Below are 67,158 nucleotides of genomic sequence, written 5' to 3' on the forward strand. Positions count from 1 at the left end.
TACCTGTACTTTGGATAATAATGTCCATCACATTCCACCATCATTAACAACCCCCTGCCCCCTCCCTTCCCCTCCCACCCCTCTGCCCTATCTAGATTTCATCTATTCCTCCCATGCTCCCCCTCTCTATCCCACTATGAATCAGCCTCCTTACATCATAGAAAACATTTGGCATTTGGTTTTGGGGGATTGGCTAACTTCACTTAGCAATATCTTCTCTAACTCTGTCCCATTTACCTGCAAATGCCATGATTGGGGATTTCCTTGTACCTTCTGGGTTCAAGGTTGGAGGGTGGTGTCAAATGCACACTTGTGGAGAGGCTGGGAAGCAGGGGCGAACGGGCGCTTCTTCTGGTTACTTAAACAGCTCCAAACCCCACTCAGGGCTTCCCACATGAAATCTGGGAATCCCCTGCCTCTGGGCCCCTCACAAACTGGCTGCAAGTGATCTTTGCCAGTTCCTCTCTTATTTCTCCCCTGCAGGGAGGGTCAACTCCAGCCAGAGCGATCCACAACTCCCCCCTCCTCCCCAACGCCTTTCTTCCTAGAAGACCACCCCGCCCCTGCTCAGGCCACCCTCCACTCCCAGGCTGGAATGCTCTCCCCAGCCCTTCCCCCTGCAACTCTGAACGGTTTTCCAAGGCTCAGTTCCAACCCCAAATCCCACTTCTTGGATGACTCATTTCCTGTCTGTCCAGATCTCCAGCATCCATCCCTGAACCCAGGTTAACCTCATTCCGGTTCGTGGTAAATAAAGAGGGGGTGAACAGGCCCCACCAGCTCTACCTTCAGCACAGGGCTGGACACTCCTCTGTATCACCTTATTTCATCCTCCCGATTATCCTCTAAAGGGGGCCGCTGTCCCCCACTTTGCAGATGAGGAAAGCTGAGGCTTAGAAAAGGAAAGTTAACTTGCCCCAGGGACACACAGGCAGCAGAGGGCCATGCTGGGACTCGTGGCTCCAAAGTGCACTCCGGGCTTCCCACAGGAAGCTACCTCGGCTCTAGGTGTGGTTTCTATCCCCAGATCCCCTTCTAGGTTCATTATCTCACTTTTATTGCCTTCATCCTCTGAGAAACATCCATTCGCTCATTCTGCAACCAAGTCGTGGAAGTCCTCGGCCCCGCTGGCAAGGAGCTTCCTCCGGGGGCCAGTGTGGTCCCACGTGTTCAGCACGTGCAAGGGAGACGGTGGCGGCCGGAGGAGGGAATTACAGGAAGGAGTAGCACCATGGCCTGCCAGGATCAGGAGCAGATCACCAGGCCACCATCACCAACAGGGCTCAGGGCTTCCCAGGCACTACTGTTCCTGGTTTTCTCGGGACCTTGCAGAGGGACGTGGACAAGCGCCACCGTGAAGCCCCTACCGACAGCTCACTCTCTTGGCCACCTTGGGTCACCCGCCACAGGCCTCCAGAAGAGGAGGGTCAGGCTGTGCTTCCGACGTGGCGGGCGGGAGTCACGTGCTCCGAGTCGCTTCCCGCGCCGCCCGCGTCCCTGCCCCGGGGTTGCTAGGCAACCGATAAACTCGGCTGCTGCGGAGCCGTTTGAGCAGCTGGACCCGGCGCTTCCCGGTTGGCGGAACCCAGCGGCAGGAGGCGCCCACCCAGGATAAGGGCTGAGGCCGGAGGGGAGCGTGGAGGGAGAAGGAGAGCGCCCCCGAGGGTAAAGATCCCCCAGAGTGCGAGGAGATCCTCCGGGGCGCTTCTGGGACTGCTCTGCCCGCGGTGGACCCAGAACCAGTGCTCTAGTGTCCTCCGCCACAGTAGTCCTGCCCCCGGAGGTAGCCCCCCAGGCCACAGGATCCTGTAACTTAGGAACAGCTTGCATCCTGCACCCCTGCGCCACCTGGTCCTGAAGGCAGTCTGCCCTGGAGGGGGTGGGAGGCTCCTAAAGGTTTACAGGTGACTGGTGGGAATGACAACCTGGGAGGGTGGACGTTAGGAGGGGACCTTTCTGGCCTGGCCAGTGGAGCCGCCTGTAATCCCAGCTACTCTGGAGGGGCCCAGCTTGGACAATGTAGGGAGACCCTGTCTCAAAATTTAAAAATAAATAAAAAGATCTGGGGATGTAGCTCAGTGGTAGAGCATCCCCTGTATAATTAAAAAGAAAGAAAGAAAAGAAAAGGATAAAAGGAGTAACAATAGAGGAAAGAAAGTCAATCGTATGGCACACCTTCTAGGTGCAGGATTTTTGTTTTTACTGTTGCTGGGAGTGAACCCCGGGGTGCTTAGCCACTGAGCCACATCCCCAAGACCTTTTAAATTGTTTTTTTGTTTTGAGACAGAGTCTCTCTAAATTGTTGAGCCTGGCTTTGAACTTGCAATCTTTCTGCCTCTGCCTCCTGAGCCACTGGGATTACAGGCACGTGCCACTGCACCCAGCAAGGTGACAGGAATCTTAAATGCATCCCTTCATCTGACCCTCAGCCCAGGAGATGGCATTATATGCCCATTATGTGTCGTGATCAGTGTCACACTGTTGGTTACTTTTTCCAAAGGCTGGGCAGTTTGTCTTTGCAACAAGTTCAAGTTCTCTTGCACACACCCGGGATGGAACCCAGGACCTCATACACACTGGGCAAGCCCCCTGCCACTGAACTTTAGTCCCGAGCCCTCTTCTCCTGGCTTTCAGACCCTGCATTTCCCCTGTGCAAACCCTTTGTTTCTTTTGTATTTATTTAGTTTTTGTACTGGGGATTGAACCCAGGGACAGTAAACCTGGGACACTAAACCACTGAACCACATCCCCAGCCATTTTTATTTGTTTATTTTTTTTTTTTTGAGACAGGGTCTCGCTAAGTTGATTAGAAGAGGAGGTATGGGGCGGGGCAGAGCTCTGATGGAGGGTTGGTGTCACGGTCACACACTCAGCAGGTGACAGAGTGGGTGTTGGGCCCCTTCTCTGTTTGGGCCCAGGGAGTCCACTGTCTTCTCAGCGGAGCAGATGCTCAGACCTGGTCACAGCCCAGTTCTGGGACCTCCTCCCACCCTTCCCTGCTCTCATTCTCCATGCTCCTGGTGGGGACCTTAGTGCTTTCCTGGAAGGAGGGACAGGTGACAAAGGGAGATTGCCAGGGAGATCTGCCTTTTTGGTGGGGATGGGTACTTGGGATTGAACCAGGGGCACTTAACCACTGAATTACATTCCCAGCCTTTTTATTTTTAGTTTTGTTCGTTTGTTTGTGTGGTGCTGGGGAGTGAACCCAGGAGCCCTCTACCAACTGAGCTATATCCTCATCCCTCCCAGCCTTTTTTATTTTTAATCTTATTTAGAGACAGGGTCTCCCTGAGTTACTCAGGGACTCTCTAAGTTGCTGAGGCTGGCTTTGAACTTGCAATCCTCTGGCCTTAGCCTTTTGAGCCACTGGGATTACAGGCCTGCGCCACCATGCCTGGCCAAGCTCTGCCCTTCGGAAGGTCCAGCAAAACCCTTAGGTCCCAGAACTACAGAAGTTGCACAAGGACATGAGAAGCCCCCCCTCCTGCATCCCTCTGCCATGCAGGGACCCGCAGTCTCAGGGAACAGGAAGAGGAAGATGTTTTCATGTCCTTATTGCACCCGCCACCCCTCCTTCCCACTTCTTGGTCCCCGTCCAGCTTGGGCAGCGCTTTCTCTTAAGCCACGGCAGGTTCTCTTCAGGAATGGCTTTGCTCATTCTCCCTGCTCAGGAGAGTTTTGTTTGCATGGTCTGTGAAGGTTCCAGTCCGACTCCTTCCTCCAGGACATGGGGACTTGCACTTCTGGTCCAACCCAAGCATCCAGATCTGTGCGTCCTGTGTCTGGGTGGCCCTGTAGAGGTGTCCTGCAAGCTTCTGCGTCTCTTAGTTCCCACGGGGGAGGGGAGAGCAATCCCCCCCCCCAACGTCCAGGCGGCAGCAACACTGCTCCTGCCCCTTCTGGGCCCTCTTGGAGACAGCCCTGCTCAGCCCTACTTGGGGAAGCCCCCTGTAGCACTTGTCTCCCAAGGGAGGGGGACTGCGGAGACCCCCTGGGCTGGCCCTGCTATTCATCTTATGCCCTGCTTGCTGGTAAGAAAAGAGCCTGTGCTGCTGAGTCCTTGAATGAGCTGTCCGTCACTGTCACCGGGCCAGCCTTTAAATGTCCCCTCTGTCTCCTTCCAGACACAAGACAATGCCTCTGTTTTCGCTCAGGGCTTGGCTTTGGGAAGCACCAAGAAGGAGAGCAAAGCTGTTAAAAACCTGATCTGGGCTCAAGAGTCCATCTGTGTCTTCCTGGAGTTTCCTCCTCCTCTGAGGCCTCCTGTGTCCCCTAGGAGCTGGCCGGCTCCCAACAATTGTCTTTCAAGGAAAGAGAGAGAGGCAGCCCCTAATGGCCTGGGCCCAGTGGCTCTGTCTAGCAAGAACAGGTGCTTCTCCATGTGGTGGCAGAGGGGAGGATTTAATTGGATTCACATTCTTTTTCCAAGGCTCCTTCTTTGTTGGTCCCTGTAGAATAAATCCATTCAGGCGTCCTGCAGCAAGTGGGCCTCTCTCCCGCCCCCTGCCCTCCAGGCCATCCCTTCTACCCCAGAGAGTCTCCAACAGCCTTTCTGCTGTTGATTCAAGTTGGACTGTTCTGGGGTGGGAGTGGCTGGGGAGGGGCTGCCTTTAAGGAGCAAGTTATGTGGCTACAAAGAGACTGGGTGGTTAACTCTCTTGCCCTCTTGCTCTCACACCCTGCCTCCACTGCTCCTGGCCAAGTCCACCCCTGGCATCTGCTTCTAGATTATCTCTCAGTTCTTGGTCATGCATCTCGGGGGACAGCAGCCAGGCTGCACTGGACGGGTTTCTAGTAGCCCTTGTCTAGTTATAACCTTCATCCGGGGTGATTGTAGAAAACAGGAATTGCTAGATCCCACCCCAGGGGGCCAGGTCAGCATTTGCAGGAGGGGGCTTGGGACTTCCCTCTTATTAATGAGCATCCTGACTGAGAAATTCTGGCTGAAAAATGAAAAAGAGTCTTTGTTTTAAATCAGTGGTTTTTAAAGTTGGTTGTACATTGGAATTACCCGGAGAATTTTTTTTTTTAAATACCATTGAGAGATTCTGATTTAGTTGGGCAGGAGTTTGACCTCAGCATGTAACTTTATAAAACCTTCTAGGTATTTCTAAATATGTAGCCAAGATCAAGTACCAGTGCTTCAGAGCCAGATGTGCTCTGATCCTGGTTGTGACTGTGTTTAAGAACTGGGACCTTGGCCAGGTATGGAGGCCCACTCCTGTAATCCCAGCAGCTCGGGAGGCTGAGGCGGAGGATTGCAAGTTCAAAGCCAGCCTCAGCAAGTTAGTGAGGCCCTAAGCAACTCAGTGAGACCCTGTCTCTAAATAAAATACAGAAAAGGGCTGGGATCATGGCTCAGTGGTTAAGTGCCCCTGGGTTAAAAAAAAAAACTGGGACCTTGGACAAGGCCCTACATGTCCCTGAGCACCACTCTCTGTTCCTGTAGAGGGGAAATCATGATGCCTATTTCATAGTCTTGGTGGACATGAGGTTGTCCAGACCTGGTATACAAGTCCTTAATCAGATATATGATTTGGAAATATTTTTTCCAAGTCTATGGCTTGTGCTTGCAAATTTCTGAGTTCAATCCCCAGCACCACTAAAAAAAAAAAAAAAATCCAAATTCCTTTCTTTCTTTTTTTCTCTTCTTTCTTTTGTGTGTGTGTGTGTGTGTGTTTTACGGGGATCAAAGTCAGGGTCGTGCACATGTTAGGTGAACACTCTACATCCCCAGCCCCTCTTTGGTTTTCGTGATGTTATCCTTTGCAATGCAGAAGTTTTAAATTTTAATGAGGTCCAATCTATCATTTGTTTTTCTTTTAGAGACCATACTTTTTATACCATCTCTATGAAGTCTTTCCCCCCTGTGTTCTCTAAGTTTTATGGTTTTAGCTGTTACATTCAGTCCTGCAGCCCATTTTGAATTAATTTGAGGTAAGATAGGGATCTATGGTCACTCTTGTTTTTTTCTTTGTTCCTGGGGATTGAACCCAGGGGTGCTTTGCCACTGAGCCACATCCCCAGTCCTTTTTATTTTATTTTGAGACAGGCTTCACTAAATTGCCCAGGCTACCTTGTAATTTGCAATCCTCCTGCCTCAGCCTCCCAAGTCTCTGGGATTATAGGCACACACCATTGTGCCCGGCGGTGGTCACTCTTTTGCTTTGGAATGTCCAGTTGTCCCAGAACCATTTGCCAAAAAGACAGTCCTTCCCACCTCCACTGTGCTGCCTTGGCACCTTTGCCAGAGATCAGTCAACCCTAACTGTAAAGGTTCATTTCTGAACTTTGAGTTCCTTCAGTTCATCTGCATGTCTACCCTCGTGCCAGAGCCGCACCATCCTGATCACTCACAGTAGGATCTAATAAGTGTTTGTTGCATAATTGGATGAGATAATGAAAACTATAATTAGAATGAAGATGAAGCATACAGTTTGGCAGTAATAAAAACTGTACTTTCTAGAAAAGTCTATATAATTAGATTTTTAAAAAAATAAGAGTCATTTTGAGTGTTGTTGAGCAGTCTTGGACTGCTCTCCTGATGGCGATGCTAGGTAAAGGGCTCACTACTCCAGCAGTTCTGCTGTATCCCTCTAGTTCCTGAGTTTGGCTATGGAGGCAATACGCCCTCCAGCCATTTTCCCACCAGGTCCCTACTTCATTCAAAGGCAGCAACACCCTCTCAGGGGCCAAAGCCTGATTTGTTGGGTCTCAAAAGGCCTTGGGCTGTGAGTGCTGCCACAGCAAATTTGCACAATGGGCCTTTCCCAAACCACTGTGGCCACTCATTCAACAGCTCCCTGCCCCGGCACCCCCAGGGCTCTTGCAGTCCAGGGGCTATCTAAGCTCTCTTGGGAATGTGACACCAAAGGCACAATTCCTGAGGGTTGGGGTGGCCCCCTAATGAACAGTTCTGCTAAAGTCCACAGCATAACGTTGCAGACAGGCCTACCAGATGGCCAGCACTGAGCCCCAGAGAATCCATGGATGTGATGAGGGCAGGAGGGGGCAGGGTCTCTTTGGGGTGAGAGAAGGGCAGCTTGTGGGAGCCGCGGGTGTATCTTTAAGCCCTCGGGTCAGCGCTGGTGAAGAACTCTTCCTTACCTTCTTCCTTACATCAAGGATTTGAACACCAGCTTCCTGACTACTGGGCGCAGCGAGTTTGGCAAGGTCATGCAGCTGTGAAGAGCAAGGCCTGGACCTGAGGTCAGGGCCTGCCCAGCTGCTTTCCAGTTCCCACTCTTTATGGCCAGTGCAAATCAGAGGGGCTCCTGAGGGCTGACGGTCCCTCCTGCTCAGGAAGCCATCTGGCTCTGTGCTCTCAGGTGACCGCTCAGCTCTGTCCGGCTGGCCTGGTGCAGAGGGAAGAGATTCCCAGGGGGGCCCAGAGAGCGGTGGGTGTGTGGGGGGTGGAGCCTGGCAACGGAGGGCTCTGGTGTCAATAAGCCTTTTCCACAATTAGGTGGGGAAGTGGACGGTTGGGTGGAGGCTTCCAGAAGGGGCCCAGGGATCTCTGATTCATGTGTTATATGGCTCAGATCCAGAGCGCAGCAGGCGCTGTTTAACCCAACAAACCACCATCAACATTTCTTCCTGCCTCCCAATAATACTGATCAGGAGAAGCCATGTCAGTGAGTGGTCAGAGCTTTGGAGTCAGGCAGGCCAGCGCCACCACTCAGTGGCTCTGTGATGCTGGGCCAGTGGCTCAGGGTACTTCTGAGTATCGAATTCCTTTGAATCAAATGGTGATTTTCTTGCCCACCTCAGAGGGTATTTGCAAGAACTGAACAAGATAATTTATGCTTATCATATGCTGAGCCCTCAGATGCAAGCCAGGGGCCGTGGCCACACCTATGGGTAGTGGGGAGGCTGAGGCAGGAGAATCTTAAATTTGGGGGCAGCCTGGGCAGCTTAGTGAGATTCTCTCAAAACATTAAGGGCTGGGGACGTGGCTCGGTGATAGACGGTTTGCCTGTCTTGGGTGGGACCCTGGGGTTCAATCCCCAGTGCAGCAACAGCAACCCAGTGCAGCTCTGGACACCTTCACCCATGAGCCAGATGGGAACCTGAAGCAGCCCCGTGGGACCCAGGCAGAGGGGTGGCCAGGTGGCCCCTCACCCCTTCCCTTCTCCCCCACTCCCCGCAGCCCCCGTCACCATGGAGATTGTCTACGTGTACGTGAAGAAGCGCAGCGAGTTTGGCAGGCAGTGCAACTTCTCAGACCGCCAGGCCGAGCTGAACATCGACATCCCCCCCAACCTGGAGCTGGCCACGCAGTTCGTGGAGCGGAACCCAGTGGACACGGGCGTCCAGTGCTCCGCCAGCATGTCGGAGCATGAGGTGGGTCCCTGCCCCAAGAATCCAGGTCAGTGACGATGTGCTCGGGCAAGGTGTCCAGAAAGAGCAGGTCAGAGTCCAGGTAGAATGGACCAGCGTGGGTGCTGGAAGTGTGAGGGGGAGTCACCCCAAGAGCCACCACAGTGCTGGGCTCAGGAGAAGACGCAGCAGCACTGTCCCCTGGCCCAGGCGAGTGTCAATCAAGATGTTCTCTCTCCCTCACGCGGCCTTGCTTCCGAGGGGCTCTGGCCTTGCTGCTGAGACTTTCTAGAGCCACTGTGGGCCTTTGGTGCTTCTGGAAGAGGTATTCTCGGGAGCGTGGATTCATATCTACAGGCAAAGCCCATCCTGGAAAAAGAAAAGTGTCCCACAGGAAGTTCTGGCCAGGGACAGCGGGGCTCTGAGATAAGAGCACCCGAGGGCCATGGTCATGCCCTTTTGCCCTGTGGAGGCCCGTAGAGCTTCCTGTCCCTGTGAACCTGGTGATCAGCACCCGATTGGGTCAAGATAACCCAGGTCAGGCCCCAAACCAAATGAGTCACTTGACTTGACTGGAACACATTCACAATCCCGTGAGTGGTCTGGTGACTCCTGGTTTAGATGAATTAACTTCTCAGCCTGAAGGCCGTCTCGAGGACCAGGACAACTGTGCCCATGGCCTCAGTGCCCGGGCTCCTGCCAGAGCCCTGCCCTGGCAAGACGCCTCACTCTTGGGAGAGCCAGTTTAGCGGTGGGAAGGAGCTGGGAGTGACTGCCCGAGGGCACAGGGCTTCCCTCCGGGGTGAAGACTGCGTGGCACTGTGAATGGTAAGGCCACGGAACTGCACACTGTAAAATGATTAAGATGGCAAATGTTGAGTCATGTGTACGTCACCAAAGTTTTTAAAATGGGGAAAAGTGGGCTGGAGCCAAGAAGCTAGTCCAACAGATTAAACTCCCCTGGCTCCAGAGGGACGCAGATCCAGCCTCTGAGTCCCTGTTGATGCTTCGATGTCCAACTCCAATGCTGGCCGGGTGGAAAAGAAGCATTCCCTTCTCTTTTCTTCTGAATCTTGCAGAACAGGTGGGGTGGGTTCCTGGGCCCACTAGACTCAGGGGATCTGGGCCCTGGGTCTTCCATGACCACTGCTATCAAGGGCCAAGTAGCTGCCTCCACGGGGTGGCACTGCAAGGTCACCAGTGACTGCCCGAGGACCTGGAGGTTCCTGACTTTGTGGCTTTAGCCAGGGCACCTCCTCGGTCTGTCAGAGAGCTGAGGGTCCCAGGAGGCTCCTGGTTTGCAGGAGCAGAGGTTGGACTTGTCCGGGAGGTGGACGTCTCACCGGTGGCCCCTCTGTTCAGGCAAACACGGAGCGGTTTGAGATGGAGACCCGAGGGGTCAACCACGTCGAGGGGGGCTGGCCCAAGGATGTGAACCCCCTGGAGCTGGAGCAGACGATTCGCTTCCGGAAAAAAGTAGAGAAGGACGAGAACTACATCAATGCCATCATGCAGCTTGGCTCGGTGAGGCTCGGCGCCACTGAGGACCTTCCCTGCCACTCCAGCTCCTCGGGTGCCAGAGTGTGCCAGCCATGGGTCCACATGGCTACTCTGGGGAAAGAGACCGACTGCTGACCTCACAGGGCCATAGCTGAGCAGGTTTTACAAAGAGCCTAAAAAAGTGGGAAACCCCCGGGGCAGAGAGGACCCCCCCAAAAAAAGTTTTGTTCCTTTACTACTTCTTTTTTTTTTATTAATTTTTTTGCGGGGGTTGTTGATGGACCTTTTTTAAAATTTATCTACATGAAGTGCCGAGAATTGAACCCAGTGCCTCACACATGCTAGGCAAGCACTCTACCACTGAGCCACAATCCCAGCCCACATCCAATAAATTTGGAATAAGCTTTAAGTCTCAGGCTGGCTCAGTGTCGATTGCAAAATGGATCTCACTTACATCCTTCCCCGAAGAGTTAGAGATCCACTGGAGGTCCAGACAAATATATGGGTGCCACATATACACAGGCCTGATGAAATTGTTTGGCTAGAGCAACATTTTTCAACATTTTTTTCATTATCATCCCTCCCCAAGAGTATTTTTAGACATTTTTTAAAAAATCTCCTCCTCCCTCCATGAAATTTTAATGCCACAGATATCTCGTTTATCTGTTGATGTGCTGTGTGTGCATCAGTGCTTTGTACACAGAAAGCAATTAATTCACCTTCAAAAGCCAATTGAAAATGCGTAAGCCATGGGCTGGGGTAGAGTTCAGTGGTTGCACACTTCCTGGCCAGTGCAGGGCCCTGGGTGCCGTCTCCAGCACTGCAGAAAAGAAGAAAGAAAGAAAATGCATTGGCCAAAGAACAGGAAAAGGCCCCTGGTGCCCCTGTTCCTCCTAGACTCCAGCCAGCCCCTGGGCCTGCAGGCCCTCTCCTTCCTGCTGAGCACCCCTGCTCTGTCCCCTCAGATCATGGAGCATTGCATCAAGCAGAACAACGCCATTGACATCTACCAGGAGTATTTTGACGATGAGGAAGAGGTGGAGGTGACGGAAGAGGCCCCTTCAGCTAAGACCATTAATGTCTTCAGGTAGCTGCTAGCGAGGCTGGCCTCTGGCCAACCTGTCACCTCCAAAAGGGACTCCTTGCTCATCACTCCAAGCCGCTGTCACTAGGCTGTCTGTGCCCCAGCTCGACGAGGGTCAGAGCAAGCTGGTGCCCAGCAGGAAGTGGTCCCTGCCCCGTGGGGAGGCATGTGCTGACCAGGCTTGGGCCTGTATAAGCTGGGCACAGGGGGAGGATCTCCCACCGGGCAGAGCAGGACAAGGCACCCACAACAGGGTTCCAGTGGGTCGTGGGCACACAGGTTGCTGGCCCACATTTGCAGGAGTGGATCTGGGAATAGCCTCAAAGGACAGCAGGGATTTGTGGGTGTTGTGTGTTCTCTGTGTGAGGATCTTCACTGCATCAGGGTGTGCTGACCAGAGCTCCAACAAGCCAGATCCATCAGTCGGGGGCTGGTTCCCACAGTTCTGGCAGAGCCCACAAAGGGGTATCGGTGTGTGGGGAGGGGGGGGCTGGAAGTACGGGGCGACTCCTTCTGTGACAAGAGGGACCCGTTTCCAAGACTGCTTATGTGAAAACCAAACCCAACCAAGCTGTGGAAGAGTAAAGGGGAGAGTGTGCTGCTACTTTTTTTTTTGGCACTGGGAATTAAACCCAGGGCCCCTCACATGATAGGCAAGTGCTCCACCACTGAGCTACCTCCCCAGCTGTTTTTATTTTTTTTTATTTTGAGATGGAGTGCGCTAAGTTGCTGAAGCTAGTCTTGAACTTGCAGTCCTCTGCCTCAGTCCCCTAGTTGCGGGGATCACAGGAGTGGCCACTGCTCCTGGCTGAGAGTGCTAATTTTTGTTTAGAAATACCTATTGTACACGTGCACGGGTCTATCCATGTGTACGCGTGTGTACTGCATCTGTGGACAGGTTTGTGCATATACTTCACCTGCAGAGAACGCCTGCAATTTTGGACTTCTGGCCGCCTCAAGTGGGAGAGAATGAATTTCTGTTGTTAAGGACACCTAAGGCCCGGCTGCGGCTCAGGGGTAGAGTGCTTGCCTGGCACGTGCAAGGCCCTGGGTTCCGTCCCCAGCACCGCAAAACAAAACAAACCTAACAAAAAACAAACAAGAACAACCACCTAGTTGTGGTCCCTGGTTCCAGCAGCCCTAGAAGGGCATGACACTGACTTCACATGGGGCCTCTGAGCACATGTGTAGGGTAAGGAAGGAGAGTTTGGGGACAGGAATGGGGAGAGGACCAGGGCAAAGGGACCGCTCATCCTGATGACTTGGTGAGAGGAGTTGCAGGTGGGGCCACATTCATGGCGGTGGAGGGGGCAGGAGGGAGATGGCTGTCCATTTAGAAGTAGAGGTAGTGGAAGGCAGGCCTAGGCATCTCTGAGGACCCTGGGCGGGGTCAGGTCTGGTCTGGGTGATGCGGATTCCAGAGATGACAGGCATTTGGAGGTGACCGGCCTCTGGTGCCAACTTGGGGGATTCGTTTTGCCACCACAGCTGACCAAGCATCCTAGGAAGTACCTGTCCCTGTCCCAGCACAACCTGTTCTGATCCAGTGGTGACCTGTGAGGTGCGGAGCAGGGCCAATGGCTGTACCCAGGGATGTGCAGCAGGCACATGCTGTCCCCAGCCCCGCTGGGCTCTGACCCCACATAGGGACCCCTCAAACACATGATGCGCTAGACCTTGTCCCAGGACTCTCAGGCATGCACAGCAAGTGCTCTACCAGGGGCTCCAGCCCCAGCCCCGACTCCCAGACTTCAGTTTTAGGCTCATAACAAAATTGAGCAGAAGGTACTGAGCGTTCCCACATGCCCCTCCCACCTCCTGCCCTGGGCACACAGCCCCGATTGCCAGCATGCCCACCAGTTGGACCTGCATGGACAGACACACCACTGTCACTCCCTAGTTTCCGTCAGGGTTGTTCCTGAGGCTTGCACACCCCATGGGTTGGGGTCCATCATTGCAGTCAGGTACAGCGTAGTTCCCCTGCCCTCAGAATGCCCCGTGGTCACCTCTTCATCCCTCCCAAGTCCCGAGCCCCTGGCAACCACTCATCTTCTTCCTGTCTGCGTAGTTGGCCCTTCCCAGAGTGTCTTCTCAGGTCTTGATAGCTCATCTCCTTTCTCGTGCTGAGTGGTATCCCATCGTCTGGGTTCACTACCACTTATCCACGCAGCCATTGAAGGACAATTTGGTTGCTTCCCTGTCTTGGCAATTTGAATAAAGTGGCCATAAACATTCGTATGCAGGGTTTTGTGTGGACAGAAGTTTTCAACTCATCTGAGTCAACACGGGGGCGTGAGATGGCTAGACTTCCTGACCCCTTTTGAATCGAATTGCAATGGAAGATCAGGCTCTGGCTCGACTTCCAGCGAGCGGAGGGTTAAACTGGAGTTTCATGTTTTGCCTGTTCCCATTGTCTTGGTTTTTATTATTACCTTCTATTTATAGTTGGTGGGACTGGTTTTCCATTTACGGGAGTCTTGTCAACTTGGTTTGGATTTATTTTTTTTCCCACTTTTTATTGGTGCAGGATAATTAATACACCATGGTGGGATTCATTGTTAGGCATTTGTACAAACACAACATAACCATATAGTTAAAATAACAATATAATGTGGCCGATATCCTTCCCTAGTGTTCCCCCTTCCCCTCCCCCTTCCTCTCCCTGCACTTTGTTTTTAAAATAGATTTTCTGAAGTGAAGGTGGTTCCTTAGATATACTTGAGTATTTTTTAAAGAAAAAAAAAATCTAGTTGTGCTAGAATAACTAGAAACTGGGGGAACCCCACCCTCCAGCCTTCTGACTCCCTTCCTCTCCCCAAAGGGATCCGCAGGACATCAAGCGGGCAGCCACACACGTCTCCTGGCACCCTGATGGCAACCGGAAGTTGGCAGTGGCCTATTCTTGCTTGAATTTTCAGCGGGCACCTGCGGGCATGAGCCACGAGTCATACATCTGGGAACTGGGTGAGGGGCAGCAGCGTCTTGCTGGCCAGGCAGGGCTGAGGCCAGGGCCAGCCAGGGAGTGGAAGGGGCCAGGAGGAAATCCCTGCTGTCCCTTTGCTGCCGTGCCGGGGATTGAGCCCAGGACCCACACCCGCTGGGCTGACCTCCAGCTCCAATTCCAGATTCCTCATCTGGGGCATGAAGACCACACCCCAGCCAGGGCTCCATGATGGACGCCTGTGGTCCCCTGACTCAGGAGGCCGAGGCCAGTTCAGTGCCAACCTGGGCAACTTAGTAAGACCCTGCCTCAAAATAGAATTCTAAAAAGGGCCAAGGCTGTATCTCAGGGGTAGAGCATCCCAAGTTCAATCCCTAGTACTGCAAAATGAACAAATAAATACCAAACCCAAGGGGACTCCAACCGTCGGTCCCTGGAGAGCCTGACAGAGAGAGGCCCAGCAGGCTGAAGGGAGCCCAAAGGGAAGGGGAGGGGAGGGGACTGTGCCTTGACCCAACTTTGCTGGGAGCAGGACCCTTTCTTCACTGCAGGGGCAAGAGCCTGGCCCGAGCAACACCCCCGGCTTCCCGTTCTCCCCCTCCTTACAACAACTGTGCAGGCGCTGCATCCAGAGCTGACCTGAACAGCTCGCCCAGTTCTCGCAGCAACCCCCCGGGGTGGACCTCGGGTATCCCCGCCCCCCCACAGGCCTGATTTGAAGACCCCGTGAGAACTGACTCTGTGTAAGAACCTTAGGCGTAAAAGCTGGTTTCACACCAAATATGAGAAACGGACTACAACTGGAGTTGAACACCCACGCCAATGTCCCAGTCCCCCCAAATAAAGCCAGTAGCTAAGAATTAGGCCTCGGGGCCAAAGGAAGCAGGCCAGAGAAAGATGGGGGGGGTCTCAATGGCTGCCCTCTAACCACCCTCCTCTGGAAAAGGGGGGTAAACTGGCTGACCCTGTCCTCTTCTGTGCAGGCCCGGCGAGATCTTTTTCTTTTTCCTGTTTTATAGAAAACCCGAATAGGCCTGAAATTGTCCTGAAGCCACCTTCTCCGCTGGTCACCTTGGAGTACAACCCCAAAGATTCCCACGTGCTCCTGGGGGGCTGCTACAACGGGCAGATAGGTAAGGAGGGACCCGGCTCTCAGCCAGCGCCTGCCCGGGCGGGTCCGGGAAGACCCCGGGGGCGGGCACCTCTGCAGCTGGCCACCCCAGATGCTGGCCAGTCAGCTGGTTCTGTTGGCGCTGCCTCTAGTCCACTTCAGTAAGCCTGAGGTTGGCTTAAAATAAAAAGCTTTAAAAGGGCCGGGGCTGGCGCTCAGGGCAGAGCGCTTGCCTGGCATGTGTGCGGCACGGGGTTGGATTCTCAGCACCACATATAAATAAATAAAGTCCATTGACAACTAAAAGATATTAAAATAAAACAGACCACATTGCTATAAGAAAATAGAAAGATCTAAAAAGCCGAAGTTTGAGTCCAGTCAGGGAACACGTGATTAGGGGCCACTCTTAGAGGGACGGTGAGACCTTGTGGAGCCCGCCTTGGGGGAGCAGACCTCTGGGTGATGGGCCTGGCGGTTCTGGCCTTGTGGAAGGCTCTGGGAAGCCGGTCCCCATCTGTGTTGGAAGAGCTGGGGAAGGACTGGCACCGACTCCTCAGACGTCTGGTAGGATTCACCGGGGGAGCTGGCCCGGGTTCTCCTGTATTTGGAAGTTTTAGAATTCCTAGGCCCATCCCATCGGTTATGGGTCTCTTCCCATTTTCCGTTTCCCCTTGAATCCATCTGTTTTCATAGTCTGTCTTTCCAGGGACTTTTCCACTTCACCCCTCGCCCCTCCTGTCTACTTGGTAGACTCCCAATCCTTCACGGCTATCATCCTTCACGGCCATCACGCGGTCATTGTCCTCTCCGCAAGGCTGGTGGTCGTGTGCTTCCTGCTTTTAGTCATTCGCACCCTCCTTTCCCCCCTGGTCTAGCTACAGATTTGTCAGTTTCATTTTCTTTTCAAGAACCAGTTTTTGGCTGAGGGCAGTGGCACGCGCCTGTCATCCCAGAGGCTCAGGAGGCTGGGGCAGGAGGACAGTGAGTTCAAAGCCAGCCTCAGCAACGGAGCGAGGCCCTAAGCAACTCAGTGAGATCCCGTCTCTAAATAAAATATAAAAAGGGGCTGGTGAAGTCTCCAAGGTCATTGCTTCCTTCTGTCAGCTTTGGGTTTAATTTGTGGTTCCTCTAGTTTCTTCAGGCAGGTTAGGGTACGGATCTGAGGGCACTTTGGCTCTGTTTGGGTTGGGATGTTGTTTTGGCCGTGCTGGGGACAGAGCCCAGGGCCTTGCCCATGCCAGGCGGGAACGCTGTACCCCTGAGTTACACCCCAGAGCTTGTTTCCGTGTTTGTTGGCCTTGGTCTTAAAATACTGCCCTCCACAGGTGGGAGCGTCCCTCTCCTCCCGACTCTTGGTCTTAGTGTCCTGGTGCTTGGCTCGCATGTCCCGATTTCCCTTTTCATTTCCTGTCTGTCTCGGTGGTGTTCAGGGTGTGTGTGTGTGTGTGTGTGTGTGTGTGTGTTTTACCACCTGCTTGAGAACCTTCTAGTTTTCCTCCCGCTATTGATCTCCACTCCGTTCCATTTTGGTCAGAAAGGCTGGGCCTGATCTCAGTCTCGTTAACCTTGATGGAGATTGTTTCCGGGCTGTTCTGCCGCCTCTCCTGGAGGACACTCGGTCTGTGCTTGAGTAGACTGTGTTCTGTTCAGGGTGGCCTGGCCGCAGGCCAGCACACAGCCAGCAGTGCCGGGGGCCCCTAGATGTCCAGGAAGGGTCCAAGCTTGGGGCAGCTCCTGACCCGGCGCCTCCTCTAAAGCCTGCTGTTGGGCGCACCTGTTACCCACTGCCTCAGGAAGCCGCCTGCGGTTGTGCCTCAAGGAAAAGACTTTCCTGCCCTGTGCAAACTCTGAGCCAAGTCCAATGCGGACACCGAGGAGGGATCCTCCCGGAACCACCGAGAGTCTTTGCTTCCCTGGAGCATAGCTCTCCAGAATGCGGCCAGGAATCAAATGATTCCAGAGTTCTGAAAAAGTTGGTGTTGACCATTTTGGTCAGTTGTCACCTTGCTACTTTGGAAGAATTTTGGAAGTCCTCACTCTGCTGCTTTTGCTGATGGCACACCTGGAAAACAGATTGAAACAAATCCCCAGTAAGATCCCAAGAAACCGGCCCCTTAGCTCTGAATGTCCCTGCTGCCCTCTGCCCCCACAACACCCTGGGCCAGTCTTGACCTCAGGCATCGAGGGGTTCCCCATCCTCCCACCCCACGAGCTGCTTTACTTTGTCTCCTTCAGGAGCAGGAGGAGGGAGGCTAAGAACCCCCGGCCATAGCCAGGCTCCCTGGGCCTCCTGAGGCCCTTCTCCCTCTCAGACCTGCCCCTCCCTGGGGAAGCTCTCAGGCTGTGGCCTAGGCTCCCATACATCTCTCTGCCAAATTATTCCGGGTGCCAGAGCTCCAAAGACTGAAGCAGGGCTCCCCCCCACCCCATGACTTACTCAGGAGCCTGCCTCACTCATTGTTCACAACCCCAGGGGTTTTCTTGCCAGCTCACAGTAGCCCTGTTGCTGTAAGAGTGGGGGCCACGTGGGGCCCATGGGACCCGCCCTTGAGCACTGCCTTGCCCAAGCAGAGCAAACTTAGCCAAGGAAGTGCACTGCAGCACACACCTGTGATCCCGGTGACTCCAAGGCAGGAGATGACAAATTCAGGGCCAGCCTGGGCAACTTAGTGAGCCCCTGTCTCAAAATGAAAAGGACTGGAAACTAGCTCAGTGGTAGAGCATCCTTGGGTTCAATCCACACTATAGCTAAACACACACACACACACACACACACACATAGACACACACACACACACATGCTCACACAGACATACGCACAGACACACACACACACACAGAGACACACACACTCACACACAGACACACTCACACACTCACACTTACACACACAAACACACTCACACAGACATACGCACAGACACACACATTCACACACACAGACACACACACACAACTCACACACACTCTCACACTCACACACACACTCACACACACACACACTCACACACACACACACTCACACTCACACACACACTCACACTCACACTCACACTCACACACACACTCACACACACACACTCACACACACACACTCACACTCACACACACACTCACACACACACACTCACACACACACACTCACACACACACACACTCACACTCACACTCACACACACACTCACACACACACACACACTCACACTCACACACACACTCACACTCACACTCACACTCACACACACACACTCACACACACACACTCACACACACAGACACACACACTCACACTCACACACACACTCACACACACACACTCACACACACACTCACACACACACTCACACACACACACTCACACACACACACTCACACACACACACTCACACACTCACACACTACCCATTTCTGGTCCAGGCCAGTTCAGGGACAAATGCCTTGGACTTGGGAGGATACTAAGTCAAAACTGAGGAACCGAGTTCTTTGGTTGTTTTACAAACCAGTTTCCTGAAAAGGCTCTGAGTAAGAGCGTGGGCCCCTGCGCTCGCCCCTGGGAAAATGAACACAGAATCCGTCAGGAGGAAATGCTCCTCGGCTCCACGTGTTTCTTGGCAGAGCAGGAAGAGCAGATGGTGGTCAAGCTCCTCCTCCGGGAGTTCCCTAGGAGGACGGGAGGGGGAGGATGGGAGGACGGGAGGGGGAGGACGGGAGGGGGAGGTCGGGAGGAGGACGACGGGAGGACGGGAGGACGGGAGGACGGGAGGAGGAGGACGGGAGGGGGAGGACGGGAGGAGGAGGACGGGAGGGGGAGGACGGGAGGGGGAGGTCGGGAGGGGGAGGTCGAGAGGAGGAGGCGGGAGGACGGGAGGGGGAGGACGGGAGGGGGAGGACGGGAGGGGGAGGTTGGGAGGGGGAGGACGGGAGGACGGGAGGAGGAGGCGGGAGGACGGGAGGAGGACGACGGGAGGAGGAGGACGAGAGGAGGAGGCGGGAGGACGGGAGGAGGAGGACGAGAGGAGGAGGCGGGAGGACGGGAGGAGGACGACGGGAGGAGGACGAGGACGGGAGGGGGAGGACGGGAGGAGGAGGCGGGAGGACGGGAGGAGGAGGGGGAGGACGGGAGGGGGAGGACGGGAGGAGGAGGACGGGAGGAGGAGGACGGGAGGAGGACGAGGACGGGAGGGGGAGGACGGGAGGAGGAGGCGGGAGGACGGGAGGAGGAGGGGGAAGACGGGAGGGGGAGGACGGGAGGAGGAGGACGGGAGGGGGAGGACGGGAGGAGGAGGACGGGAGGAGGAGGACGGGAGGAGGAGGACGGGAGGGGGAGGACGGGAGGAGGAGGACGGGAGGGGGAGGACGGGAGGGGGAGGACGGGAGGAGGAGGCGGGAGGACGGGAGGAGGAGGACGGGAGGGGGAGGACGGGAGGGGGAGGACGGGAGGAGGAGGACGGGAGGGGGAGGCGGGAGGAGGAGGCGGGAGGACGGGAGGGGGAGGACGGGAGGAGGAGGACGGGAGGGGGAGGCGGGAGGACGGGAGGGGGAGGACGAGAGGAGGACGACGGGAGGGGGAGGCGGGAGGAGGAGGCGGGAGGACGGGAGGGGGAGGACGAGAGGAGGACGACGGGAGGGGGAGGCGGGAGGAGGAGGTGGGAGGAGGAGGACGAGAGGAGGAGGCGGGAGGAGGAGGACGAGAGGAGGAGGCGGGAGGAGGAGGACGGGAGGACGGGAGGAGGAGGACGGGAGGGGGAGGCGGGAGGACGGGAGGGGGAGGACGAGAGGAGGACGACGGGAGGGGGAGGCGGGAGGAGGAGGCGGGAGGAGGAGGACGAGAGGAGGAGGCGGGAGGAGGAGGACGAGAGGAGGAGGCGGGAGGAGGAGGACGGGAGGACGGGAGGAGGAGGCGGGAGGACGGGAGGGGGAGGACGGGAGGGGGAGGACGGGAGGAGGAGGCGGGAGGAGGAGGACGAGAGGAGGAGGCGGGAGGAGGAGGACGAGAGGAGGAGGCGGGAGGAGGAGGACGAGAGGAGGAGGCGGGAGGGGGAGGACGAGAGGAGGAGGCGGGAGGAGGAGGACGAGAGGAGGAGGCGGGAGGAGGAGGACGGGAGGACGGGAGGGGGAGGACGGGAGGGGGAGGCGGGAGGACGGGAGGAGGAGGCGGGAGGAGGAGGCGGGAGGACGGGAGGGGGAGGACGGGAGGACGGGAGGAGGAGGACGAGAGGAGGAGGCGGGAGGACGGGAGGAGGAGGCGGGAGGAGGAGGCGGGAGGATGGGAGGGGGAGGACGGGAGGACGGGAGGGGGAGGACGGGAGGACGGGAGGAGGACGAGGACGGGAGGGGGAGGACGGGAGGAGGAGGCGGGAGGATGGGAGGGGGAGGACGGGAGGACGGGAGGAGGAGGCGGGAGGACGGGAGGAGGACGAGGACGGGAGGGGGAGGACGGGAGGAGGAGGCGGGAGGACGGGAGGAGGAGGCGGGAGGACGGGAGGGGGAGGCGGGAGGAGCTGGAGCGGCAGGAGGATTTTCCTGACGGGGCCTCTCAGGGGCTCTTCCCTGCGGGGAGCAGGGATTCTACCCCCTCGCCCCCTCCATCCCCAGGCTCCCCCCCACTTCCCCCAGGAGCCTTCCCTGACCCCACCCTGCCCTCCCTGGGGACCCAGCCTGGCCCATTCCCAGCCGCTTCCTCAGGACCCGGGTGGTGCTCAGCGCCACAGCGCGGGAATGAAGCTTGCACTCTGGGGGTCTCGGGGAGGGTTTTGCAGGCCAGTAAGAAGCTCAGGCCGGTCTGAGCCTGGTCCTAATTCCCAAGTCTACACACGGTCAAGCCAGAGAAGCAGCCTCCCTCCTTCCCTGCTCCTGGCACCAGCAAGAAAGAGCTGGGGCCTCTGTGACCCCGTGTCTCTCCTCCCCTGCCCTGCCAGCCTGCTGGGACACACGGAAGGGCAGCCTGGTGGCCGAGCTGTCCACCATCGAGTTCAGCCACCGAGACCCCGTGTACGGCACCATCTGGCTGCAGTCGAAGACGGGCACTGAGTGCTTCTCGGCATCCACAGATGGGCAGGTAGCACCCGGCCAGCCCGGGGAGGAGAGGAGGCCCGGCATGGCACCCCGTGTCCCCCCACGGTGCCTGGAGAAACTTCCCTTTTACATTTGATGTGTGAATTGCACAGTGGGTAACACATGCACGTGGAGCAAGACCTAAAGACATGAAATCAGACGGTGATCTCCACCCTGCCCACCACCGTCAGCCCTCCCGGGGGCCTCGTTTCAAGCACCCACCTCAGACGGTCTGAGCTTCCATTTAGCGGATCTCAAAGACGATTTCTTATTTCCTAAAGCACTGCCCAAGCCTGCTAGGGACTGCTTGGTAGGAGGGTGTCATCACTTCTTTGTTGGTCTGTTTGGTTTGGGTACTGTGGATTGAACTCAGGGGTGCTTTACCACTGAGCCATATCCCCCAGCCCTTTTTATTTTTGAGATAAGGTCTCGCTAGGTCGCTGAGGCTGGCTTGGAACCTGTGGTCCTCCGACCTCAGCCTCCCAAGCCCCTGGGATACTTAAGTGGATTTTATATTTTGTTTTTTACCAGGAAAAGTACAGCAAAGCTGGGCACAGTGGCCCACACCTGTAATCCCAGGGGCTGGGGAGGCTGAGGCAGGAGGATTGCGAGTTCAAAACCAGCCTCAGTAACAGTGAGGCCCTAAGCAACTCCGTGAGACCCTGTCTCTAAATGAATACAAAATAGGACTGGGATGGCTCAGGGGTGGAGTGCCCTGAGTTCACTCCCTGGTTCCTTCCCCAAAAAAACTACAGCCAGGAGAGTGTGTGGACCTAGGTTCCTGCACACATGTGAACAGCTGCCACCTTCCCTCCTGGCGGAGGCTGGGAGCACACGTGGGTTCTCGTCCTGCTGGATCTGGCTGTGCCGCGGGGAGCCTTGGAGAATGCAGATTCTTAGGCCCCCGCCCGGCAACTTGAATCCAGTCCAGGCCAGGTCCTGGCTCCTGGACTTCAGGCAGCTGCTGGTGACCCGGATGCTCAGCCACTCTCCAGGGCACTTGCTCTCATGGACCCTGCACCCTTTATGCCCCGGAGGAGGGAGGGGAAAGCCCTGGGACCTCAGGGTCTCCCAGTTGCCCTCTCTCGCCACCAGGTCATGTGGTGGGACATCCGCAAGATCAGCGAGCCCACGGAGGTGGTGGTCATGGACATCACCAGAAAGGAGCTGCTGGAGAACGCCCTGGGCGCCATCTCCCTGGAGTTCGAGTCCACGTTGGTGAGTCTCGGCCCTCCCTCCCCTGAGCCCCTGAGGACAGGCCGGCCCGGGCCCGGGGCCTGGGGCCTGGCAGCCGCCTTCCACCTGCCTGGTTTCTACAATGACCTCCAGCAGGGGGCAGCAGAGTCCACGGGGAAGGGGAGGCGCCCGTTCCCAGCCCGCTGAGCCACCCCCTTGCTTGGTGGCCCTGGGGACCAGAAGGTGATCTTCAACAGAACAAGATCCGGAAAAGCCCATTCTACGGGAAGGGGTCTGACCGGGACCGAAACTCAGAAAGGCCCTGCCTCGCCTGGTGTGTTGGAGGGAAAGGGGTCACTTTCCTTCTGCTGGGGCAGAAAGCGAAGCGGTGGAGAGGGAAGTGAGACGAGAGGGAGAACCTTGAAAACCAGAGCACAGGCCCCGCTAAGAGCTGAGGGGTGGGCTGGCCTCCCATGGTCCCCGGCTTCCCCAGCACGCAGGAGGCCCTGGGCTCCACCCTCAGTACTGGGGGGCCGGGGGGAGCCAAAAAGGAACCCTGAAGAAATGTCAAGCTGGGAGTGGTGGTGGACCCCTGTCATCCCAGGGACCAGGGAGGCTGAGGCAGGAGGATTGTAAATTCAAGGCCAGCCTCCACAATTTAGCCATACCCTCTCTCAAAAAAAAAACAAAAAAATGTAGGGGGGAAGGCTGGTATTCAATCCCCAGAACTGGGGCCGGGGGAGCGGGGACGCCGAATTCAGCTGTGCTGTGGCTGTGTCAGAGGAGGGAAGTTTCTGGAAGCAGCAAATGAGGACGCTCTAGACAAGGCCACGCTGTCCACGTGGCTCTCGGCTGGGGCTGGTTTCTGACCCCAGCCCTGGCATAAGAGGACAAAGCACAGGAGGCCGGGCAGGTGACAGGGCTCAGAAAACATTCGGCCCTGGGCGCGGGGATTTCTAGGCTCGCACTGGAGGCCGTGAGCACCCCAGGCCTGGTCGGTCTTAACCAAGTGCGCATGTGCGGGACACCGGCTGTCCTACCTGTGAGCTGAGGTCCCCATCCCAGCCGCCGCGTTGCGCACTCACATACCTCTCGGGACGGCTCAGCTCCGTCTCGATTTGCCTTTGTGATTTTTTTCTTCTTTCTCTTCCTTTTTTTCTCCTTTATTTGCTGGGAATGGAACCCAAGCACTTTGTGCAAGCCAGGCAGGCGCTCTGTCCCTGAGCTACCTCCCCAGCTGTGTGCATTTTTAATTATGTTTTTTAACAAACGCGTAAAATGTACCGTCTTTACCACTTTAAGGTGTAAGGTAGCGAGAGGCGCATTCACACTGTGGTGCCACCACCGCCACCTCTGCAGCTGTTTTCCTCTTGCAACACTGAAACTCCTGCTGGGTGCCCTGGTGCCCACCTGTGATCCCAGTGACATGGGAGGCTGAGGCAGGAGGATCGAAGGTCCAAGGCCAGCCTCAGCAACTGAGGGAGGCCCTGTCTCAAAAAATAAAAAGGGCTGGGGGTGTGGCTCAGTGGTAGAATGTCCCTGGGTTCTGTCCCCAGTACCAAAACCAAAACAAACAAAAAATAGACACAAACCCTCAAAACTGCTCACTCCTTGAATGAGCGCACCCCACCTCCCTGCCGACCAGCCTACTCTATCTCTGTGGATCTGACTGTGCTAGGAATGTCCTGTGAGTGGGACCATAAAACGTGTCATTTTCCCTTTGGACAATGACCTCAAGGTCCATCCAAACTGTAGCAGGTGCCAGAATCCCCCTCCTTTTTAAGGCTGAATAATATTCTGTCATGTGGGTAGATCCCATTTTTTTATCCACTCATCCATCCGAGGCCCTCAGGTCGCTCCCATCTCCTGGCTAGTGTGGCTCATTCCACTGGGAACACAGGTGTGTATTGTCACCGGTTTTGCGAGGGCTTTTGGACGGGCTGTGGCACCTCCTGAGCTGCTGGCGACAAGGCCCTGTTGATGACGTTCTCTGCCAGAGGGAACGGGCTTGGGGGGAGGGGGTGCAGCGGGGGCTCTTTTTTCTTCTGTTCACGTTATTCTCTCGGTTGTTCGACAAACACCTTTGAGTCCCTGCTCACACCAGGCACCCTTCCAAAGTGTCTGTCCTCAAGGAGCGTGACTTTGGGTGGTGGGACAGACGGCAGATGAAGAAATAAAGCACATACCTGGAAGGGGCTGGGGGCACACGCAGAGAGCAGGGCAGGGTGGTGTGGCCGTCGTGGGTTAGACCGCGGTCAGGGTGAGCGTGAAGCAGAGCCTGCCGGGGTCCTCCAGGCCAAGGTGAGAGCCCAGCGAGCTTCTGAGGGACGAAGAACTGGCCAAGCGGATAACCAGGGCGAGAGTGCCCAGGCCACAGAGCAGCTGTGCAAAGGCCCTGAGGCGGCAGCACCCCGTGTTTGCAGATGATGTGTCACTGCCGGGTGCTAGGGGCTACGGTGGCCTGGGACCCACTGGGACAACACCTCTAAACCCCCGCCCAGGGCCCCACGTGGACCAGCTCTTCCTCTGACCAGCTCCATGCCTGGCCATCCTGTCACTTCACTGTGTCAGAGGAGGGAAGTTTCTGGAAGCACCAAATCTAGTCTACACAGATGTGCAGCCTTTGGGTGGCCCAATCCACACAGGGAGAGGGACAGCGGGGAGAAGTGAGGGTCTGTCTCCACGTCCACCTGAGGATGTTGGGCACGGCCTTTTTACTCCCCAGCGTCCCCACCCCCACCCTAGCACAGGGCTCTGTGTTCAGCCCTGATGGGGACCTGGCAGGACGGTGCTCCCTGCACAGAGAGGGGACGCACCTGTGAATGTCACGGTCCCCGCAAGGCACTCAGACCAGAGGGGACAGGCACATCACTGGCTGCCAGGCGACTTTCCCAGTATGGGGGACCACCTGCTCCAAGTCCTCAGGGACATCTAACCGGGATGATGCTAGGGCTCATGTCACCGTCTGGTCAGATGAGGCTCTGCCTGCCTCCCGAGGGGTGGCCTGGCACTGTGTCCTGCTCTGGGCCTTGTTGATCTTAAACATTCAGGATCCCTGTGGCAAATGCCTGATGGACAAAGCCATGCTCCTTAAAGAGGGCTGGTGGTGACCTCCAGGAACTGAAGGTCAGGGAGGGACTCATAAGCCTGGGGTCCTCCAGCAGGTGCTCAAGACTGGGAAGAGAGGGACAGAAGAGCTGGGTGGGTCCCAGCCTGCCCAGAGCTTCACCCGGGGGTCTGTGAGCACCTGCAGCCCCCTGGGCAGCCTGCTGGCCATGCCACCCTGTCCCACAGCCCCTTCCCCTCTGTCACCCCCTCCACAGCCAACCAAGTTCATGGTGGGCACGGAGCAGGGTATCGTCGTCTCCTGCAACCGCAAGGCCAAGACCTCAGCCGAGAAGATCGTGTGCACCTTCTCAGGCCACCACGGCCCCATCTACGCCCTCCAGAGAAACCCCTTCTACCCGAAGAACTTCCTGACGGTAGGGGACTGGACAGCCCGCATCTGGTCGGAGGACAGCCGGGAGTCGTCCATCATGTGGACCAAGTAAGCCCCCAGGAGGCTGGGCAGGGGGCAGCGCAGAGGAGGGGAGGGGACGGACGGAGGAAGCTCAGCTCAGAGCCTCTGTGGCCGTCAGTAAAATTCAGCAAATAAAACTGGAGGATTCCCGGGAGGCTGAGGCAAGAGGCCACACGTTCAAGGCTGGACTCGGCAACTGGCGAGACCCTGTCCCAAAATAAAAAAATAAAAAGGATGGGGGCTATATCAGTGGTAGAGAGCCCCCGGTTCAATCCCTAGTCCAACACATAGGAAGTTCAGGATCCCCAGGTAAAGTTGAATTCCAGGGAAAAAAGCAATGACTGATACTTTCAATACTAATATTTGGGATGTGTTTATACTAAAAAACTATGTAATTGTCCAGTACGTCCAGAGGCCCTTTTGTCTAGACCATTTCCCCGACGGTGGCTTCCCTGGCCACCCACTTAGTTGCAAAGGAGGCTGGGAAATGTAGTCCCCGGTGTGGCCACAGTGGGCCCAGCTGCAAAGGTACCACCACGGAGGGAGGGAGAGGAGTTGATGGAAAATTCCAAGTGTCTGCCATGAGCGTGTGCGCACGCGCGCGTGCGTGTGTGTGTGTGTGTGTGTGTGTGTGTAATTTTTAAAAAGGTTCCATGTTCACTGAACAAACTTTAGAAAATCCAGATTAAGCCCAGTAGGAAGTAGAACTCTGCCGGCACCAGATCAGGAAGTTTCCCAGGTATGCCCTTCCTCCTGCTGCCTCTGAGTGCCCTGGCCTGGCCCCAGCCCAGCAGCACGTGCCTGCTGTCTGGTTTGCTGTGGAGAGACACCAGTGCCCAGCCCACGGGAAGGACTATGCCTGGAGCCCTGTAAAGAGCAGTCTCTGTGCCAGGGGTGGGTGGGACAGGCATGGCTAGAAGTCAGACACAAGAAAGAACTTCCTGCCCAGCAAGACTCTAAGACCCTGGAGCATCTGGGAGGGCAGAGCTGTGGCTCAGTGGGCGCTCTGCCCCTTCCTACCACGGTCCCTGACACTTGGCGCTGGCTCCCCAGGTACCACATGGCTTACCTCACTGATGGCGCCTGGAGCCCCGTGAGGCCGGCAGTGTTCTTCACCACCAAGATGGACGGAACCCTGGACATCTGGGACTTTGTGTTCAAGCAGTGTGACCCCGCCCTGAGCCTGAAGGTCAGGTGCACTCCCTCCCTGTGTGTACAGGCCCCCATGAGTGGGGCCCTCCTGGGTGGGAGTGGGTGTGGGGGGGCAGTGTGCTGAGTGGGGTGGGGTGTCTGGCGGGGCCTCTCGGTGAGTCCCATACTGGCCGACTTCGACTCTTGCCTTGGGGGCATGTGCTCCCACCCAGTTAAGGACCTGGGGGACATTGAACCTGGTGGCATGGCAGAGTCACCCAGGGGAAATTAAAACAGACAAGAGAGCAGATGCCTGGCCTCCCCTCCCCCAGGAGGACCCTCCAGACCCTGGACACGGGCTCCTGGCAGCAGCCACTTCAGGCCCGAGCTCCTGTAGCAAGGCTGAAGCTGAGACCTGCTGGCCGGGTGGAGGGCCACAGTGTCCCTTGGGACGAGTGGGGCTGGGCTGGCGGGGTGAGGAAGCTGGCGGCCAGGGGTCTTTTTTTGGTACTGGAGATTGGACGCAGGGGCGCCTTGCCACTGAGCCACACCCCAGCCCTTTCTGTTTTATATTTGGGGACAGGGACTGGCTGAGTTCTGAGGCTGGCCTTAGCTTGCGCTCCTCCTGTCTCAGCCTCCCGAGTTGCTGGAATTACAGGTGCACACCACGGTGCCCGGTTAGGCTGAGGGTCTTGACGGCGACTCTCTGGGTTTGACGTCACTCTGTGGAGTGGGGGTGTCAGCGAGGGTGTTTGAAGAGGGCTGAGGGGCTAGGTCTCCCCAGGGGTCAGTTGGTCAGACAAATGTGACTTTGCTTCCCCCTCCCCATCGGCTCTCCAACAGGTGTGTGACGAGGCCCTCTTCTGCCTCCGGGTGCAGGACACTGGATGTCTCATTGCCTGTGGCTCCCAGCTGGGGACCACCACCCTGCTAGAAGTCTCCAGCGGGCTCTCCACCCTCCAGAGGAACGAGAGGAACATAGCTTCTTCTGTAAGTACCGGGCGCCTGGGCAGTACGTGTCCCCTCCCTCCGACCCCCTGAGACACGGTGGACCATCTGTGGGTGGCAGTGTGATGTCCTGAAGTGAGTTCTGTGAATGGTGTCAATTCTGCCCTCCTGCCTGTGCTCGACCATCATGCATCTCACCCCGTGGGAAAGTTTCTCTACCTCCCACCTTGGGTTTTAGCCAGAAACCAAAGTGACTTGACAGAGTCCATTTGTCCAGTTTCAAACAAACAAACAAAAAAAATTTTTGGTACCAGGGATTGAACTCGGGACACTGACCACTGAGCCACATCCCAGCCCTATTTTGTATTTCATTTAGAGACAGGTCTCACTGAATTGCTTAGGGCTTCACTAAGTTGCTGAGGCTGGCTTTGAACTCAGGATCCTCCTGCCTCAGCCTCCCAAGCCGCTGGGATTACAGGAGTGCACCACCGCGCCTGGCTCAAACAATATTTTTTTAAAAATCATTTTTTGGCATCAGGTCAGTTCTAATGAAGGCTTAGCTGATGTCAATAGAGGTGACAGATGGAAGGGACCTCCCTGGGCAGCCCTGGGAGCGGCAGGGGGCTCACTGTGGGGTTGAAAGCCCGCAGTTCGAGGCCTGGGAGAGCCTCGGGGCTCTGGCTGAGACTGGAGTCTCACCACTGAGCTGGTCCTACATGGGACCCGGGGCCTCCATGTTGCACAGCCCCCAGGGCCCTCTGACCTGTGGCCTGTGTGCTTGGGGCTCCTGGGGATTGAACACCTGGTTTCCCCTGCGCCAGCCTCTGCCCAGTATTCAGCTGTCCTTCCTTGACGCTGGCCCTGCGTTGAGTCGAGTGAGGACAGCTCCCTAGAAGCCCAGCCTGGCCCCACCCTTCCCTCTGGCCTCTGTCCCCTGTGCCTCAGATGTTTGAGCGCGAGACCCGGCGGGAGAAGATCCTGGAGGCCAGGCACCGAGAGATGCGCCTGAAGGAGAAGGGCAGGGCTGAGGGCAAGGACGATGACCAGCCGGCCGATGAGCTGGCCGTGGACCTGCAGGACCTGGTCGCCAAGGCCGAGGAGGAGTTCTTCAGCGTCGTCTTCCAAGAGCTGAAGAAGAAGGAGACAGAGGCCATGGAGAAGAAGTCGAAGCTCGTAGGCGCCTCAGCAGGGACCCGGGTGGGGGCTGGGAGGGGACGAGGCCTGCTCGGCCCGCTTACAGACTCCCTGGGTGACCTCAGGCCAGTGGCCTCTGGGCCGGACCTTCATCTGTCCATCTGGCAACTGGGAGGAATGGCTGGCTCCTTCCTGGGGGTTCTGCCTCCCAATGGACTTCAGGCTCCCTGAGGGCAGGGTGTCCCCGTGTCACGGCAGGCGCATCTGAGCAGGCGTGGTGACCCAGTGAATGCGGGCCCCGGGCACGGCCAGCTGTCAGAGAGGCGAGTCCTGGAGGCCGGGGAGGGAAGGGCTACGGCTCGCGCAGCCGAGTGTCGGGATCGACCCTGTGGTCACTGTCCGGCCGGGGCTGACCCTGAAGACCTCCTGGCTGTATCTCCGGGGCTGGTGAATGAGGAGCATGAGCTGTGAAGGTCGTGTCTAGTGAGCGGGGTACAGTGGCACACGCCTGTGACCCCAGCCACTCGAGAAGCTGAGACAGGAGAACCTCAAGTTCAAGGCCAGCCTTGGCAACTTAGCAGGACCTTGTCTCAAAATAAATAAATAAATAGATAGATAGAAAGGGCTGGGGATGTGGCTCTGAGGCAGAGCACTTGCCTGGCTTGTGTAAGAGAGTTTAGTCACCTTCCAGTCCCTCTTCAGCGGACAGAGGGAGAACAAGACCTGGTCTGCCTGTGTCATGGTCCTTAGGGCCCCCCCCCCAGAGAAGATGCTGAGGTGGGGAGGAACCAGAGCTCATCATGGTGGAGAAAAGGCCAAGTCGGGGATGCCCGGACCCAGACTGGCTGCTCCGTGGTGTCGGCCTGCGTCCCTGCACACACCCAAAGTGAAAATATGGGGCCCCTGTTGAAAAAGCACTTAGCATTTGAAAAAAGTGTCACTAAGGCAATAATCAAGGGCAGGCCCCTTCCAAGCTCAGGCCCTGTGTGACTGAGGCCCCTCCCACTGGCGCTAAGGAGCTGGTGCTTGTGGGGGGGCGTTTGGCATTTGGAAGCACTTGGAGAGGGGCCCCTTTGTTCTCGCACTGAGTGGGGCAGGAGGGGCAGAGAGCTCCCTCCTTCTGCGGCAGAGGCGAGGGGGGGATCCTGACTCTCTGGCCGGCAGCTCCTCCCACCCACCCCCCCGGCCCGTCCAGCCCTTCAGGAGGCGAAGGCGACCTTGGCCACCTTTTACAGTGTGATATGGCCAACAGGCCCTGTGCTTGGTGCCTTCATCCCCAAAATGTATTCCTCCCCTCAGCTTGAACATTCCAGGTGAGGCTGAGCCTCGGAAGGCCTGAGGTCCCGGCCCCGGCCCCAATTCGGCCTGGCACGCCCTTCCTCCCCCTTTCCTAGTCTCTGCAGTTGTCTGCAATCTCCAGTGGACAGAAAGCATCCCCCGGGCCGGCGGCTGTCTCTGATGGCACCCTGCACCCCTTATTTCCAGCCCTAGGTCAGCCCTGCAAGGTGTCACGTCCACATGCAGGTGAAACCCCAGGAGGAACAGCAGGCGCAGGACCGTCAATTTCACCCCGCCAGCCCTGAGCTCCCACAGGCCCTCGCCCGGCCTCGTGGGGCCAATGTCGGAGAAACGGGGAGGGCCTGCCCTGCACCCACATTCTGTTTTCTTCTTTAGCAGAGAAGAGGTTCAGACATGGAAGACGAGGAGGAGGAGAGAGAGAGAGGCTCCGAGGAGGAGGTGGATGAAGAGGAGCTGCCAACCTAGGTCAGCCCTCCTGCCGCGCTGTCCCCGCGCCCTTCCTTGCCCGCCCTGAGGCCCGGCATTGCCTTGGTCTTTCAAGCGAGGAGCGGAACTCCCTGAGAGCATCACTGGCACATTGGAGCCCCCCCCAAACCACTGGCCTGCATTGGAGCGCCTGCACTGGCACCCACCCCAGGGCCCCTCCACCCTGGGGCACGCGCAGCCTTCAGGCCTGGCCCTCGCTGCTTCCCCGGGGTCTGCTTCTCGCAGGCCGCCCGGGTCGTCCTCCTCTGGCAGCTGCAAGCCCAGCCATGGCAGGGCCCGGGCTTCCCCCTTCTCCCTTCCCACCCTCCTCCGTCTCTAGCAAATTGGGGACAGGACACCTGTCTTTCCCAGCAGCTCACCGGGCATGGTGACACCCAGCCAGACACACCAGAGGCCCCGAGAGGAGGGATGCAGGGGACCTGGTTACGGTCCCGTTGTCACCTGCTTTCTGTTTTCTGAACTCTTGTAAAATTAAATTAATAGTAACAGGGTCAACGGCTGGCATTTGGGCGCATCCTGCACACTGGCCCTGGAGGGTCTGTGCCCTGGCTACCCTCATTCCACAGAGGAGGAAGCAGGTCTCAGGAGGGGACAGAGCAGGAATGGGAACCCTGGAGGTCCCCCGGCCTGAGTGTCAGGTGACTGTGGGCAGCTGCTACGGGGGGCCCACGGGGACTCCAGGGGGGGGCAGCGAGCTGGGCTAGGGGAGAGGGCACCCCAGAAGCAACTTTGTACCCACAGAAGTGCGGGACCGTCACTGGTTCCTTGGCTGCCAGCTGATCCTGGAATCCAAGGTGCCCTTTGAAAATGCCCGCGTCAGGCATTTTCTTGAGACGAGACCCGGGCCATCGAGCCTTTGTGTTCAGAGGTGGGGGGTGGACATGGACTCGGGCTAGACTTTGACAAACGCAGTGATCACCGATCACATATTTTGAGTGGTTGATCTTCACCAAAGTCCCGGAATGAGCTCACCGTCTTCAATCTGCCTGTCACAGATGTGGTGGTGACAGAGAGAAGGAGGGACTTGCTGAGTTTAACGAGAGCGGTGACAGATCTGAGAGTTCAGCCCAGGGTCCTGGTCCCAGAGCTCACACCACGCACCCTGCACTCCCGGCCCCCCGGGACCAGGAGGGGGGGTGTCTACTCCCTGCCTGGGGCTGCCGTCCAGGTGGCCGGCAGAGGGCCCAGGAGCAGCGGGCTCCTCACTGCCAGACACAGGGAGCCCCTAGTGCTCTCAGGGACTCTCTTCTTTTAGCAGTGGTTCTGCACTGGGTGTGATTTTGCCCCCAGTGGGACTTGGATGACATCTGGGGACATTTGGGACAGACAGCTGGCTAGGGGAATCTCCTGCCATCCAGTGCCTGGAGACCAGGGCTGCTGCTCAACATCCTGTGATTTCCCCCAACACACACACAAAAACTGGCCGTGTCCAAAATGTCAGGAGGGTCACCACACAGAGACCCCCGACTTGGAGAGGAAATCAGTCCCGATGAAGCACTCGAGACCGCCCCGCCCCATGTTGACCTGGGTCCAGTAACGCCCCCGCAGGGCTGGCCTTCCGTTTCTGGCCCTTTGCCTTGTGCTTGCCAGGGAGGGGGCACCTGCTAAGTCCTGAAAATCTGTGGCACAGAGGGCGCCACGTGCCGGGATGGACCTGAGGAGGGGCCGGAGAGGACAGCTGCAGACACGTGGGCTAAAGGCAGGCACTTAGTGAGACGCGCATGGCGCCTGTCACTGCCGACCTCACGGTGGTGACCGGGCCACGTGGACCTGTGCTTTATTCCTGTCCAAAAGGGAGCAAAACCAATCCCCAGGGCTTGGGTATGGAATGGGCGCTGGAAAGAACAACATGGGGGAGGGGGAGGGTGCGCCAAGCTGGGTGCAGAGTGGCAGAAGGGACAGCCACACAGTGGTGCCCCGTCTGTGGGTCCAGGGGCAGGTGGGCCCTTCCTGGAACCCTTCCTACCCAGCGTCTTAACTGGGGTGCTTTGGCTGCACCCCAGCTCCCTGTCCACCAGGACCTCAGCGTGGCCACTGGTGCTCTCCAGGATCAGACCCCCACGGTGGCCCTGATGCCCACGCGGGAGGCAAAGCAACTGCTAGTGACCCCTCAGGGGCAGCGAGACCTCCCGGGACCCAAAAGTGGGCCCCCTGGGTGCCAAGGCCTGAGGGCCAGCCTTCAGGGACCTGCAGAGAGCAGTGGTGTCCACAGAGCCCACAGGCAGGGCCCGGATGGGCACAGTTTGAGCACTTGCTTGTCTACACTCGGCCCTGTGCCAGGTGCTGGCCACGGAGCAGCAAAGGAACCCGATGCAAGCCCAGCCTCCCAGGGCTTTCACGCAGGCGGGATGAACAGAGGCTAAACATACACAGATAGCTACAGAATGACAGTCGAGCAGAAGACCTTCCCAGGAACAGTACAGACTTCATAAGAGGGATAACAGGAGGAACTAACTAGACTCTGGAGGGGAAGGAGCTGTCAGGGGGCCTGTGTGAGAAAGTGACCATGAAGCTGAGACCCTGAGAATGCGCAGGAGGCGGCCAGGGTCTGTGTGTACACCTGTGTCACGTGGAGAGGCCCCTCCAGGCAGCAGGGGCAGCACACACGATGTCCCCAGGAGAGAAACAGCTGCACTAAAGGGTGGCAAGACTTTGAGATGGACACAGCCGTCAGCGGTCAGGGCCTCCACCTTAAGGACTCCGGCTTTCCTTCTGAGGTCACTGAGAAGCAGGGGACTGTGCCCATGGAGGATGGCCAGAGGGAGGCCGCTGGGCCACGTGGGAGGACAGTGTGGTGTCAGGGGACAGAGGTGGCAGCATGGAGCGGGGTGGTGGCCACAGGACCGCTCGGTTCTCCATCTCTGTCACCTCCTTTGGGAGTCTTAGGGCCAGTAAGCAAAGTCACTGGGTTCTAAGTAAATGCTCCAGAGGCATCCGACCCAAGCCTGGGAGGGGTGTCGGGGCTTCTTAAGAGGAACTCCTCAGTAAATGCTTCGCTTTCTCCATAGCCCTCTGCCGTCCCCCTGCCATCCCCCTGCCGTCCCCCTGCTGTCCCCCTGCCGTCCCCCTGCTGTCCCCCTGCCGTCCCCCTGCCGTGCTCCCCTGGGCATCCAGGCCCCGCCCTTGAGCAAACGGGACTTTGGTCCCCTGAGACCTAGAGGGTCCCAGAGAACATGCTCAGGGCTCCCAGAAGCCAGTGGTTTCCAAATGCAGGTGGGCTGGGGAGCCGCACGGACCCCCGGTGAGAGCCACAACGTCATCAGCACAGGGTGTGGGGCAGGGGCTTTTTCAGTAGGTAAATGATGAAGACTTCAGGGAGTGCAGAAAGCTGAGCCCAGGTGGGTCTCCAGGGGCCTTGGACATAGGCCGTCTGACCACCACCGGCCATTCTTCACCTCCCCAAGTCTGAGGACCCTGGTTGTTAAAAGGGGGTGTCCTCGTGAAGACCAAAGGTAATAACAGGCTGGGCATCCAGCGTGGCCTCTGGCAGATGCAGGTGCCCACTAAACCTTAATCTCCAGGGCAAAAGAGGAGCGCTGTGGGGAAATGGGAGCCTGTGGATCCCACCATGGTGAGGAGCCGGCGGCTGGCAGGGGGCTTAAATGTCTGCTGTGGGGATGATCGGCTTTGCCCCCACTGATTCCTCACCCATTCGCTGACGAAACTCTCACTGTATTAGAAACACAGAAAGAAACCGCCCTCACCTGACACACGGACAGGTAATTCTAATCTTCAGTGGTGAGTGCTGTTAGAAAGCAGCACAGAGGGGCGCCTAATCCTGTGGGACTCAGGCTGGCCCCTGTATCTGTTGGGACTCTTTTGGTTAAATAGTAAAGAAACTTACACAAACTAAAATCAACAAAGAAAAATGTTAATTGGCTGGAGAAACTTGGAAGACTGAGTCCTCCTGGCTTCAGGTGTAGCTGGATCCAGCAACTCACCGAATATTCAGTTTCTCTGTCTGCTTCTTTCATTGCCGTGGCCCCACGTTCTCCAGACACCGTGCACCTCCATCCACTGGTTGGGGGAAGGACTGGGCATGACTAAAGGCATCCCCGGGGGGCCTCGGTCACCTCAGCCAGTAACAGCAAAGGTGGAAGAGAGCTCTTCCCTCTCAGTGTGACAGAATCTCAGGGAAAGTTCCTGATTGGCCCAGTTTGGGTCACATGCCACCCTCGGGAGCCAATCACTGGGGTGCAGGCCTTCTGCCATGGCTGGGTGGGGCAGGATGCTGGGATGAGCTCTTCTAGGACGTATGGACCAGAGGAAAGGAAATTCTCCAGAGGAAGGCGAAGGCACGTGGAGGGGAGATTTAAGGAGGGAGCCAGACAAATAAGCAGAAGAGGGCCCCAGGCAGAGCAGCAGGATGGGAGAAGAGGCTGCTCCTCAGAGCGCTGCACTCCTGCAGGGGCGAGAGGAGGGGACGGTGGCCATGAGGCAGGGAGGGCCCTGACTCCAAGGGAAGCCTGGCGCCATGGGAAGGCCATGGGGACCTTGGGGAATCAAGGCAGGGGCAGGCTTCCCTTTGAGACCAGTGAGGGCGTGGACCGAGGGCTGCCAAAGAGCGAGGGCAGGAAGGGCCATCATGTTCCAGACGGAGCCAGCAGTGGAGAGCTTCTCGATGGCCCTGTGGGGGCAGAAGCAAGTCCTGGGGGTGGAGGAGCGCCTGAAATGGGGGAGAAAGGGGAATTTGACCTAGGTAAGTTAGAGGGGGTGTGCCAGGCAGAAGGTGGGCATGAGCAAAGGTTCAAAAGTAGGGCCCAGCACACAGGCAAGGTGAGTGGGAGCCTGAGTCCACAGAGCAGAACCGGGTGAGGGGAGGCTGGCAGGAGTCTGAAAAGGAGGCCCAGTGAGTGCAGAGTCCGCCTCTACCTCTGTGTTAGAGCTTCCTTCAGGAAGTGGGGAAGGGATCAGGCAGGCAGAGCCTCCCACAGGGGGCACGGGTGAGAAAAGGCAAGCTGGGGGCTGGGGGTGGAGGAAGAGGAGTAATCCAGGGGGTCAAGTCTGCAGGACCCTGGGTAGAGGATGAGGGGGAAGAGGAAGTGAGAAATGGTGGCTGGTCTGGAGGCCATCGTGTTAAGTGAGATGGGCCAGCCACAGAAAGACAGCCCCACGTGTTCTCTCTCCTGTGGAAACTGAAAAAGATGACCCCAAAGGAAAAGAGGAACTATTAGGGATTAGGGAAGGGGTCTGGGGAGGGGAGAAAGGGGAGGGCCAGAGAGAGCAGGGAGGGGGGGACCACGAAGCAGGACAGATGCACGTATGAAATGTCACGGCACCCTCTGATGTGTACGATTAGCACGGTTAATATTCATAGCTCAAAAAGGTGTGAGTATAAGGGGATAATGGTTTTGTTGACAAAAACACGAAAGTCAGGTGGAGGAAATGAGAATGGATCTAATCAGTCTCCACAGAAGACGGGCTGGATCCTCTTAGCTTACAAGATTCTCTTTTTTTTTTTTAAACCAGGGCCCTTTACCACTTTACCACTGAGCTACATCCCCAACCCTTTTTATTTCTTGTTTTTCTTTGGTACTGGGGATTGATGCCAGGGGTGCTTCACCACTGAACTATATCCCCATCCCTTTTTTTGTTTTTTTATTTTGAGACAGGGTCTCTCTAAGTTGCCTAGGGCCTCACTAAGTTGCTGAGGCTGGCCTTGAACTTGCAATCCTCCTGCCTTAGCCTCCCAAGCCACTGGGATTACAGTGTGCACCATCACACCTGGATGCTTTTTATTTTTTTAATTTTGAGACAGGGTCTCACTAAGTTGCTGAGGCTGTATTTTTACCCATCAATTATTATGGGTCCTCCCGGGTGTCATTTATGCATGTGGAGGAATAGAGAAGAAAAAGAAAGACAGCGATAGCCCAATTGACCAGGGGCCTCCTTGGATGATTCAAGTAGATCAACTCAGGGGTTTAAAAGGCAAGCATGACGCATCCCTAAGCATGTGCTGATTCTATGGCAGCAGCAAGCCCTTTTGCAAACCAGCCAGCTCCAGCAGCAGCCTGAGCCAGAGAACAGCGCAAACCTGGGACCCCTGCAGAAAGGTCTGGTGTCCACCAATTTTTTACTCAAATTATTATATTTGTCAAAACCAAGACTGCCGGCTGCTTCCTGCCACTGTTTATTAATAACTATCCTCAACACAAGCTCCTTGGGGAAGCCGGGGAAGCCAGCCCCAGGGCCCAGGCTGGCATCCTGCCAGGCGTCTGAGACAGCCCCAGGGGATGAAAGCGCTACCCTTCCCAGCTCCTTCCATGGGAAGTGAACCCCACTGTGGCGCCCTCTCCAGGTCTTTACAGGAGTCCAGGGCTCGCCTTCAGTAGGGACAGATGCCACAAAAGATGGGCCATCAGCATTAGGGACAGTTGCAAGATCATCCAGGAAACGGAGGACCCTAGGGGACAGGAAAACCTGCTCCAGGTGGCTGGGTAACTGGGAGGCAGAGCTGGCACTAGAGTCCTGTTTTACCCGGGCCTCCTGAGGCCAGGAATCTTTCCACTGCGCTCCCTGTGTATTTGTTGTTATTGTCACCAAGAATGGAGCCGGCGGCGTTCGACGTCGACTTCTTGCACTGTATGGTGACTCCTGCAGCAGGCAGGAAGAGTACGATTAAGACGAGTTAAGGAGATGCGGGTATCTTCTTGACCTGCAGTCTAGGTTTGGGCACTGGGCCTTCTTTGCTGTGGGGTAACTGAGGGGGCCTTCTGGGACACGACCCAGCTGGTCCAGGCGCTCACCCGCTCCCACCCTCCCAACCCCCTCTGCCAGTGGACAGTGGGTGTAGACACCTGCCTGCCGTCCTGGAAGCTCCGAAGGGACCAGGCAGGCAGGCAGCAGATGACGGCGGCTGCAGGGACAGGCAGCGCGCGGCTGGCGCGCAGGCACCGGGGCGCATGGGACTGGCCCGGCCTCGAGCCGGGGGCGCGGGCAAGCGCCGAGAGCTACCAAACGGACGCGGCGTCGCTGGGCGGTCGCACAGACGCGCCGAGGGCCGCAGGGACGCCAAGGGAGCACTCGCACGGCGGGCAGCGGCTCGGGTTCCCGGCGGAGGCGCAGCTCTCGCCGGGCGCGGGAGGGGCGGGCGCAGGGGCGGGGCGACGCCGGCCCCGCCCTCCAGGCCCCGCCTCCGGGTCGGCGCTGGGCCGTCCGCGCGTTGTTGGTTTCGGGTTGTCAGGCAGCAGCGGCTGGGCTGCGGGGAGCCACCGGCAGACCGTGGTGGGAGTGCGGCTCGGTCATGCCCGGTGTCGCGGCCTGAGCCCCCCCCCCTCCGCCGCAATCATGAAGGACAGCGGGGACTCCAAGGACCAGCAACTCATGGTGAGACTCTTCACGCTCCTCCTCTCCCCCCTCCAGACCCCGAAACCAAACCTCCTCAGACAGTGTCCACTAAGAGGATACGCAAGGGACAGGGCCTGGGACTGTCCAGAGCAACTTCGCCTAAGTCCCAGAGAACAGGTGTCCAGCAGGTATGGTGGCTGTCCACCTGAGGCTGGAAAGTTAACCCAGCTCCAACGCACAGCCCACAAGCATCGCCATCCTCCAAACCGGAGCAGCCTCAGGGGCAAGAGTGCGCTCTGATCCCCAACAGGTTGGACCTTCTGTCCTGAGATGGAAAGTGGGGGTTTCCTCGTGAGCCAGTGGGGATCTCCCAGCAGGGGTTTGGAGTAAAGATAGCTGAGGACCACAATAGGAAGACAAGACCCCCCCTCAGCCACCTGGTGCCAGGAGAGACGCCCGGGCTGGGTAATAGCTGGCCCATGGACTGCAATGGAGACACCGTCCAAGTCGGGACTCTGAATCCAGGGAGAAGTTCTGGAAGTGGCCAGCATGGGGTTTGGGCCAGATGAGGAAGTGGGAGTAAGGGTGGTGGCGTGCAGGGACAGAAGGTAGATATTCTTGGTTATCAGCAGTCCTGGGATGGAATGAGGAAGAGGGGACGCGGTGGCTCCAAGGCCAGTCTTGGGTAGGGTCTTTCTCTCCAGCCCTCTTTCCAGCTACCACCTTCTGAGGCCTGGGAATGGGCTTCAACACCAGCAGGTGCGATGATGTGGCTGGAGGATAAAGTTACCACCCCTGCACCCTCCGTAAGGGACCCTGCCTCCTGAAAATGCCCCAACTCCAAGAAGCTCCAGGGTCTAGAACAGCCTCTCCAGCAGGACAGGGTCCCCCCCCGTCCCCCCGTGGAGTTCAGCCAGAAGGGCAGGGCAGGGACCTCGGAAGGTGGAGTGAGGCCCTTAGTTTCACCCACACAGCGGACAGGTGTGTCCCTTTGATTAGCAAAAGAAACCCTCCCCCTTTCCCCACTGAGTTCTTTGGGGAGATTCATTCCTCAGTGACATTCTTCTGGGGCAGGAATGTGATCACAGGTGGCTAGGATGACCAGGGGAAGAGAGACAAGGGTATGAGAGTTGCCAGTGGCCTCTTGCCCAGCTGCATGCCGACTGCCAGGCCCCATCTCACACACCCCCGTGCCTGCACCTGGGCGTAGTGCGTCATCCACAGACACATGTTGCCACCGGTGCCCAGGGAGCCATGGATGTTTAATTTGGGCGAGTGACTGATGCAGCCTGAGCAGACTGTTCCCTCCCCTGTGGTTGTCCCCGAGGCGTGGGCCCCTGGAGAGACGGGTAGACTCGCACATAGCCTGACATGCTCTGGACCTGTTGCCCTCTGACCTAGGCAGTGACCTGGACTCACTGAGTTTTCCTTAGAACAAAGGAGCCTGGGTAGGTAGCTGGACTCTGGAGAAGCCATGGCCCTGCTTGCAGGACGAATTCCAAAGCCCACTCCTCCTCCTCTCCCTCCACGGCCTGCATGGCCCTCTCCTTCTCATTCTGAGGTCTGGTCTTCTCTCCCAGGTGGCGCTCAGGGTCCGGCCCATCAGCGTGGCAGAGCTGGAGGAAGGAGCCACCCTCATCGCCCATAAGGTGGACGAGCAGGTATGTGGGACTGCAGCCAGGAGCTGCAGGCAGAGGCTGCTCAGACGGCCCAGGGCACCTGGCGGGGGCAGGAAGGGCCTTCTGGCTCCCAGGGTCTTCCTCCTCTGCTCCCTGAACTCTTGACTATACCCTTGACATCGTCATCAAGGAAGCCAGGGCCTCTCCTTTGGAAGTCTTTCCGGACTGATCCTGGAAAGCTGAGCCTTATGTAGCCCAGGCCCTGGTCACTCATCTCTCAGGTGCCGTGGCGTGACTCCATGTTAACACGTCTGCACACATTTACAGGGTCAGAGCTGGAGCTCACCTCCAGGGTGTTCCTGTTTTGTAAAGTCCTTGGCTGTAAAGTCCCTCATGATGACAGGGGCAGGATACGGGACACAGCAGTACTTGTCCAGTACCCACAACATGCTGGGGACCATGCTAGGAGCTGGGAAACTACAGTCAATAGGAAAGATCCTGTCCTCCCCCATGACCTACAGTCCGGCGCAGGAGATGAGGCATTAATGAATCGAAACAGACAGGAGTTTGAAGCTAATGCAGGCTCTGAAAACTGCATAGTGGGCTGGAGTCGTGGCTCAGAGGTAGAGCTCGCACATGCGAGGCCCTGGGTTCGTTCCTCAGCACCACATAAAGATAAATAAAATAAAGATCTTGTATTCAACTACAATAAAAAAATAAATGTTTAAAAAAAATTGCATAGTGCCAGAGAATAGGGGGAGCATGGGCTAGTCCTGGAGGTGAGGGAAGACTCCTTTAAGAGACGTGCTTGAGCTCAGACAAGTAGGAAAGGAGATAAGTGCACAAGGGGGGGAAATTTTGACCAGAGGGACTTGTATGTGCAAAGGGCCTGTGGTGAGAGGGATGATGATGCAGTGGGATAACAGAAAAGGCTGGCTCAAGCTGGAGAGAGGGGCAAGAGGTGTGAGATGGGGCTGGAGACATGGGCGGGCTGGACCAAACACTCTGTGGACGCAGCCTGGATGTTTGTCTGAGGAGGCAGGTGAAGATTCCGGTCCTGGGGTGTTCAGGGTAATGGTGGGAGCAGGTTTGGTGCCCGGGTAGAGCATCACAGTGGTACAGCGGTATGAGAGTTCCAGTGGCCTCTTGCCTCTGCTCCAGGGCTGTGCTGCTGGCTTCTCCTGCTGGCTTGTCGGGGTGGTGCGGGGGGCTGGGCCAGGGAAGTCAGAAGGGCACCCTGCAGAGCAAGGCTCCCTGGGGCTCGGTCCCTGCACCCAGGCTCCGTCCCTCAGGCCAGATGCAAGAGCGAGAATCAACAGACCAGGGTGGGGCACAGCCTCCAAGGCCTGCCCGCCCCTGGGCTCCCAGGCAGGTGCCCACTAAGCTGCCTCCTTTGGCTGTGATAGTGCAGCAGGGGCCCAGAAGAGCCACTGACCAGCCGCCCGGGTCGCTTCCCTGGCTTCTCAAAGGCCTCTGGGAAAGCAAGGGGACAGAGAAGGCCCCGCCTGCAGGGGTCGAGGCCACTGCACAGGGCGAGTGCACAGAAAGGCCGTGTAGGTCCTGCCTCCGCCGGCTGCGTGGCCCTCGGTGCCACCTCTGTGTGGGGACAACAGTCGTAATGACTTCTTTAGAGGGCCTTTGAGGGGCCGAGTGTGCAGGGCTATCTAGGCTCGGTCCAGCGGGAGCGATTCACAGGAGCTGGTCACCCTCACCGGCTGGGCCCGAGGTCCCCAGGGCTGCTGGACCAGCTCATGAAGGGGCGTCCCTGAAGAGCCAGAGAGCTCAGAGCAGAAACCCTGCAGCCGAGGCCACTCCCTGTTTGTCCCGTTTTCCCCAAGGATATCAGGTCCTTGTTTGGGGACAATGGTGTCTCTCTTGGCTGCTCCTGGCTCCCAGCTGGCCCGGGGGCTGATAAATACTAACTGATGGGAACACTCCCGTGGAGGGCTCGGCCCATTGTGCGGCCACACTCAGGGAACACTGGCTCCATTCTGTCTCCGGGGCAGGGGAGGGGCTGCCTGCAGATCCAGCCTAACCCTGTGAACGGCACCTCCACTCGGCAGAAGGCCACCAGCCGGGCAGTCCCACCAGAGCTGCCCCTCTGTGGGTGGAGAGGTGCAGAGAGCTCCGTCCTGAGCTCCTTCTGTCCAAGACAGCCTTGTCCTGGGGGCCTGGCCCAGCCCTGAAGCGGGCAGTTTGGGAACGGCCACAGCCAGGGCTGGGCTGGGAACCTCCTGAAGCAGGCTGTCCCCCTGACAAATGAGGCCCTGGTAGCACGGACGTTAGGACATATTATGGGCCCAAGAGCCACACGGACAGCAGGCTTCCCTTGTCCCCTGCTCTGACCAGCCCCTCCACAGGCCTCTCTCCAGTGGCCCTGAGATTTTCCTGGCTCTGGCCCAGAGGGAGGCTTGGGGGTCCAGTCTTGTTCAGCCTCCCAGAGGAGGCCAGTCAGCCAGGTGACTCTCTCCTCCTTCCTCCTAGGGCCTGGGGCCCAGTGGTCACCGGGGTGAGCCTGGGAGCTTGCCCAGGACCCCGTGGCAGTGGTGTCTCTGTCCAGCCAAGGTGTCCCTGGGCCCAAGTGGCCCGCATGGTGCCCTGCCTCCTATAAAGAAGGTGTTGGGTGGGGCTGTCCCCTGTTTTCCGTTGCTCCCTGGGTTGTGGCTGTCATGGCTGGTGTGGCCCAGCCCCTCGGGCCTTGGGCTCTGGGCCCTGCCTCTTGCTGCCTGCTTCCTGCCTGCCACGGGGACCGGTGGATTCCTTCCTCTGTTGGTGTCGTCTGGGGCCCATGGGTAGGGGAGCCCTGAGTGGCATAGCCTAGAGGTCCCCACCCAGGGCTCTGCCCCTGGGTGGTCAGCAGGGAGGGGCAGTGTGGCAGCCCAGCCCAGTGGGTCCTGAGGGGGAGAGGTACCGTGGTGTCCCCCACTGGCTCCAGCCTCCTTCATGGGGTCCCAGAACAACTCTCCTTAGGGACAGACGTCACCGTTCTCCTGGGGACACCTGGAACTCAGAGATGATATTCAGTCTTGCAGAGGTGGGCCCCCCAAGCAAAGTGTCCTTGGGGACAAGAGGTTGGTGTTCCTGGATTCTGGAGAAGCTGGAGTTAGGACTTGGATTTTTAAAAGGGCCAGTTCAGGTGCCTTTTGGGCCTGGGGTCCCAGGTTTCCAGTTCAGCTCAAGACAATAATCAAAAGGCTTCCTTGAGGGTCCTTAGAGGACCCTGTGTTAGAGGGCTCATGCATTCGCCTGCTGCTTGGCAGGGGTAATATATGTTCATCCACCTCAGGGGCCAAATTATGGGAAGGTTTCAGGCCCCTGAGTTAAAATCCTCCTGCCTCCCCCTCTCTGTGTCGGAGTGCTCCATATGGCCCCCCAGTGGCCACCTCCCTATGGACATGTTCCTGGAAGAGTGTGCTAGGAGCTCTGTGCCTCGGGTAGCTTCTGGGGTGGGAGTGGACCCTGAAGCCAGGCCCTGAGGGAGGACCCAGGGAGGGAGGAAGGGCCTTGAGGGGGTTCCAGACAGGAGGAGAAGCCACCTCTCCCTCCCCCACAGCCTGCCAACCCTCCCCCCTGCATCCCGGGCTGTTCCTCTGCAGGACTTAAGTCAACAGACAGTTGTATAATCCTATAATTAGCATTTATCTGCTTGCAGCCCAGCTGCCACCCTTGGTTCCTGGGGTCCTGTGGAGCCCAGGAGGGACCCTGCAGGGGGCCCAGCAGCAGGACCAAGGTGGGAGGGCAGGACCAAGGGGGAGGGGAAGGAGGAGCGAGGCAGAGGGGCTGGAGGGTGTGGCGGGCGTTGTGGGTGCAGAAAGGAGAGCGCGGTGGGAGAGAGCCCCGCTCCCGACAGAACAGAGACCCGCAGCACTGCACCTGGGCTCCAGGAGACCCAGCCCTGCCACGTCTGGCCGGGTGCCCATGGGCAAGCCGAGACCTCCCTGGGCCTCTGTGGCCTCCTCAGAAGACGGAAGGACAAGAACCTGCTCTGCACACCCCAGGGGTAAAGGGCGATGGCGTAGGGGGGCGTGTGGCCTCACAAGTGTGGTGCTGTTGTGAACGGAGAAGAAAGCGTTAGGTGACAGGTGCTAAGAGCCAGAGACAGTGACTCCTATGGGGCAGCTGCCTTGGGCTCCCTTGCCTGCCTGGGGGACAGCAGAGCTACACGCCATCTAGGCTTCTTGGCCCTGTTGCCCCCAAGAGCTGAGCACAGTGGCAAATGACCAGGGAAGGTACAGGACTCTTTGCCTTACCCCTTAGCCATCCCCACAAGGTCCCCAGCCCCTGCCACACCCTTTGTCTCTGAACTGTTCATTCTGGACATTTAGTGTAATGGGTCATACAATAGGTGCTCCTTGATGGCTGACTTCTTCCCCTTCGTGTAACGGGTTTGAGGTTCACCCGCATGACAGCTGACTTCAGAACTTCATTCCTTTTCCTGACTAGACACTATTCCATGGCATGGATGAATCCAGCCATCTGTGAGCATTTGGGTTGTGCCCACTTTGGACTGTTGTGTATAATGCTGTGAGGACACAGGGACTCTTACACTTATTGCCTGGACAGGTATAGGAAAGGATTCTTGTTAAAAATGCAGATTTGGGGGGCTGTGGTTCAGTGGTAAAGTGCTTGCCTCGCATGTGTGAGGCACTGCGTTCGATACATTAAGATACTGTGTGTTCATCTACAACTAAATGAATATTTTTAAAAATGCAGATTTGGGGCTGGGGATGTAGCTCAGTTGGTAGAGTGTCTTCCTTGTATGCACAAGGCCCTGGGTGCATTCCCAAGCATCACCAAAAAATGAAATGCAAATTTGTGGGCCCCCCTTTTCCAGAGGTTATGATTGTGTGAATCTGGAGGTGCCTGGGAATATGCATCTTACAAGCACCACTCCTGGGGGACTCTGATAAAGGCAGCTGCAGACCCACTGATAGACACACACTAGACCCCCTATCATTCTGAATCTAGGGGTCCTCAGAGTCCTGTAGCCAGTGGAGATGTGACCAGGACAATCAGTCTGATGGGACTCTGTCCTAAGCAGCCTGCTGGGCCTTGGTGGCTTTACGAGCTCAGCAGACTCTGTTCTGGGCTTCTCTGTGCAGCCTGGAGACTGACAGAGCCCAGGGACCCTTTCCTGGGATCAAAGTCTCCTTTATTGACAACTCGTAAGTTGGTACAATCTAAATAGAAATATGACCAGCATCAAATTCTCCTTAAGGAAAAAAAAAAAAGGATAACCAGAAATAGCTACACAGGGCTGAAATCCACCCAGCCAGGACCAGTTTTGTTTTGCTGTGCTCTGTTTCACCGTGTGGGTAAAGGGGACGTGAGCCTGGCTGGGGATGACCAGAGCCAGCCAGAGACTTCTGGGTAGGATGGAGGCTACAGGTTACAGGAGGCTCCAGGAGGACCCTGTTGGTCCTCCCTGACCTCAAACTGGGCCAAACTGGAGGCCCAGAGAATGGATGCCACGGGCAGGGTCACACAGCACTGGGCCACATTTGTGGCACCCCCACCCTCAGGGACCTTCACTGCCAACTGTGGAGGCTGGAGAATAGCCTCGGCCATCATTTTTTCATCAGGGGCCATTTTGCCCTGAGGGGACATTTGGCAGTGTCATAACTGGGGGCAGGGTGCTCGGGGCATGGAGTGGGCAGAGGCCAGGGATGCTGCCAGACATTCCACATGCAGGGCCACCCCCGCCGCCAAGAATGACCAGAGCGGGATTGAAAAGCCCTGGTCTAGGCGCAGCTGGAAGGCCAGGAGGAGTCCTGGGAAAACCGCCAAGCCGTCAAAGCCCCGGCAGCTGAGTAGGCGCAGCAGGAAGAGCCCCTGGTGTGCTTTGTGCAAAGGATTTCTCACCTGTCCCTGGGCCCAGGACCCCCTCCCCAGCAGGATCTCACGGGCTCCGAGTGGGCAGGAATTCCAGGCGGGAATTCCACTTTGTACCTGCACAGAACTAGAAGTAGGGCTGGGAATGGAGGCTGTGGAGTGGAGGCTGTGGAGTGGAGGACCAAGCTGAGTTGGGAGGCCTGGGGCTGCTGGGGCAGCTGGGCTTGCAAGGCAGAGCCCTGGATACGTCCACCTTCCCTCTCCTGGCCTGTCTCCTGCCCCCTGGCAGCACTGACGGCCCCTGGCCACGGGCATTCCCTGGGGGTTGGGAGAGAGGGTGCTCGCGCAGAGGCCAACCCCTGGGGCTGAGGGAGGGCTGGGCTGACGTGCCATCTCAGGTCCTGGCTGCACCCACATCCCCAGGGCAGGGAGCCACCTCGGGAGGTGCACTAGTTTGCAAAGCTGCTGTAATAAGTGGCTTTCTGCTGGGTGGCTTGAAGAACAAGCTTATTACCCCACAGTCCTGGTGGCCAGAGTCTGAAATCAGTGTCAGGGAAGGGTCTGGTCCCGGTCTCTCTCCTTGGCTCATTGGTGACTCTCCTCACATCACCTTGCCTGTGTGTATCTGTGACTCCTCTTTTATAAATGGTCTTGTTGAGGGAAGGGAAGGGCCCGCCCTTCTCCCGTCAAGCCCTTGTCCTCACTCAACTGATTACAGCTGCAGCCACTGTATTTCCAAATAAGGTCACTGTCTAAGGTACAGGGCTGGGGACTTCATGTGAACTTGGGGCAGGAGAGAGGAACACACAACTCAAGTCCTGACAGGTGGGCTTTGCCTCATGGGGCAGCCGCTGTCCCCTGTTCACACCGAGAGTCGGGGTGCAAGGATGGGGTGAGGAACCTCGATTCTGGAACCAGCTTTGGACCTGACTGACTGCACTCTGCAGCAATGGCTTTGGGTGGATGATTGATCCAGGCTCAGTCTTTATCTACAGTCCAGCCATAGCAGGAGTGCCCACTCCTACAGCCGCTGAGCACGCTGCCTGGCATGCTCAAAAGGCAGCTTTCTTCAGCAGACATCCCCTGGGTACATGCTGTGTGCCAGCCAGCGTGACATTTAGAGGGAGGCTCCCAGGGTGAGGGCTTGAGTGCGCTCACCGGGGGCCTGGGCACAGGGCGCGCAGCATGCTTGCCTGGGTAGATGCCTGCAAGAAGCCTTGGATCTGTCTGCGGAGATTCCTGGCAGAAGGGGCAGGAGGTGAACCCCCAGCTCTGTCCAACTCTGCGTCTCTCCCAAGAAACCTCAGCAGTCCGAGCGGAGGACTGCCACCCACAGCCTGCCCTCACCTATTTGCCTTGCTCATGCTTTTCTCTAGAACATTCTCCCCCAACTCTGTCAGTTCTCATCTGTCGGACCCAGTGCCAGCACCACGTCTTCCAGGAAGCCCTCCCGTCCTGGCAGGATTAGGCGTCTCCTGCTAGGTGCCACCCTCACCTGTTTATTAAAATGACCAAGGAGTGTCAGAAGGCAGGACACCGGCCTCACTTTGTAGCCTCCAGGGCCTGGCCCAGGGCTCTGCCTCCCTGAGTGTCCCAGGTTGGTCTCCTTAGCAGCTCCAGCCCCCTTCTCCAGCTCACCTGGCACAAGGGCTCCATTGTGTGGCAGAGTGGACAGGAGGGAGGGGCAGGGGCTGGGCGCAGACAGATGGAAGCCAGGCAGAGCCTCTTTAAGTGGGGACCGAGGCAGCTGTGCCGCAGCGCACTGTCACAGGAGCGTTCACTGTCAGAGGAACCAGATGCCCGAGGTGCCGTGACCCTGGCAGTGCTGGAGGTCTTGGGAAGGTCATGGGTGGGGATGGGCAATGCATGCTGCTCACCCTCCCCAGCACTGAAGGCAGGAGCCCTGGCACCCGAGGTGGGAGCTGGTACAGTGGGTCGGGCTCCAGTTGCATCCCACAGGGCCCCGCGCCAGGGGACTCGAGCCAGGTTTTATCTTCAGTTGAGTCTGAAACTTGATCAGGGCTCCTGCTGCTGGCAGCCGGGGACAGGGACCAGATCCTGGAAGAGGCTTGAGGAGGTGACCAGTGGCCAGGCCAGCTGGGTCCCCCCAGTAACAGTGCAGCCCAGACGCCTTGGGCTTAGCTCTCTGTGGCCACCAGCCTTTGGCCGGCTGGGAGGTGGCCTTCTTTCCCCTACCCAGCCTGTCTGGAGCCCTCATCTTTAACTGGTTTACCTGGAATCCCATCTGATTGGATAGGACCTCTGCCAATCAGATGGGATTCCAGGGTCCCCGGGCCCCTCCCTCCTGGAGAATCTGAGAAGGGCCTGGGCAGGTTAGGGTGTAGTGAGCACAGGTGTGTGCCTAGCCCAGGGTCCAGGAGTGAAGGCAAGGGGCTTCCATCCCAGGACATAGACAGAATGCAGAGGGGAGTCTGCTGGGAGTCCCCAGGTCCTTGACCTCCTGGGACTGGGCCTCCCAAATCCTCAAGCTTGACAGCTAGAACCAGAGGGACCCACCGCAGATCTCCTAGGTCCACGAGCTCTGCTGTGCGCCCGGGTCGGGCTCCTGTCACCTCACGCCAGCCTCTGCTGCCCCTTGTGAGTGGCCACTCCCTATGCCTTGTCTTTCTGCAAGCTGTTGGGGACATCACTGGCCCCGGCCCTGCTGCTGACCAGCGAGGGAGCGCAGTCCCGGTCTCTGCCTCTGTGTGGCGACCACGCTGACAGCCTGTACCTTTTCCTGTTAGGACTAGGCTGGCCTCTGTGTCCAGGGCCGAATGAGCACCAGGCCCTGGGTGAGACGGGGAGTGAGAAGAAGGTCCAGAGGATAGGCAGTGCCTGCCGGGGCCCCAACCCTGGCCCTGCCGACTCCTAGCAATGTGACTTTGTGCCTGAGTCCACCCATCTGAGAAGAAGAATCCTGAATTCACATTAAAGGCTCAGTGAGGATCAGCCGCAGAGAGTGCGCGCGGGGCGTGAGGCTGCCCTGCCCCTCCTGCTCGTGGTGAAGGGGCCACCACCTGGCACTCTGTTGAGCTCCCCGCCCCGGGGAACAGGCCCGGCTCATTAGGAGGCCAGCGCTGTGGTGGCTTATTTCCCCTGGCTGTCTGCAAAGCCGGGACCCCAGGGAGCCCGGGTGTTCCCAGTCCCCAAGCAGCACTTAGAGGTGCCAGTCACCTGGGACGGTGGAGGGGCAAGGGGAGAGCGCCTGCCTTGTGGGGGCCCAAAGGGACAGATGACCTCTGTGCGAAGGTGGGGTGTCACCCAACTGCTTTTGCTTTTTTGTCTTTTATTTATGTTTGTGGTTCTGGGGTTGAACCCAGGCCTTGTGTGTGCAAGGCAAGCTCTCTGCCAACTGAGCTATGTCCCCAGCCCTCGTTTTTTGTCTTTCAAAAAGTTTTCTGGATTTTTTTTGTTTTTGTTTTTGCTTTTTAGCTGTTTTGCTATTTCGTTTTGTTTCTATTTCATTTTTTTACCCCTCTGGATTTGATGGCCATCCCGGGTGGGGAAGTAGGTGACCTCCCTGTCCCCTGCCTCCACCTCTGCTCTCCTCTTAACAGCCCCTTGAAGGACCACTGGGCACTTAGCATATGCTCACCCTTGTCTCAGGATCTTCACAGCCCTGCGGGGAGGTAGCACAGAGGAGGAGACCGATGCTCCGGCAGGTCCCAGTGCTTGTTCGAGGCCACTCTGCTTCTGAGAGGCAGGGCTTGGATTCAGAGGCTGTCCGGATAGTGCTCTCCAGCCCTGCTTCCCTCATCCCGCACCCCATGAACCAAGGCCTCCAGGACTCTGAACATCTTCTGTGGCTTCCGTGAGCCTCCACTGACTCCCCCACCCCACCCTAGGCCAGGACTCCAGCAAGGAACCAGGCCCTTCCTCTGCCTCTTCAAACAGAGCCCAGAGCAAGTCCCAGCCCACGGAGGATGTGGGCAGAGTGGAGTGGCCTTAGAGATTGTTCTGGAAGAGGGGTCCCTCAGTCACCTCAGAGCAGGGGAAGAACCCAGCCAGTGGGGGAGCCTCAGCGGGCACTGGGTAGCTGTGCCCCCGTCCCAGCTCCAGTCAGGGCCCCCCCAGGCAGACCCCCAGCTCAGGCTCGAAGCTGTCAATCACCCAACTTCCCCTCAGACACAAGTGAGCAGCCCCCAAGCCCACCTGCTTTCTTCATGCTTGTCCCCTGCTGCCCACCGCTACTGTCACCTGCTGCCCGCTGCTATCTGCCCTGCCCTGCCCTGCCCTGCCTGTGCCCTGCCTGTGGGCTGCCTGCCGAGTGTGGAGGGACGAGGCAGCCCAAGCAGGGTCCCAGCTGCCACGCAGCTGCAGGGAGGTGGTTGAGTCTGGGCTTCAAACCCTGATCTGGGTGTTGAGCCCCGGCCCCCACCAGCTAGCGTGTGGCCAGGGCGGTGCCTCTGCAGACCCTGAGCCCCACGTCTGTCCAGCGGGAGTGACGACTGTCTTCCTGAGGGACTCTGTGGGGGCAGCAAGGCTGGGTGGGTAGGGTGGCCCAGCCCCATGGTCGCTCCTCCTGCGGTACAGGCGGCACCGTGGGCAGCGTGGCAGGTGGGAAGGAGCCAGGATCTGAGCTCTGCCAGCGTCTGCGGCACCCCACAGAGCTCTCTGCTCCCTGTGGCTGTGCCCGGCTCACAGGAGCCGCTGTTTGTCATCAGGGAGGCTTCTCCTCCGGGCATCCTAGGCCAAGTGTCCAGACCTGACACCCAGAGAGTGGACAGGGGCAGGAATGGGCCCTGGGCTCTGCGGACCCTGGGTGACCCTGGTCTGCCCTTGGCAACCTTTGCAGATGGTGGTTCTCATGGACCCAATGGAGGACCCCGATGACATCCTGCGGGCACATCGCTCCCGGGAGAAGTCCTACCTGTTTGACGTGGCCTTTGACTTCACTGCCACCCAGGTGAGGGGGGCAGGGCCTGCAGACACTCATGAGCCTTCTCAAACCTTTGTCCCACTCGGGGGCCCTGCCACTGACCCCTACCTTCCCTCCATCATTGGCTCGGTGATCAGATTTCCAGAGTGTCCCCATTTAGGAAGTCTATGTACACCTGCCTGGCACGCACACCTGTGTACACCTGCCTGGCACGCACACCTGTGTACCTGCATGGACACGCTTGGGTTAGCACCGCCTGCCACCCTGCACAAGTCACCTGGAACACTCCATGGTGGCCCACATCAGAGCCAGAGGAGGAAGCCTGAAGCCCGTCTGGCATGGGGGCACAGGTGGAGGAGCGCCTTAGGGAAGCGGACACCCTCCCAGGGACCCCCTTCTCGCCCGTCTTCAGGAGGCTCCCAGGAGCAGATGGAAGGTGTCCTTGGGGGCAAGGGCCAGAAGCCGGCTGTGGGGCGGCGTCTCAGGTGTCCTGAGTGCTCCACAGCTGGCGCCCCAGGGCTGTACGGTGGGACGCGTCCACCTTCTGTTCCCCCTCCTCCCGGCCTGGGCTCCTGGGACAGAAGCCTCCCTTCTCAGGGCCAGGACATCTGTGGCACCTGTGCTCTGCCCTGTCTGCCGCAGGCCCCTGACGGTCCCTCTTTTCCTGCAGGAGATGGTGTACCAGGCCACCACCAAGAGCCTCATTGAAGGTGTCATCTCAGGCTACAATGCCACCGTCTTTGCCTACGGCCCTACGGGTGAGGGGAAGCCCAGTAGTGGGTCAGGATTGGGGTGCCCCTGTGTGCCCCACAGGAGCCAGGCCTCTCACCCTGCATCAGAGAGCTAGTGTGGTCCCAACTAGGGTGCAATCAAAGATGGGGTGGGCCCTAATGTCCCCTAGGGCCTCAGTCCCAAAGCCCCGGCCCCAGCCAAGGCCGACGCCCTTCCTGTCCCTCGCCACCTCCCTGGCTGTGGGCAGTGGCCTTGAGGACAGAGCTGGGGTTTCCAGGAGCACCTGCCCAGCAAGGCCTCACTTCTTCCCCCACCCGGCACTGCCCAGGTTGCGGGAAAACCTACACCATGCTGGGCACGGACCACGAGCCCGGCATCTACGTTCGGACCCTCAATGACCTCTTCCGTGCCATTGAGGAGACCAGCAATGATATGGAGTACGAGGTGTCCATGTCCTACCTGGAGGTGAGCCCCACCTAGGCTTGGATAAGAGGTGCATAGGAGGGGCTGGCCCACCTGCCCGAAGCCAGGCCCCAGGCAGCTTCCTGGCTGCTCTCCCACGTCCCTACCTTACAAAAAATGAGCTCAGAGAGGTTAGGCTACTGGATCAACATCACACAGTAGGTGAGGGAACAAGCCTTCAGACTCAGGACCCTGTGGCTCTAAAGCCGAGCCTTGCCCGTTGGACCTTCTCTGAGTAGCCTTGGCAGGGAGCACAGAGCCTCCCAGACAGCTCCCCTCCCCACAGTCCAGGGCCATTCCTCAAACAGAACCTATCTGCCCATGGGAGGGGGTGGGGGAGCACACCGAGGACCGAGGAGCCGGCTGGACGCCATTTGGCTCCCGAGGGGCAGATAATCTCCCCGGTGACAGCCCAGGAAGAGCAGCCAGGCGGAGCTGCCCGCAGCTGTCCAGCTGGCAGCCAGCGAGGCCCACTTTGTGGCCCCGGGAGAAGCGGCCTCAGGTCACCTGGAAACGGCAGGGCTCCCCCACCTGCCCACGGTGTCCAGCCGTCAGGAGGCGCTCTGCCCCGGCCCACCTGTCGTGAAGGGGTCCTCTGGCCTGGAGCCCCCTGGTCCCAGTGGGAGGCCTCCCACCCCCACCCTGCCGTGGAAAGGAAGGGTCACTCCCCAGCCAGGCTCCCCTCCGAGGACCTGGGGCCCCGAAAGTGTGACCTCCTGTTCCCTTCGTGTTCAGGAGGGCGGGGACCAGGGCCTTGCCTAGACCTCCTGCTCTTACCCCCGCCCCCCACTGTCCCTCAGATCTACAATGAGATGATCCGGGACCTGCTGAACCCTGCCCTGGGGTACCTGGAGCTGCGGGAGGACTCCAAAGGGGTGATCCAGGTGGCGGGCATCACCGAGGTCTCCACCATCAATGCCAAGGAGGCAAGTCTTGTGCGGCCAACCCAGGGCCATGCCGAGGACACGAGGGGCAGGAGGGGTGCGGGCTGAAGCAGGAACGGCTGGTGCCCAGCTGGGCTTTGGGGGCCAAGAACCCAGAGTGGCAGCAAGAGGGACACTCCACTTGCCACATGCCCACTGCACTGGCCAGGGCAAGGGACCAGGCTACATGGCCTCTGCACTTACACCCTCCAGAAGGCTGAGGCCACCTGCCAAGCCCCTCTGCACACGGAGGCCAGCCCACCCCACCTGCCCTTTCCCAACTTGCCACATCCGATGTCCAGTACCAGGACGGGGTGCCAGACCCGCCCCGCCCCCAGCCCCCGGGGCCCCGGCTCCTCCTCTGGGCCCCACACGTCCAGAGCTGCCTGCCCCCACCCCAGATCATGCAGCTGCTGATGAAGGGCAACCGGCAGAGGACCCAGGAGCCCACGGCCGCCAACCAGACGTCCTCGCGCTCCCACGCTGTGCTCCAGGTGGCCGTGCGTCAGCGCAGCCGGGTCAAGAACCTCCTGCAGGAGGTGCGGCAGGGCCGCCTGTTCATGATCGACCTGGCGGGCTCCGAGCGCGCCTCCCAGGTGAGGCCAGCCGCAGGGGGGGGCTGCGGGGAACGGGGGTCGGGGAGACCTTCCCCCAGATGCTGGGGGCTGGGGAACAACTGGGGTCAGCTTCCAGGGGCTGGGGGAGAGGATATCCCAGGGAGGTGGGGGATGAACAGGCCCCCAAGGTAAGGCACCAAGGATGTCCAGAGGGTAGGAAGGGACGGGGCCTCGGGCAAAGAGCCAGGGCAGCGGTGGGAGGACTGGAGAGGAGGGGAGGACAGTGGGCCCGATGAGGAGTTCAGGGGGAGAGAGAGGCTGTGGGCAGAGCGTGGAAGAGGAACTGCCAGTCACATCAAGGAGAGTAGAAGGTCCTGTCCCTCATTTCTGGCAGCATCATTGTGCCCCACCCTAAGCCTTGCTTCCCTGACCTGTGGCCTTGGATGGTGGCACCTCCCAGCAGACGTGGGCCTGGACCCGTTCCATGGACAAGCTTGGGGTTCATGGTCACCTGGGCAAGGAGGCCAGTGGTGTTGCTGTTTACACGGGAACGGCAGCCGGGGGAGTGAACCGGTTTCAAGTTTGAACGTGGGTTCAAGTCCCAGAGGCCTTCCTGGAGGGGTGTGAGGAGGAGCCGGGGGAGAAGGGCGTGTCCTCCCGCAGCTGGTCCTGCAGCACCAGGATGGGCAGACATGGCTCCCATGGAGTACTATGGGCAGAGCCCCTGGGCCTGGACACCGTCCTGGCAGGCCAAGAGGAGGAGAGGAGCCACCCTCCACCACCCATGCCCCCTCCACACACACACACACACACACACACTCACACACTCACACACTCTGCAGCGCCCCCTAGAGCCCGTGCTGGAGCTAAGCAGCCCCAGAAGCCACCTTGTGGACTGCACCCTTCTGCCCAGGGGACACAAGGACCCAGCCACTCTCAGCCCTGCCCCACGGCCTTCTGTCCACCCACCTTGTTCAGAGGCTCCTGTTCTCGCCTGGAGAGCCCCCAGGGACACCTGGGAGGAGGGCGGGCCAAGACTCTCTGATGTCACGTCCAGCTAGGTTTCAGGGCCCGGAGCAGAGAGCAGGGCTCACAACCCATCTCACCAGGGCCTGGGAGATGGCTTCAGTGAAACCCCACCCCTGCCCCTGCCCCCCCCCAAGGCCCCAGCTAAGCCTTTGCTCACCCCCAGACCCGGAATCGCGGGCAGCGCATGAAGGAGGGGGCCCACATCAACCGCTCCCTGCTGGCACTGGGTAACTGCATCAACGCACTGAGCGACAGGGGCAGCAACAAGTACGTCAACTACCGCGACAGCAAGCTCACCCGGCTCCTGAAGGTAACAGCGGCCCAGCCCAGGCGCGGGCACCAGGGCAACAAATAAGCAAATCCAGGAGGTGGCTCGAGCCCGAGTCCCAGCCCACGGGAGGTCGAGGCCCGAGGATCACCTGAGCTTAGGAGTTTGAGCCCAGCCCGGGGAACAGGGTGAGACCCGACTCAGAAACAGACAACACAGAACAGAACAGCCAGCTACATGTGAATCTCAGATAAAAAAATGTAGTGTCAGTGTAAGTATGTCCCATGCAATACTGGAAACATATTTACACTTAAAAAAAAAGTTTTCATTCATTGATTATCTAAAGTTCAGATGTACCTGGGTGTCCTGTATTTCATCGAGAACGCCAACCAAAGGGTGGCAGCAAGAAGGGACAGGAGCTGGACCTGACCCCTTTTCTAGGTCTGTGGGTCCAAGAGAACCAAGAGCCATCTGGATTTACTTTGGCAGACAGTCGATCTCACGGCTTAACTGTCCCCTCCTCTGTGCAGGGATGCCCTGGGCCTTATGTTCTAGGGACATCACTGAGTGCCCACTCCTATCTGGGCCCTCTGTCCAGCGTTTCACCCGAGTCCTTTAGTCTTGTCCGTGACTCTATGAGTTGGGGAGGGCGTCTCATTTGCAGATGAGGAAACAGAGACACAGAGGATTTGAGGTGTTGTCCCGGGGCTCGCACCACGGGGCGGTGGAAAAAGCACAGAGGTCTCCTGGTCAGCCCGGCTACAGCTCTCATGCACGGGCATCAGCTGCTGTGGGGACTGCATCCACAAGGCAGGGAGGTGGGGACAGAGGCAAAGGACTGCCATCTACAAAGGCAGGCAGCTCAGGGTTAGGAGTGAAGTAGCTCGCGTCTCACAGCTGGCAATGGCCGAGCCAGGCCTTTCGTCCTCCTGTGCTGTTTACACCACATGGTGCCCAACAGCCAGGCCCCATGAGGTGTGCAGGAGAGAGACAGAAGGGGGCAGGGGAGAGAACACCCCCGGGGGCACCAGGAGCAGCCTGCAGGAGGCACTGCAGGGAGTGGTCACCGGGACCTGACTCCCCACGCCCCCTGCAGGATTCGCTGGGGGGCAACAGCCGCACCGTGATGATCGCCCACATCAGTCCGGCGAGCACCGCCTTCGAGGAGTCCCGGAACACCCTGACCTACGCTGGCCGCGCCAAGAACATTAAGACCAGGGTGAGGGGCAGGCCTGGCGGCGCACACAATGTGATCCTAGCAACTCGGGAGGCAGAGGCAGAAGGATCGCAAGTTCAAGGCCAGGCTCAGCAACCTAGTGAGGCCCTGTCAAAAAAAAAAAAGTGCTAGGGCTGTAGCTCAGTGGTGGAGCACCCAGTACTGGGGGGAAAAGGAGATGAAGGTGAGGGTGAGGACCCCAGGCACAGCTTTCCTGACTCGCCCCTGCCCCCACCCCAGCCGTCACCCACTGGCCTCACCCAGTCAGTGTGACCTGCCAGCCCTTCCCAGCACCTGAGTGCCTGGAAGTCCGAATCCCACGGGCCCTCTTTCTGCCATTCCCCACCTGGGCCCTCGGCCCCAGCCCTGAGGTCCCTTTGACCTCTGCGTTTCCCCAGCACCTCGTCCCAGGAGCCACGATGAGAGGTGGTGGCCCTGACAGCCCTTACTCTGGGCTCTTTAGCCTGTGATCTCCTTCAGTCCTCACACGAGGCAGTGTGTGTCACTGCTTCCTCAGTACACATTTAGGACAACAAGGCTTGGGGACCTTAGGTGACTTGCCAGCTGGTCAGAGATAGCGCGCAGACTGGAGCTGGGTGCACCTGTTGGGACCCCTTCCGCCTAGTAAGAGTCTGTCCCAGCCTGTCCAGGAGTGGAGCAGGCAGCGGGTGGCTGCAAGGCAGAGCTGGGAACCTTCTTCCAGCACTGAGACCACTGTCACTGTCGTGGGTGCTTGAGGTCACACTCCCGTTCCAGAACTTCCTGGGGGGAGGGAAATGGTTCACTGATAGCTCAGCAGGTGGAAGGGCAGGAACTGAGGCAAGACGGGGGGTGGGCAGTGGGCAGGCCAAGGGAGCACTGGAGCTTCAGTGGTGCTCTGAAGACTGGAGAGAACATTCCAGAAGTGTGGAAGCAGGAAGGGCAGAGATTCCGAAGGTGGGAAGGAGATGGTGTCTGTGTGGGCGCGGGAGACCGGGATAGCTCCTTGACTAGCGCAGGAGTGGAAGCAATCAGAGGTAGTGGTGGGCGCTGAACCCAGGCCCAGGGCTCGGGCAGGCCCTTCACAGCAGGGAGCCCTGCAGGTTGATGAGCAGAAGCAGCATTTTCAAGTCACAGGTCTCGGAGAGGCAGGCCGATGTGAGAGGAGGCTGCCATCCAGAAGGACTGCGAGAGGCAGAGGGAGGAAAGAGAAGCCCCCGCCCCCCCCTCCCCCGGGGCCGTGGGGAGTGCACGGAGGCAGGCTGGGTGACTGCAGCCCCTCTGCCCCCACCTCCTGCTCCCCACAGGTGAAGCAGAACCTGCTCAGCGTCTCCTACCACATCGCCCAGTACACCAGCATCATCGCTGACCTGCGGGGAGAGATCCAGCGGCTCAAATGCAAGATTGACCAGCAGGCCCGGCGGGGCCAGGCCCAGGGCCAGCTGGGGAGGGGTGACATCCGCCACATCCAAGGTGTGCCCCGGGCAGCAGCCCTCCACCAGGTTGTCTCTCCCTGCTCTGGGGACAAGCAGGGCTGGGTTCATCCAAACCCTGACTCTTTCTGGCTGGGTAGGCTTGGGCTAGGCACTCAACCTCTCTGAACCATCTAGCCTTCCCCTTTAAATTAAGATCACCATCTCTGCTTCAGAGAGTCGGACATTAGGTAGGATCACACAAGTGAGAGACTCTGAGCATTTAGCTGTGTAGGACTTAACACTGGAGGTGGCCACTGTGGTGCTATGGGGACATGTCTGCCACCACTGGAAGGGGCACATTCCCCCGTAGACTTGTGTGTTTGCTATGATGGTTTTCGAACATGGCAGTGACGTGTAGGGTCACCTGTGTGTAGCTGACACACAGGTGCTTGGCGCTAGCAAAATCCAGTTCATATGGAGGAGCTAGGGTCACCTTTGGGCCACAGCCTAACTGCACCCTGTGGGAGTGTATCGAGGGAGGATAAGGTAATCCAGGAGGTCTTCCTGCAGGAAGCGGCTGCACAGGAAGTGGGGGCAATGCTTTGGGAAGAAAGTGTGGAGAGGGCCCTGGGTGGGCACAGACCTTATTGGTTTGAGCCTGTCCCCTCCACTGACCTCCCCACCTGCCACCGAGCAGCCGAGGTCCAGCTGCACAGGGGGCAGGGCGAGCAGGACCAGATGGGGCCGCTGCGGGAGCAGCTCATCAGCGCTTTCCAGGAGCAGATGGATGTGCGCAGGCGCCTGCTGGAGCTGGAGAACCAAGCCATGGAGGTCCAGATCGAGACCTCCCGCCACCTGCTCACCATTGCCGGGTAAGCACCGCCCACACAGCCTCCAGGTCCCGCCCCTGGCCTGGGAGGGAGGAGCTGGGGTCGTAGGCGCACACTGTCCCCAGGCCTGACCCCGTGTCTTCCTGGGGGTGGGGCTGTGACAGCTGGGAGCACGAGAACTCCCGGCGGGCCCTCAAGTGGCGGGAGGAGCAGAGGAAGGAGTCCTACACTAAGGACGACAGCGAGAAGGACTCAGACACTGGCGATGACCAGCTGGACATCTTGGAACCACCTGAGGTGGCCTCCGCCCGGGAGAGCATCGCGGCCCTGATGGGCAAGCAGAAGCAGCTGCACAAGGAGAAGGTGTCTGGGGAGGGGAGGAGAGTGGGTTTAAGAGGCAGGCGAGGAGGGAGACCTAGGAGGTCAGTCCACAAATGCTGGGTGACATTGCTAAACTCTTCAACCTCTCTGTGCTTCACACTCCTCATCTTTCAGTGGGAGCAGTCATGATGCAGCCCTCACTGGGCCTTTGGAGAGATTAAAGTCAATGCCTGGCACACACCAGAGAGTCAAGATCAGGGCTTTCCCGTAACAGGAGCCTCTGTTCTGGGGTTACCCAAACTAGGGGAGGGACTTCAGGGTATAATGAGACCTGGGGGCTGGGGCTCCGCAACTAGTTATCCACCTGGCTCCAGGGTTGGGTGGGTGGCTGGGGCGCAAGAAAGTGCGCAGAGACCGTGTTGGAGCAGCCCCTGGTTGTAGGCCCAAGATACCCCTTCTGAGGGTTGGCCTCGCAGGGTGCCCTACCCCATTCCTGGAGTTTGGAGGCTGGAGGGGCGAGGACAGATTGGGCAGGCGGGCGCTGCCTGGTGCTGATCGCCCGCTGCCCGCAGCTGGCGCTGGAGCAGCGCTGCCGGGAGTTGCGTGCGCGGGGCCGGCGCCTGGAGGAGACGCTGCCGCGGCGCATCGGCTCGGAAGAGCAGCGCGAGGTGCTGAGCCTGCTGTGCCGCGTGCACGAGCTCCAGGTGGAGAACACAGAGATGCAGTCGCACGCGCTGCTCCGCGACGGGGCGCTGCGCCACCGCCTGGAGCAGCACCGCAGCCTCTGCGACGAGATCATCCAGGGTCAGCGGCAGATCATCGACGGTAGGGCCCGCGCCCCGCGTGTCCGCCCCACTGGTGGAGGGCCCGCAGGCCCGCGCTGAGCCCTGCCCTCCCCTGCAGACTACAACCTGGCTGTCCCCCAACACCTGGAGGAGCTCTACGAAGTGTACCTGCGGGAGCTGGAGGAGGGCAGCCTGGAGCGGGCCACCATCATGGACCGCGTTGCCTCCAGGGCCCTGCAGGTGGGCGCCTGGGCGCGTGAGCATGTGGTGAGGGAGGGGCTGCCGCCCAGGGCAAGGCCTGGAGAGTGGGTGGCACCAGGCTATCTGGCACCCCAAGGAGGTGACTTCTTTCTTACTCCACCCAAGCTTTGCCAAGCCTGAGTAAGGTCCCCACCCAGACGCTGACGCCTGTCCCTACCCAGGGTCTGAGGGCCAGGATAGGCCACCTGAGATATCCTGAATGGCCCCAGATGCCCTCCGAAGAGACCAGGCCACCAGCAGCACCACTAAAAAGCTAAAACCTGGCCGACCACAGCTTGGCCCCGAGGATCCAGAGCCCAAGGCCTCCCAGCCTAGGTTGCAGGCCATGTCCTGTGTGTGCTCTGTCACCCGGTACCGTTGCCTGCCCCAGGACCAAGTCTCCTGACGGTCTGCCCCTGCTCTTTCCTTCCCCAGGACAGTTCCTTGCCCAAAATCGCCCCAGCAGGAGCCACACTGACCCCAGACTCTGACCTGGAGAGCGTGAAGACGCTGAGCTCTGAGGCTCAGCACCTGCAGGGCAGCACACTCCCGGCCCTGGGGACGGACAGGTGAGGCAGCCTGCTGCCAGCCACCTGCTGTGTCCTGTCTGGGATGCCACACTGATCCGTGCTGAGTGGGAAGATGAACTAGAATGAAAGGGAGGAAGTGGCACAGGCCTGGAGCTGGGACTCCCGGGTTCTCTGTCCCTTTGGGCCAGCAGCTTCTCCCTGGGGTGGGCTGGGATGTCATAGCCACCCCATCCTCTCTGTCAACTTCAGTGACGCCCGCCACATGTTCAAGGCCAGTTCCCGGGCCTGGCAGGTGAAGAGCTCCTCTGTGCCCACCCCGCCTCCCATCCAGGGTGGCAGCCTGGTGACCCAGGAGGTGAGTTCTGGGCACCTGTTAGCTCCAGGAGCTCTACTGCTGGGGTAGGGGCTCAGGGGTGGGTACCCAGCAAACAGTCTTTGCAAAGCGGCCACCACCTCTGAGACCCTGCAGCCCTGCTGAGTGGGGCATGGGGTCCCTGTTCAAGGCCTTCCTTTTCCCAACCACTTCACCCCCAGGCCCTGCCTCCAGACAGCCTGGGTAGCCATATCACCTCTTCCCCAGACAGCAGCGAGAACCTGTCAGAGATCCTCTTGTCCCACAAAGGTGAGCTGCCCCCTGCCTGCCCTGCCTGGCACCCTCTAAATTGCTCGGCTCGGGGGTGGGAATGTGGCAGTGGAAGAGCGCACAGGCCCTGGGTGCAGTCTCCAGCATGGTGACTCACACCTGTAATCCCAGCCACTCAGGAGGCTGAGGCAGAAGGATTGCAAGTTCAAGGCCAGCCTCAGCAATTTAGCAAGGCTCTAAGCAACTTAGCAAGACCCTGTCTCAAAAAATAAAACGGGCTGGGGACGTGGCTCAGTGGTAAAGCACCTCTGGGTGTTTTAATCAGTCAATCACCAGTACAAAAAAAAAAATGATCAGTTCACCCAGCCCAAAGCCCTTTCTTGTTCTCTGCCCTGCTGAATGAGCCCATGCATTGAATGCTGCCACTCTATAGAGACACGAGTGCCACCTGCTCAAGGACACATAGAGATGACGGCACAATCAGAAACTGAAATGGGGACACCTGCACTTTGAATCATGCCCCCCCTGCCCACTCAGTGATCATTCTCTGTTGATCGTCTAAATGAGCCTGTGGGGTTAGTTTCCCATGCCATTTACAGATGAGTGTGTCTTAGCCAGCAAGCCAGGAGTCCTGTTTCCTGCTCATTTCTGCCAGGCAGAGACGGGGTGTAGAGTGGCCCTGACCCCATGTCCTGTGCTGCAGAGAGGAAAGAAATCCTGACTGGCACCAAGTGCATCTCGGTGAAAGCTGCCCGGCGGCGCTCTCAGGCCCTGGGCACGGAGGGGTGCCACCTGCTGGCGCCTGCCATGGAGCGCAGCAGCCTGTCCCTGCACTCTCTGAGCGAGGCTGACAATGCCTGGCCACCAGGCCCACTGGCATGCAAGCGGCCACCCAGCCCCACGCTGCAGCACGCTGCCAGCGAGGAGAACCTGTCCAGCAGCACAGGAGAGACCCCATCTCAGGCGGTTGGGCATCGAGGTGGCGGCCCTGGGTTCTGGCTGCACGGCCAGAAGAAAAGCCCAGGCAAGAAAAGGGAGGAGTCCCTGGAGGCGAAGAGGAGGAAGCGGAGGTCCCGGTCCTTCGAGGTCACAGGGCAAGGGGTGAGGTGTCTGGGTACCTTCCTTGTGGGTGGTAGCTCAGGGCTGGCTTCTTGCAGAGCCCTAGGGCACCTCCAGCCCTGCACACCCTCGGCTCCGCCCTCCACAAGGCCTCTGTCCCAGGCTGGCCCAGGAGCCAGGCAGAGCCCTGTGTCAGACCCTCAGGCAGTGCCTGGCCTCACCTCACTGTTCCCAACCACCACAGCTCTCCCGCCCCAAGACACATCTCCTGGGGCCCCGGCCCTCAGACAGCACCTCGGACCACAAGACGCCAGTGGGTGGGCACCCAAGCCCTGGTGTCAGGCACCTGGGAAAGGTCACGCTGCCTTTGGCCAAAGTCAAACTCCCCACTGGCCAGAACACAGGTCAGTACCCTCAAGGGAGGGAATGGGGAGGGGGAGGCCTTGCCAGCCCAGGGAGAGGCATGTCGAGGTCCCTGCCCCTAGGACTGGCCCTGACTGGAAGCATGCTTCTTGACAAACATCATAGGACTAGCAACTTGGGCTACCCTAGGGAGCCCAAGGCCACAGGGCAATGGGGGAGCAGATGGCAGGGCATTTCTCAACTACTGACCCTGGCCCTTCCCTCTTGTAGGCGCTGGAGACCTCTCAGCCCTTACTGTCCCCCCCAACCCAGCTGGAGTTTCCCGAAGGGTTACTCATGGACCCCACCTGCACCACGGGTCAAGCACGCATGGCAAAGATGGACGCTTCCGGCACAACTGAGGGGTCCTGCCTGGAACCAGCTATTCTGCCCCCAAGGCTGAATGGGGGGTGTAGCAGGGAAGGGGAAATGGACCCTGGGCATTGGGGATCATCAGGTGGAGCAGGAGCTCAGAAGGTTGGGGCTCCTGAGACCCAAGAGTTGTGGGGGTGTCTGCGCAGCCTTCCATGCTTCCAGTGCCACAGGGAAGGGAGGCGAGCCCAGGAGGCCCTCCAGCCCTGCTCAGAACACTGTTGCCAAAACCCTGCACACACCTGGGTTAGTCTTGGCCTTGGCGATGGGGGAGGGGAACTGTAGTGGGATGGGCTCCTGGGGCCACACCTGGGGCCAGGGCATTGGGATGGTTGGGGAGGGCCTGATAGGTACTTCACGGGTGATGGCTGGGGGTGGGGAGGGAATCTGGTTTTGTTACTTGGATATGGCTTTTCTTTTTTCCTCCTTCCTTTTTTAACAATAAAATCCCGTTTGGTTTGATGGTTGAGTTGCAAACTAGACCTTATCTGAATGTCGCGTGGGCTCTGTGGTTGGGTCCAGAGGTGGGGCGGAGTCAGGACGAGGTCACTCCAACCCCAACTCTGAGGGAGGGAGAGCTCTGTGGTCAGCCGGATGCTGCTTCAGCCAGCTTCTCTCCCCCTCCAACACCGCATCTCCTCCTGGCTGGCTGCAAAGACACTGCGGAGGAAGGGGCATTTCTCCAGATCCCATGCCCCCTCCCAGGAGAGAGAGGTGCAGGACTTGGAGTGGCCAGGCTCAGAAGGCCTCACCCCTCAGATGAGGTGGCTGCTGCTGGAGGTCAGGGCTCAGAATTGCCCGGCTAAACCCCACAGGTCAAGGTGGGCTGGCAGGTGGCACTGAGCATTTGAATGCTCTTACCTGACCTGTTCCATGGGGGAGAGGGGGAGCTCAGAGAGAAACTCAATGAAGGGCAGGGGGATCCCCAGGCTTGCGACTATCCCTGGGTGGCTTTTACCCAGGCGTGGGTGGTTCAATCATCCCTTCACCTCTCTGGGCATCCATTTATTCAGGGCCAAGCGCTGCCTACATGTGAAACCGCTCCTGAAGCCGGACATCTGGTCTACCACCGCTCACCTGGCCTCCATCCAGCCCAGCGTCGCCAGTGCCTGATCGCCCAGGGCCCAGGCTGGCAGTCATCTCTACACTGGCCTTGTCCCTCCCAGACCCTGGTGCCCTCTAGGCAAGACTTTTATTTCCCAATCCGGAGGCTACTTGGGGGTCCGGATGAGGGTGTGGTACACAGGCTTGACGATGAGGTGCAGATGCAGGGCGTTCTCCACCAGGTACTCGGAGTTGCGCCGCTGCAGATCGGCGTGCGCCAGGAAGTCTCCCGCCTCCTCGCTGCTCTGGTGGAAGCTGTAGGCGTGGCGCACCAGCAGGCGGCCCTGCTGGCGCGCCCCCACCAGCACCGTCTTTTGGAAGCTCACTCCCGCAGCGTCGCCGCCGCTGCTGGCCGGCGTGACCACAAGCCTTGGACGGCCGTCCTCTGGGCGCGCCGCGGGCAGCGCGGTACCCGCAGCGTCCGCGTAGACGGGCCGCAAGCTGACGGGCAGCCAGCGCGGCGAGAAGAGCACGTTCCATGTGATCCGGCGGCCGGCGTCGTGGCCGCTCGGGCCCAGCTGTGTCTGGAAGCTGGTGCTGCGGTCGTCGCGGGCCGGGTTATTGATGACCCACGGGGCGCCCCAGGCGGGCGCGAGGTAGTTGCGGGGCAGGAAGGCGCTACCGTTGACGTCGAAGAACTTGGCGTAGTGCAGCGGCGAGGCGGCGTGGAACTGGTAGGCCTGCAGCAGGAGGTCCGCCACCGCCAGGCCGTGCCGCGCCAGGACCGCTGAGCGCGCCTGCAGCTGGAACAGCTGCGCCGGCGGGATCATGGGGTATCGGATGGCGCGCAGCGCCCGCTCTGCCACGGCGGGGGGCGGCCGCGCGCGGCCCAGCCACACCTCCAGCGCGTGGAACAGCTCCAGTTCGTCCTGCAGCACCAGGTCCGAGCGCTGCAGCAGCTGCGCCAGCAGCTCGGGGCTCACGGAGCTCCACTCGGCGCTGCCTGCCACGGCAGACAGGTTCCAGGCCAGGAACTGCAGGCAGCTCTCACGCAGGGCCTCGTCCCCCGTGCTCACGGCGTAGTGGTACCAGCCCACCGCAGGGCCTGCGCCTCCTGCCAGGTGTGCGCGCATGTAGTCGGCCACGCCTCTCTGTAGGGAGGCCACCCGGTACTTGGTGGCCAGCTTATGCAGTGGAATGGCCTGAGAAAGCAGTATCGTCAGCTCTCCGCAATACAGGTACCTGCCGGAGAGGTCCAGAGGTGGGGCGGAGTCAGAACGAGGTCACTCCAACCCCAACTCTGATGGAGAGCTTTGTGGTCAGGGGCGCAGTCCGAGGGGAATGGGCCCTGACACTTCCCTCTTAAGGACCTTTCCACACTGTTCCCACTTGACAGCCTCTTCTCTCCGTTTCTGGTGGTGAGGTGGAAATCACGTGTGTTCCTTGAACATGTACTGGGGGCCTAACTGTGGCTAGAACAAATGCAGAGAGGTTCCTGCCGCTGTGGAGTTTGTAGTCTGGGTTCAGAGCCATGTCCTACCACCTCCTTGCCATGAGACTGGGCAAATCGTTTAACTTCCATGAACTTTGGAATCATCTAGGAAAGGGGGAACAGTATGCACCCCTTAGGGTTATGGAGTCAATGGGGGGACTGAAGAATCTTGCTACTAAGTCGGCAGTCAACACAGCTTCCTTCCTGGCCCCCCTACCTTTTCTTCTCAGTCTGCCACTGTCCACCTGCTCATCCTTCCTGCCACTGTGCCCCTGCTCACTGGGACGCACTTGGCTCTATAGGAGCCCTTCTGTTTTATCCCCCTTCCTGGAACTTGGAAGTGATGTCCAGAATCCTGCAGCTGTCTTGTCTAAGCCATTAGAACTGGAATACTTCCTTAGACCATAGTGTGAATGGTTTCCCCTGTGTAGCACACTGGCAGGAAGCGGGAGCTGGTTAACCTTTCTGCTCCCTAGCACCATGGTTCCAAACCTGAGCAGACCCAACACGACACAGATTGCTTGTCCCAACCAGTAGACCTGAAATTGACTGTCCAGGCTCAGGAATCTGTGGGGGTTTTGTGTTTTGTTTTGATTTGATTTTGTTACTGGGGATTGAACTCAGGGGCACTCAACCACTGAGCCACATCCCAGCCCTTTTTTGTATTTTACTTAGAGACAGGTCTCACTGAGTTGCTTAGCGCCTCCCTTCCTGTTGCTGAGGCTGGCTTTGAACTCCTGATGCTCCTGCTGCAGCCTCCTAAGCTGCTGGGATTTTAGGTGTGTGCCACTGCGCCTGGCTAGGAATCTGTGGTTTCTAAAAGCTCTCCTGGCCATGTTAGGAAACAGCTCTGCAGGGTTGCCAGGGGCAGGCAGTGATAGCAAACCAAACAGAGCCACAGGGGAAGTGGAGAAGGCCGAGCGCCACAGTGCTGTGTGGGAGAGGGAGGGGGAGAAGGGGCCAAAGGTGGCGCCTTGCTGTCCTGATGACATCAGGCAATGGGCGTAATGACCTCTAAGGGCCTGGACCCCCGTGGCCCTGTGGGTGGAGGAGCCAGGGCTGGGAAGAGATGAAGGCCCATCCATCCTGCCCCACCTGATGAACTTGTCGAAGACGGCGGCGCAGTCCCGGGGCTCCCGCAGCATGGCCTCGCTCTGGTTGCTCAGCAGCAACCTGAACAGCTCGCTGTGCAGCCCCAGCAGCAGGCGGTGGGCGTGGAAGACGCGGACCTCGTCGGTGCCCGCAGCCTGCACGCGCAGAACCACGTCGCTGGCGTTGCCCTGGTGCAGCAGCTCCTGCAGGCGGTGGAGCAGCATCTGGGAGTGGTTGATGGAGGTGCCCGATGCCTCCCCGCCCACATCGGATCTCTGGGCTGCAGCAGAAGGGACAGGGCACGGCCTGAGAAGGCACCCGCACCCAGGGCCTCGATCAAGGGGTGCAGAGGACCAGCTGGAGACACGCACGCATGGGTGTTGGGGAGGGCAGGAGGGCCTCGGATGGCTGTGTGGACACACCCGAGGTGCCCACGAGAAGAGCGGGTACCCGCGGCAGTCTAGGTGGGCAGGTCTTACAGACGCAGACCTGAGAGGATGCTCTTTTAAGGGGGCGGGTTCTAGGCCGGGAGCAGTAGGGACCCTCTGGGATCTCCATGTGCTGGTGTCCATGATGCCAGGCCCCCAGGAGAGGGCTGAAGAAACTTGGCTCCTATGCTTCCTGTCTCTGAGCAGTTGTCCACCCTGCCCCTCCAAGGAGTCGTCAGAGGGGCACGTATACTGGCAGATATTGAGCACGTATTATGTGCCCGGCACTCTCCCAAGAGCTTGGACTACGGCAGTGGATAAAAGAAGCCGACTCCCGTGGGGTGCCTGGAGTGCAGGGGACGGTGAGTGGGAGGAGGGGTCAAGCAAGAGCCCCTGCAGCCAGCAAGGAGGGAAAGCGTTTCCGGGCCTGGCCCTGCCCTGGAGTTCTGATCTGTGAGGCAGAGGGAGGACAGGAGAAAGTCCCAGGGGCCGGCTGGATCTGGGCAGGGCCCTGTGGGTCACTGGCTGGCACCCCCTCCAGGCTGGCCCCTGGGCTCCTCCTGTCTTGCTCCCATGGACGCTGGGGCAGTCGGATGGAGACCTGCACTCAGTTACAGAGAGCCCATTGACAGGGACGCTGCTGGCAGCCTCCCCCAGCTGAGAGCAGCACAAGGAGGCTTGCAGAAGGAGCCAGGAGGGTGACTGGCAGCAGCAGATGGCCCAGGCACACGCACACGCGGGCACTCGTGGGGAGAAGGCTCACCCAGACGGGAGCATCTCTGTGTGAGAGGCCCGGAGAAAGCGAGGGAGAGAAGCTGGGCGTGCATTTCCCAGCCCCGCCTCCCCAGCTGTCACTCTGAGGGGCCTGAATGCTAATGGCGTCCCCATTCAGCCTCTGCCCAGGCCCAGCTGCCTGGGACAATGAACAAGGGAGGGTCTTTTTGTCCTTAAGACCCCTGCCTGCTGCCCAGCCCCTTCTCTCTGAGGCTGGCTGCCCTTCTCCCTTCTGGGAGATGTCTGTAGACCTGTCCAGTCCATCCTGAATGGCCAGACACCACCCACTCCCAGGCAGCAGC

General features: G+C 58.7%; 3 protein-coding genes across 12 annotated transcripts in view; 2 read left to right on the top strand and 1 right to left on the bottom strand.

The window, feature by feature from the left end:
• Positions 1–1,357: 1,357 nt before the first annotated feature.
• On the top strand, positions 1,358–31,198 carry Dnai2 (dynein axonemal intermediate chain 2). 7 transcript variants are annotated; one of them, XM_046463462.2, is made up of 13 exons: positions 1,358–1,665; positions 8,150–8,343; positions 9,682–9,843; positions 10,785–10,906; positions 13,725–13,867; positions 14,864–14,977; positions 20,874–21,013; positions 22,105–22,227; positions 25,509–25,732; positions 26,759–26,894; positions 27,680–27,826; positions 28,730–28,957; positions 30,593–31,198. In XM_046463462.2, exons 2-13 carry the CDS (start codon positions 8,161–8,163, stop codon positions 30,680–30,682), a joined length of 1,812 nt encoding a protein of 603 aa, XP_046319418.1. In that variant the 5' UTR covers positions 1,358–1,665; positions 8,150–8,160; the 3' UTR covers positions 30,683–31,198. The 7 variants fall into 7 exon arrangements, with proteins under 7 accessions (XP_046319418.1, XP_046319419.1, XP_046319417.1 ...); XM_046463463.2 differs by having other exon boundaries at positions 30,596–31,198; XM_046463461.2 differs by lacking the exon at positions 30,593–31,198 and adding an exon at positions 29,177–30,025 and having other exon boundaries at positions 27,716–27,826.
• A 4,116-nt stretch (positions 31,199–35,314) lies between these two features.
• Positions 35,315–62,488, top strand: Kif19 (kinesin family member 19). 3 transcript variants are annotated; one of them, XM_046463470.2, is made up of 20 exons: positions 35,315–35,402; positions 39,571–39,651; positions 50,240–50,350; positions 50,994–51,081; positions 51,384–51,520; positions 52,318–52,443; positions 52,842–53,036; positions 54,190–54,336; positions 55,391–55,513; positions 56,797–56,962; positions 57,602–57,776; positions 57,899–58,097; positions 58,628–58,880; positions 58,959–59,080; positions 59,516–59,649; positions 59,860–59,965; positions 60,145–60,232; positions 60,897–61,294; positions 61,497–61,656; positions 61,886–62,488. In XM_046463470.2, the coding sequence occupies exons 3-20, from the start codon at positions 50,240–50,242 to the stop codon at positions 62,014–62,016; spliced, it is 2,859 nt and encodes a 952-aa protein (XP_046319426.1). In that variant the 5' UTR covers positions 35,315–35,402; positions 39,571–39,651; the 3' UTR covers positions 62,017–62,488. The 3 variants fall into 3 exon arrangements, with proteins under 3 accessions (XP_046319426.1, XP_046319425.1, XP_058441285.1); XM_046463469.2 differs by lacking the exon at positions 35,315–35,402 and adding an exon at positions 37,873–38,029; XM_058585302.1 differs by lacking the exon at positions 35,315–35,402 and adding an exon at positions 37,873–38,029 and having other exon boundaries at positions 60,897–61,279.
• A 530-nt stretch (positions 62,489–63,018) lies between these two features.
• Btbd17 (BTB domain containing 17) overlaps positions 63,019–67,158 on the bottom strand; it is a 5,720-nt gene continuing 1,580 nt past the window's right edge. For both annotated transcript variants that reach the window (XM_058585304.1, XM_058585303.1), the window contains exons 2-3: positions 65,658–65,934; positions 63,019–64,312 (exon numbers count right to left, since the gene is read on the bottom strand). In XM_058585304.1, coding sequence (XP_058441287.1) covers positions 63,238–64,312; positions 65,658–65,878 — 1,296 coding nt within the window. In that variant the 5' untranslated portion in view covers positions 65,879–65,934 and the 3' untranslated portion in view covers positions 63,019–63,237. The remainder of the gene's footprint in view (positions 64,313–65,657; positions 65,935–67,158) is intronic.

The sequence above is a fragment of the Marmota monax genome, unplaced genomic scaffold (genome assembly GCF_021218885.2).
Source record: "Marmota monax isolate L192 unplaced genomic scaffold, Marmota_monax_Labrador192_F-V1.1 WCK01_AAM20220418_F8-fsc00208, whole genome shotgun sequence".
Lineage (NCBI taxonomy): Eukaryota > Metazoa > Chordata > Mammalia > Rodentia > Sciuridae > Marmota > Marmota monax.

Excerpts from the sequence above, each read along its gene's own strand:
- Kif19 (XM_046463469.2), top strand. The coding sequence starts at position 37,991 with ATGAAGGACAGCGGGGACTCCAAGGACCAGCAACTCATG. Across the intron at positions 52,444-52,841 it reads CCACCATCAATGCCAAGGAG|ATCATGCAGCTGCTGATGAA; the intron begins GCAAGTCTTGTG and ends CCCCCACCCCAG. Across the intron at positions 56,963-57,601 it reads TGACATCCGCCACATCCAAG|CCGAGGTCCAGCTGCACAGG; the intron begins GTGTGCCCCGGG and ends GCCACCGAGCAG.
- Dnai2 (XM_046463459.2), top strand. The coding sequence starts at position 8,161 with ATGGAGATTGTCTACGTGTACGTGAAGAAGCGCAGCGAGTTTGGCAGG. Across the intron at positions 8,344-9,681 it reads CCAGCATGTCGGAGCATGAG|GCAAACACGGAGCGGTTTGA; the intron begins GTGGGTCCCTGC and ends CCCTCTGTTCAG. Across the intron at positions 14,978-20,873 it reads CTGCTACAACGGGCAGATAG|CCTGCTGGGACACACGGAAG; the intron begins GTAAGGAGGGAC and ends CTGCCCTGCCAG.